A 60948-nucleotide genomic window follows, 5' to 3' on the forward strand; every position below is an offset into this window, starting at 1 on the left:
CGCGCGGAGTCCGGCGGGCGGCGGTCGAGGCGGGGGCGCGGGAGGCTGGGAAGACGGCGCCGTTGATCGAGGAGCGCACGGACGATACGGCGGCGGCGTTCTTGTATGGCGGCGGCGGCAGGCGGCACGATGGCGACGGGCGGGGGGCAGTGACGTCGATGATGAAGAAGGGAATGGCGATCGATCTAAGTCCCAGAACTTATATAGGACGGCCACTTACAGAATAGAAGTCCCAGGGGAAACATATAATATTTTGAACATGCAAAATTACTGTATTATATCTTGCATCATGAACAATTTACAGAATATATGTTTATATGTGAAAAATTGTTTTATATACCTTATAAATATTTTTGATGTGTAACAAATTAAATAAATTCATGAAAATGCTATTATATATATTATATAGATCAAAATAAATTTTACTGTTTTTTATGTGTAACAAATTATCAAATCTAATATAGGTCAAATCAAATACAGATTTTTACATGATTTTGATCAAATATTCAGTACAGATTTGTATTATTTATGGCCACAAAAAATATATATTACATAAATCACTTGATCAAATGAACAATAAAGTAAAACATAATGGATACACAATGCTAATGCTATGACTCAACATTATTTAATAGAACATTTATAATTTTCCTTTTGACGAATGTCCCTTGATCGTGATCGCGGCGTAAATAAGGAGCGTCCTCTTTAGATAATAAGATGCTTGGGTCAACATCAACCGAGAATGGAGGACGGTTATCAAACTGATCAAAGTCTTCTGACTTGTCCGAAATATCCTCAATCCAATGATTTTTCGTTTTCCTGGAAGAACTATATGGCGTTTTGGCTCGTCGGACTTAACTGGATTTTTCCTATGCTTGCTTGACATGTCGTTCACGTAGAACACCTGTGCGACATCCTTGGCTAGGACGAATGGTTCGTCTTTATATCCAATCTTTTTGAAGTCCACAATTGTCATCCCATAACGATCTATCGTTACGCCGCCTCCAGCTCGATTTACCCATTGACACCGAAACAAAGGAATCATCAAAGGCCCATATTCTAGTTCCCATATCTCCTCTATGACTCCGAAGTAGTTGTCCTTGTTTCAATCATTGCCTATTGTGTCTATACGCACACCACTATTTTGGTTCGTGCTCTTTTCGTCTTGAGTTCTTGTGTAAAATGTATATCCATTAATCTCATACTCTTGGTACTGCATGATTGTCATTGATGGGCCTCTTACCAATCATTGAAGTTGCTCGGCAATCGTGCCGTCACCCATCAATTTTGCTCTAAGCCAAACAACAAAGTTATCTATATGATGTCGTGTAATCCAGGCCTCAGACTTCCCTGGGTTTTCAGACCGTACGATATTCATGTGCTCATCCATAAATGGAGCCACGAGGGATGAATTTTGTAGAATGGTGAAGTTTGCTTTGTATATTTCACTTTCTGAGATGTGCATATTAGATTTCTTCCTTACTATGCCCTTTCTCTTCTGTCTCCCCTCGTGGCGTGACATGGGGACCCCAATTGACTTAAGATCATCAATAAAGTCAACACAAAACTCAATGACCTCCTCTGTTCCATAGCCCTTGGAGATACATCCTTCTGGTCGAGAATGATTGTGAACATACTTCTTTAGAACTGCCATGTATCTCTCGAAAGGGAACATGTTGTGTAGGAATACAGGTCACAGAAAATTTATCTCTTTGACAATATGAACCAAGAGATGTGTCATAATATTAAAGAACGAAGGTGGAAACACCATCTCAAAGCTGACAAGGCATTGGACCACGTCATTCTATAGTTGTATGAGCTTCTGCGGATCAATTGCCTTCTGTGAAATTTTGTTGAGGAAAGCACATAACTTCACGATTGCCAATCTAACATTCTCCGGTAGAATACCCCTCAACGCAACTGGAAGCAATTGTGTCATCAGGACGTGATAGTCATGAGACTTTAAATTTGTGAACTTTTTATCTTTCATGTTTATTCTTCCTTGTATATTTGACGCGTACCCGGACGGTACCTTTATACTATTCAAGCAATCAAACATGCTTTTCTTCTCCTTTTTACTAAGAGTGTAGCTAGCAAGACGTAAGTAGTGTTATCCATTCTCTCTCTTCTCAGGTCAAAGATCTTCTCGTTGTTTCATTTCTTTCAGGTCACGTCTTGCTTCCAGTGTATCTTTTTCCTTCCCATAAGTTCCCAGGAAACCAAGTACATTCACGCAAAGATTTGTTGTCAGGTGCATGACGTCAATTGCGATGCGTACCTCCATGACTTCCCAATAAGGTAGCTCCCACAATATAGACTTCTTCTTCCACATCGGTGCATGGCCGTTTTCATCATTCGGAACTTGTTGGCTGCCGTGACCCTTTCCAAACACTACATGAACATCCTTTATCATCAAGAAAACATGCTTTTTGTCACAAAATATAGGCTTAGCACGAGTTTCCGGTTCCCCTTAAAAATGTTTCCCTTTCCTTCTCAAGGGGTGTTTGAGGGGAAGAAATCAACGATGGCCCATATACACGACCTTCCGACAATTTTTCAGATACAAGATGTCGGTTTCATCTAGACAATGGGTTGTTCGACTGCCCGGACAGGTTGCCAAGTGCAGGCCAATCGTTGATGGTTACGAGAAGCAATGCTCGGAGGTCGAAATTCTCCTGTTTGTACTCGTCCCACACATACGCATTCTCTCTTCCACAACTATAAAAGTTCATCAACCAACGGTCTTAGGTACACATTAATATTATTGTCAGGTTGTTTCGGGCCTTGGATAAGCACCAGCATCAATATATACTTCCTCTTAATGCATACCCAAGAAGGAAGGTTGAACATACAAAGGGTCACAGGCCATGTACTGCGACTGCTCCCCCACTCGCCGAATGAATTCATTCCATCTGTACTTAAACTAAACCTTATGTTCCTTGGGTCACTGTCAAAATCTTAGAATTGTCTATCCACATTTCTCCACTGAGACCCATCTGCAGGGTGTCTCATCATCTGATCTTGCTTATGCTCTTCTTTGTGCCACCGCATCAACTTAGCGTTTGTTTTGTTTCTGAACAAGCGCTTCAAGCGTGGTATTATCGGGAAATACCACATCACCTTAGCGGAAACTTTTTTCTTTGCGGGCCCACCATTGACATCACCAGGATCATTTTGCCTGATCTTATACCGCTTTGTGTCACAGACAGGACATGCATCCAGTTCCTCGTATTCATTGCGATAGAGGATACAATCATTAGGATATGTTTGAATCTTCTGTACGTCCAACCCAAGAGGGCAAACAACCTTTTTTTGCTTCGTACATTGTAGGGGGTAGTTCGTTCCCCTTTGGAAACATGTTCTTTACAATTCCTAGTAGCTCCTCAAATCCTTTATCGGTAACACCATTGGCTGCCTTCCACTGCAACATTTCCAGTGTGGTACCCAATTTTTTTAACCCCTGCTTGCAATCTGGATACAATATTTTCTTGTGATCCTCCAACATCTTCTCAAAATTCTTTGGCTCCTTCAAAGTTTCAGAGTCTCTGTGCGCATCGACTAAAACCTGACCTAGTTCGTCAGGTGGTTGTTCTTTTGTAGCATTTTCTTCAGCCTCATGCATTGGTTCATCTTCAAAGGCACCCTCTTCATACACGTGAGCCCGATCTGGGATGTTAACATCTTCATTATCTTCTTCATTGTCTTCCATCGGAACTCCAGGTTCACCGTGCTTGGTCCAAAGAGTATAGTTATCCATGAAACCCTTTTCAAAAAGGTGGACATGTAGAGTGTGTCTTTTTTAGAACTCCTTTTGATTTCTGCAAATGCGGCATGGACAGAACATGAAACTTTTCGATGACTTGTGGGACTCAGCAGCATCGAGAAAAGTTTTAAGACCGTTAATCCATGCCAATGTGCACCGCTAGCCATACATCCATTGTTGATCCATCTACAAATAATATTTTCTCATTGGATAAGCAATTTGGATAATTAATGCACCATACAACATGCTTAAATAAAAGGAGTACTTAATCCATTACAGAACATGATTAATTAAAAGGAGTGCTTAATTCATTACAGAACTTGACAAAGTAAATAGTACAAATTAAGATACAGCATGGTACATCCTACTCAGGGGACCTATCAACCAATGTCTTCTTAACCGCCTCCCGAAGTCTCGACACGTTACGGTCAAATTCGGCCAACCCCGACTCTTCACGTCTAGCATTATATCGAGCCATCAACTCACGATCATCATCCGTACCGTGCAACTCAACATTAAACTCACGCTGAAATTTGCGATCTGCTTTTGAAATTGTGAAGTAATAAAACACTTTCTTAATCCAACGACGAATACGACCGCTCACAAGACCAACACACTCTTCAGGACGGAACTCAAGGGAATGTCCAGTGCGCTTGAATTGATTGCGTACCGCCGCCCGAGCGGACGCACGGCGCTAGAAGGCATCATATTGCAAAGGCATTTCTAAAAAGTAAATATTAATTACTCTTACAATTACAATGAAAACATATACATCATTAATTACTCTTACAATTACAATGCAAATATTAATTACTATTACAATTACAATGATCACATTAATTACTCTTACAAATAACCATGAAAACATATACAAAACAACAATAATTACTCTCACAATTACAATTAAAATATGTAAATCATTATATCCTCATATTCGAGTTTCAAAGGCACTTACCATCAAATCTGAAATATAAACAAATTAGAGTTGCTATTGAGGCATTAGTCATCATTGTGTGCCGTGCAATGTCGCAACTCTGTCCAAACCCTTATTCTTCGTCGCTCGTGGGCTCACCCTATCTACATAATGAAGGGTCTAGAAAGAGTTGCGACATTGCAGGCACGATGTGACTAATGCCCCAATAGCAACACTAATTCGTTTACATTTCGTACTTGCTGGTAAGTGTCTATGATCTACAATGCAAAATCACATTAACTCTCATTCAGAAAAATCTGAATTAATTAATAGATCTACTACACACATTTATAATATATAACCATACATACAAATAAATCACAACAACTCCTGAGACTAAATTATCTGAACTAAAACAAGTTTCACAGGCACTTACCATGAAGTCTGAAATGTAAACAAATTAGAGTTGCTATTGAGATATTAGTTATCATTGTGTGCCGTGCTATGTCGCAGCTCTGCCTAAGCCCTTATTCTTCATCGGTCCTATCCTCACCCTATCTACATAATGAAGGGTCTAGAAAGAGCTGCGACAGAGCAGGCACGATGTGACTAATGCCCCCATAGCAACACTAATTCGTTTACATTTCATACTTGCTGGTTAGTGTTTATGATCTACAATGCAAAATCACATTAACTCTCATTTAAAAAAACCTGAATAAATTCATAGATCTACTACTCGCAATAACACAAATTCGTTTACATTTCAGCATTACATGACTACCAAACTAACCATGTCACTTCAAATTAATTGAAATAAATCTCTATATCTCCTAATTATTTTGACACTCTTCAGTTTGAGGCGAACACTCTTCGTACCAGGCTGATGCCTTGGGATGGAATGCAATCATGGTTCACACACTTTGTTTCAGGCTCAATATCCAAAAACCATCTAGAAGAAAAAAAACTTTATTTCAAAAAATGTATATGTCGTTAACCTCGACCCTGCGGTGATGACACTGCCTTTCGGGGATACACGGTGCTATACAAGGACGTCACCAATCAGCTAGTTGTAGCACCAACATGTACGGTTGATAGGAACGCAGCACTTGGCACAGGAAGCGTGCTCGTTGATATGCTCTCAGTGCAACAACGGCCACGCTGACTGCGCCAAATGCTGCGTTCGTATCAATCGGAAGTGCTGGTGCTACGACCAACATGTGACACCTCTGGTGTCTAGTTACTAAATTAAAGTTTAGTGTGTGGATAATATGTTTGTTCTTGTTTGATTGCTAAAAATTTACAGTGCAAAGTTAGGGGTATTTATGTAATTATAGAAAATTACAAACCCCTTTTTGCAAAAGTTTTGACTTAAGAAGTATTTTCTTAACTTTTTGAAGGGCCTTTATGCAAATGTGCTAGCAATATTTATTTTGGTAGCATTATTGCATTCCAGCCCAAAAATATTATAATTTTACTATTAAAAGTATTTTTTCCTTAATGGAATAGTGTTCTTTTGAAACTATAAAAATATTTTCAAAACTTTTGATCTAGTGAAAATTTGTATAACATGAAAGGTGTAGATCTTGAAAAATTGAGAAACTTTCATGTTGGGCACTTTTTCATTTGAGTCCTAGTTCAGTGGCAAATTTTAGTTTTCACTTTAGCCCTTAACTTTTCTGTAATTGCATTTTACTCTATCCACAGTTTTCTTCTCCCCCTCTCCTCTGCCCAGAAACAGGGGCGCCGCCAGTCTTGCCATGCCACCGGCTAGCAGGTCGCCTGCTGCTGCGCCGCCCCACGCGTCGTGCATAAGCATGCCGCCGCCACTCCACCTCCTCTGCTGGCTTCTCGCCCGCACGCTACGCCGCCGAACTTCCTCTGCTTTGTGCCACGCCGCCGGTCCGCCGCAGGACAGCCGCCTCCGCCGCTGGGAGCCTGCCCATAGCTCGGAAGAGTCTATCCCCTCCCCTAAGAGCCTATCTTCCCTTCCCTCCGGCTATAAATAGCCGACAGGACCTTGCTTCGGCATCCATTCACCGCCTCCTTCCTCCATTAGCGTCGTCGCTCACCGGCCGCACGCGGAGCCGCTTCTCCTCTCCTCCACTGCCTAAATCAAACACCCCACTAGTTCACTCTTGTTCCAGTGAAGCTTGCCAGCCCGCTGTCCTCTCCAATCCATCGCCGGAGCGCCGCCGTCGCGACTCAGTTCGCCGCCGGCCCGCTGCCCGCCATGGACCCGTCGCTCAAGCACTCCCCTGGCCACCACAACCCCCTGGCCAGCTCAATCTTGAACCCCTGAAGCTCCCAAGCCGTTCATACCCACCGTGCCTCCACCGGAGTGCCACCAACGATGAGCTGCCCCTCCGCCGTGCCCTGCTCGGCTGCTCCCCGTCGACGAGCCTCCTCCGGCCATCCCGCTCCCCAACCAAACCTACCCAAAGGTTCGCCTCGACCTCTTGATCCTCCCTGACCCCTTGATTCTCACCGCCGGCAACTCCCCTCGCCGGAGTCCGGCCATCTTTCCCTCCCCTGTTCCTCTTCTCTGGTCCAGGGACCCGATGGTAAAGGACCTAAACTTTCTAGGGACCTTTCTGTAAAGGTTCAAAACCCTTTTCTTTATTTTATGTGATGAACTTTGAAAATTCATCAGAAATTGTAGAAAAATCAGAAAAATGTGAAATTAATTTTGTTTTGTTCCTTGTGACTAGCTTTACATGATGATGGTATAAGTTTGTTTTGAAACTCTGTGTAGTTGGATTTAAAAATAGGGTTAGGATTTGGTTTCTTTTACTTAAATCTTTATTTTTCAAAGCTCTATTTTGATTATGCTTTTGACTACATGTTCTTTATCATATGTCAAACTCTATTTCTTTTACATTAGTGGACCTTAATTCATGCTTTTAAAAATTTTCTTCTCTAAATATTGTTTAAAGTTTTATTTAAAAACCTTTCTGTGGTTTATTTTGTTGAAATAAAAACCCCTTTTTCAAGTTATTTTATGGAATTTATTATGTTCCTTTTTACTCCATAAATGACTGCCCTGTAGATAGAAAATGAATGGTTGTTTTCTTGACTCAAGTTTTATTGGATAAACAACTTTTAGTGAAGGAAAGCTATACTCAAGCACTTCACTAATTTATATTTACTGCATTGCATATAGAAACATCATTAGTCAACGGAACATACGAGTTCATCTAGGAACCAGACGGGGTTTTCTCAGAAGCTCAGGCCAACATTGTTAATTTAATTGAAGCCCCGAACTTTGATTCAGAAGAACCAAGGTCTACTAACTCTTTAGACTTCAATAAAGGCAAGCCCCGGAGCATAATCCTATTATTTTATACAACTTACTACTTTTTTTGTGCATTTAAGTTATTGGAGTTGAATGAAAACCTAGATGTATAATCTTAGGTACCTATTGATTGAACACTAGAAATAGAGTTCGACTAGATGCTTTGCTAATAGGACCGGTAAAAGTCGGGTGATTTCCTGTCACTCGCGAGATTTATAGGAGTTGATTGTTTACTTTATGCAATCACTATAAGGATCATGGACGGATTTGGTCAACCTCTTCATTTGAAGTCTGTCTGTGTAAATGAATTTGCTAAGGCCGCAGTGTGTGGTAGTTTGGGTTAAGCGTTTGAAAGTACTAGCCACTTGCCGTGAATTATGGATAAGCGGCAAGCCTAGTAACTTCTTCGGCCCGTCAAGTGGACATACTTCCCACTCTTTCTTAGGGATAAAATGAATAACATGATTAAGTGACGAGGAGTGGTGCCCATTTAAATCGTAGAGCTTAACTACGACTATAAGGGACGAGGAGTGGTGCCCTATAGTCGGGGAGAGTGGGTCTGTCCATAAACCGGAATGAGAAGCCAAAGGTTGCTTGGAAGTGACTCAACGGTGCTTCAAGTGTGTGTGTTAGGTTTATCCTTGCAAGGTTGAATTTTAATTCAGAATCGTCCGCCTCTCACGATGAATGAGACTGCTTAATCTCTTTGCCACATGGAGTAAGAAGTGAAACAATGATGATACTCAATCTTATTGGATGCAAATAATTTCTCTACCCTGCTTGCTTAGATAGGTGCAAACCTAGAATGGTTAATGAAACTAGAACTTGAAAGCTAAAACATGAAATTAAGAACCTTTCTTTAGTTGCTTTCCAGCAAAAGAAACTCCTGAGCCTTTACAAGCCCTGCATGTCTAGTTAAAGGGTTGTTTTATACCCTTAGACGGATCAGTCTTGCTGAGTTTTAGTATACTCAGGCTTGCTTATGGCCTTGTTTTCAGGAATAACTTGGGAAGACCCAAACACTAGTTTGACTTGGCCTAGTGTTTTACCTCCTGGCTAGTATTTGGAATGGAATCCAGCTTCGACCAGCTATAACTCGGCTGGATGATGTCATGCTTGGGCTTACCATGACATCAACCCTACATTAGTATAGTTGTGCTTTCTTTCCACTGCAAACTTCTAAAGTAAGAATAGTTTACTTTTATTTCTTTTGGAATCTTTTCGATAAGTTTGTAAAAGCTAGAACTTTAGCTTTTCTAAGTTTCAAACTTTATTGTATATTACACTCCTTATCTATGTGATGTAAAATATTGTTTGAATGTTGTATCTCTGACTCGCCTTCGTGCGGGATGTATACTTATGTTTCGATCTGGTATCAAGTGGTTTTATCGGGATTTTACCCGACAGACCAGTGATTATACCGACTAAGGTGCTTTTAGGTGTTTAGTGCACTCAGTTTGGTGTAATTCAAACTAGTACTGCCACACAACCGATTGGCGGTGTCCTTATAGCACATCGTGTATTCCCGAAAGGTAGTGCCATCACCATTAGATGGAGATTAATGACGTATACTTGTTCCGAAATAAAGATTTTTTTAGCTTCTATATGGTTTCAATGTGAGACTGAATAAATACATCACTAGAGTGTCAAAATAATCCATTCATAATACAAAAAAATTCTAATATACTCATATGGTCATATATACAAGTAAATCACATGAACTATCTAAACTCATTCTAAAAATTTCCACTGACCACATACTCATCTCATTCTAAAAATAAAAAATATACTATCGTCATTTCTAATATATAGGAAATGATTAAAAAAATGTCTATAAATTATCCACATTCAACCTAGCCAATAAACCTACTCCCACATTCAAGTCATTGGTTCTATATATCTCAAATCATTGCATAAATAAAAAAAATCATGCTCATCCTCACTATTTCTAAAAGTCTCAAATTTCTCTAACTATGGAGCATAAAACGAAGCATGAAGACCATCAATGAAGAGAGGATGAAGCAACTTGGGAGAGAGAAGACGCGCTCCGAGCCGAGTTCCCCAGTCTCTTTAGTAGTGAAGCGCCAAGATGAGATGGCAGGCAGCTCCCCGACCATTAACTCCGCAATACTAATAAAGGCCCAAAACACCCATCAAACCATGAGCACTTAATCCAAATCATTCTATTTTCAGAATTGAATACCAACCAATACTGTAAACTCAATATCTCATTCATATCAACTCCTTTTCACGTAACTCTTTTTCCTAAACTCTCCTCAAATCATATACTATCTATTCCTCCCATTTTCATCTCCATTTGAGCTTATTGCTTGCTTGTGTTTGTTTGCCGGTTGTGCCGTTTTCACCCGTAGATCACGGAGTGACCGAGGAGGAGCCTGCCAAGGAGCCAGAAGACTCGTACCGCGAGCAGGAAGCCGCCGCCGCCGATGCGTATGAAAGCGAAGGAAAGTTTCATCGACCCCTACGTGAGCGGTTGTATCCATGTGAGGACGTCTAGTTGTAACCCTGGTTTAGGATCGATTACATATACCGGAACTTGAGTGATTGAGTGTGCTCATACATGCATATGAGTAGTTATGCATATCCTGAGTTGAGACTAGGATATGAAGGGTTTTGGCTGAGGCTAGGGCAGCTGGGTATGCTGGAGCTGGCACTACTGCGGTGGTAGACTGGCAGGTGACTGCTACCGTGGTGGTAAGGCTCGAGTTGACATGTTGAGGGATGGTTGCTGCCCTGGTGAACCATAAGCACCAAGTAGTTTTGACATCTCACCTAGCTTACTTTAGTACGACCACAGGTTCCGGTATGGGTCGGATTTAGCCTAATCCCACTGGTTATCCTGACAGTCGCAGGGATGGTTTACGGGTATAGACCATTGGGGTCAGGGCCCGAGGGTTTGTGCGGCCGGGCTGGGGCATGACCATGGCTGATTGTCGGCTATGTCGGTTGTCCGTTTGGGCAGTCGAGCGTGTGGGTACAGTGTACGACCTCTGCAGAGTGTATAATCCATTCGAATGGTCCGTGTCCACGGTATGGACAGGCTACGGTGTGGTCCTGACAACTAGTGAGCTTCCTACTGTGGGTTGTGTCGGGAAGAGATGCATACCATTAGTTGCATTGCTATTAGATTGTGCTTAATGTGTATCATGCATGTCATTCCCCTCCCGTAGGGTGAGGTGGAACTGTCGCCGCCACCTAATGTAGCCCCAGAAGCACCAGAAAATGGACACCTGCCGCCGCCACCTCCCCGTGCCCCAGTACCCATTGATCTGGCAGCCATACTGCAGCAGCAGAACCAACTCCTTCAAGTTCTTGTGACCACTCTCACAGCTCAAGGTCAAGGCAATCTTGGCAACAATAGACCTGTAATGCATCATAATGGCAATGGCAGCAGAATTGCAGATTTCAACCGCTTGCAGCCACCTAAGTTTGAAGGATCTGATAACCCTATTGAGGCAGATGATTGGCTGCGAGAGATTGAAGTGAAGCTCGAAGTGGTCCATGCAGATGACAGAGACAAGGTTTTGCTCGCAGTACAGCAGTTAAGGGGACCAGCCCTTGCTTGGTGGCAGAGTTACTGGGAAATAAATTAAAACGCCAACGAGATGGTATGGGCTGACTTTGTCAAGATCTTCAGAGAACATCACATTCCCAGCAGTGTTATGAAGCTCAAGAGGGATGAGTTCAGAAAGCTTCGTCAAGGTGGTATGACTGTGACAGAGTATCTTCATAAGTTCACAGAGTTGTCTCGTTATGCACCAGAAGATATCAATGATGACGAGAAGAAGCAAGAAGCTTTTCTTGGTGGGCTTAACCCTAAAATCAGGACCTTGGTTGAAGTCACCACCTACAGGGATTTTAATGCTATGGTCAACAGGGTTATCACCACTGAGAGAAATAGGAAGGCGGAACTCAGTGAGCGCAAACGTCAGTTTGAAAGCAAGAAACCCCAGCAGTTGGAGAAGTTTCAGAGGACCCAGTATCTGGCTCACTCAAGCCCGAGGGGCCAGGGTACCTTTTCATTCAAAGCGCACCCCGGTTCTTTCCAGAAGCCAACCCAATCAGCTCCTATTATGAAGACCCAGAATACCTTATGCACCCAACCGTCGGGTGGAAGTCAAGTGACCAATGTGAAGACATGTTTCCACTGCCGCGAAGCCGGACACTACAAGGCCAACTGTCCGTATCTCAATCAGCCCGCCCCTTCTATTTTCTCCAACTCGGTTCAAGGATCAAAGCAGCCGACTGGAGCCAACCGTACAGCACCAGCTAGGAGCCAGCAGCAGTCCTTCAGCAAGGCAAAGGTGAACCATGTGTATGCTGAAGAAGCAGAGGATGCACCAGGAGTGATTTTCGGTGAGTTTCTGGTCCAATCAACTCTAGCCTCAGTGCTCTTTGATTCTGGAGCATCACATTCCTTTATATCCTCCCACTTTGTGGAAAAGCATGATATACCTACTATAGCCCTTAAGAGGCCACTAATGACCCGTTCCCCTAGAGGTCATATACCCTGCCACTTAGGTGTCTTAGATATCCCTATAAACCTAAGTGGGGTAGTATTCCTTGCCAACCTAGTAGTCCTTACTTCCAAAGGGATAGATGTCATACTCGGTATGGACTGGCTCACCAAGCACCGCGGAAACATAGCCTATGCTGAGAGAGCAGTGACAGTCACCAACCACCAAGGGATTACAATCACATGCCTAATCCAGCCTAGCCTGTCAGTCTCCATGGTGAACCACATCCAAGCAGAATCCCCAGAAGATGTGCCAGTAGTTCAGGAGTTCACAGATGTGTTTCCAGATGAATTACCCGGTATGCCTCCAAAAAGAGATGTAGAGTTCACTATTGACTTAGTCCCTGGAACCAAGCCTATAGCAAAGAATGCCTATCGGTTAGCAGCCCCAGAGCTTGCCGAGTTGAAGAAGCAGCTTGAAGAGCTTCAACAAAAGGGATTTATTAGACCTGCTGCTTCTCCGTGGGGAGCCCCAGTGCTCTTTGTGAAGAAAAAAGATGGAAGCATGAGACTTTGTGTGGACTACTGTGATCTGAATGCAGTCACCATCAAGAACAAGTACCCTCTGCCTCGGATTGATGACCTGTTTGATCAGCTGAAGGGAGCTAAGTTCTTCTCCAAGATAGATCTGAGGTCAGGTTATCATCAGCTCAGAGTGCGACAAGAGGACATCTCTAAGACAGCCTTCAGGACCTGTTATGACCAGTATGAGTTCACAGTGATGCCTTTTGGTTTGACCAATGTCCCTGCCTTTTTCATGACCCTCATGAATAAGGTGTTTATGGAGGAATTAGATCGATTTGTTGTGGTATTCATAGACGACATACTGGTCTACTATAAGAGTGCTGAGGAGCATGGACAACATCTCAGAGTTGTGCTGGGAAAGCTCAGAAAACACCAGTTGTATGCCAAGTTTAGCAAGTGTGAATTCTGGTTGGAGAGAGTCAGTTTTCTGGGTCATGTCTTAATAGCTGAAGGTGTTGAAGTGGACCCAGAAAAGGTCAAGACAGTATCAGAATGGAAGCAACCAACCTCAGCCTCGGAGATCAGGAGTTTCTTGGGACTAGCCGGCTATTACCGGAGATTCATAGAAGGTTTCTCTAAGATAGCCCAGCCTATGACCGAGTTGCTCCGGAAGGACATGAAGTTTGTCTGGTCTGAAGCTTGCGAGAGAAGTTTTCTAGAGTTGAAGAGGCGACTAACTTCTGCCCCGGTGCTAGTCTTGCCAGATAATCAGAAGAGCTTTGTCGTTTATTGCGACGCATCCCGACAAGGATTGGGTTGTGTGCTTATGCAAGAAGGAAGAGTTGTAGCTTATGCCTCAAGACAGTTGAGAACACATGAGCAGAACTACCCCACCCATGACTTGGAGTTAGCCGCCGTGGTGCATTCCCTCAAGATTTGGAGACATTATCTAAACGGGAACAAGTGTGAAATCTACACGGATCATAAGAGCCTGAAGTACATTTTCACCCAGTCAGATCTCAACCTTAGACAGAGAAGATGGTTGGAGTTGATCAAAGACTATGATTTGGAAATTCATTATCACCCTGGAAAAGCTAATGTGGTGGCTTATGCGCTCAGTCGTAAAGCGTATTGCCATCACCTAGTTACGCAAGCCCCAGAGCTGAGTGAAGAAATGAGGAAGTTGAACCTAAGGGTTATACGCCGCTCCTGCAACCACAATCTTAGTGTTCATCCCATCCTGGATGACCAGATCAAGGAAGCTCAGATGGAGGATGAAAGATTGGTATGGATTAAAGATCACAACAGTGAAGGCAAAGCCCCAGAATTCAGGATATATAAGGATGGAGTCTTGTGGTTCAAGAAAAGATTATGTGTGCCTAAGCAAGGTTATTTTCGCAAGACCATCTTGGATGAAGCCCATAACTCCACTTATTCCATTCACCCCGGCACTATGAAAATGTATCTGGACCTTAAGGAGAAGTATTGGTGGAATGGTATGAAGGGGGATATCGCTCGATTTGTCGCTCATTGTGATGTGTGCAAAAGGGTTAAGGCAGAGCACTAGAAGCCCAGTGGATTACTTCAGCCGTTGCCAATTCCAGTATGGAAGTGGGATGAAGCTAGTATGGATTTTATCACCGGTCTACCAAGAACCCAGAGCGGCCATGACTCAGTTTGGGTAATTGTCGATCGACTCACTAAAGTGGCACACTTCATCCCAGTGCGTACCAATTATGGAGGTGATAAATTAGCCAGGTTATATATTGAGCGTATTGTGAAGTTGCATGGAGTACCTAAGCGGATTGTGTCAAATAGAGGCACCCAGTTCACTTCAAGATTCTGGAGCCGGTTACATGAAGCACTTGGTACAAAGTTGGACTTCAGTTCAGCCTATCATCCTCAGACTGATGGCCAGACCGAAAGAATTAATCAGATCCTTGAAGACATGCTAAGAGCCTGTGTTCTTACTTATGGCAAAAATTGGGAAGATAGTTTGCCATATGCGGAGTTCTCTTACAACAACAGATACCAGTCCAGTTTGAAGATGTCGCCGTTTGAAGCCCTCTACGGGAGGAAGTGTCGCACACCTCTCATGTGGACCGAAGTCGGTGACCGCATTATTGAGGGCCCAGATTTTATTAAAGAAGCAGAAGACAAGATAGTAGAAATCAGAGAGAATCTAAATGCAGCTCAATCCCGCCAGAAAAGTTATGCTGATAAAAGAAGACGTACTCTCAGCTTCGAAGTTGGAGACTATGTGTACCTTAAAGTTTCCCCAATTCACGGCACACGCAGATTCCAGGTACGAGGAAAGTTGGCTCCACGTTACATTGGACCTTTCCCAATTATCAAAAAAGTGGGAGCGGTAGCCTATAAGCTTCAGTTGCCAGCAGAGATGTTAGATGTGCACGATGTATTCCCTGTGTCCCAACTCAGAAAGTGTCTGCGAGTACCAGAAGAACAAGTGGCCCCAGAGACAATCGACCTGCAGGATGATCTCAGATATCAAGATGTACCAATAAAAATTCTGGACACTGTGACGCGAAGAACCCGCAACTCAGAAGTCAGGATTTGCCGAGTTCAGTGGAGCAGGCATTCGGAAGCCGAAGCAACTTGGGAGAGAGAAGACGCGCTCCGAGCCGAGTTCCCCAGTCTCTATAGTAGTGAAGCTGAATCTCGAGGACGAGATTCAACCTAAGTGGGGTAGGTTTGTAACATCGAAGTTTTCATCACTATTAAGGTGGAGTGTTGAAATATACAATGCAAACTTCTAGAAGGTTCTATAAAAATAAGGATAAACCATGGCATAATTTTGTTCACCATGACAAGGTTCTAAAATGCTCCACAAGAATCATAAGAAGACATGAAGCTTGGATATTTTCTTGTCATGGTAAAATTTAGAATTTTCTAGAAATAGATATTTGTAGGGAACTTCCTAGAGTGTGACATGTGTCACTCATCCAAGAGAGTATGGGTGCCTATATAAGGAGGGTGCCACCCCTTCCCGTGCCATACTACTCCACTCCATCCCACACACATCCAAGGGCATGGTAGAAGTGAGCATAGGTAGAGTGTGCTAGGTTAGCCACCACAAGGTGTGTGTTCTTTTGTAACTTTATTGCTCCAATAAGGTAAGTGTATTTATAAGTGTTAGTCTCCCGGTTAAGCTTAGTACTTAGTGTATAAGTTATGATCCATTGAAGGTTGACTCTGTCACCTGGGATCACAAAAGGGTCTGGGCTTCATCGAAGGTTGGCTCTGCCACCCGGAAGTCAGCTTCATCTGTTGGTATGCTCTGCCTCCCGGAAGCAAAAGGCGGCTCTGCCGTCAAAAGGACCTGGTACACTAAGTAATTAGAAGCTAACCGACTCTGAAGTGAGTTGGTGTAGATCCTCAACTTTGTAGGGCCACCTCAATTTCCAACAATCACTAAAATAAAACTTATGTTGCAATTAAACTAGTAACGTAAAATAATACTAACGTTATTTGAGGTATTACATAATTACTAGGCAAACTATTTTATACTCTTGTCTTGTGTTAGTACATTTGTTCCCTCCAGTAACCAGCATACGCATGCTTGCACACGCGACAAATATCATCTCATCTCTTTCCATAGAAGCCTCTTGAGTCACCGTACCATGCCATAACTCATAGTCAACCGATGGCAGCACCTACTCGCTATTACTCACGCCTCGACGGCAACGTACCACGCCATAATTCCCAGACAATCATGGCAGCGCCTACCTCCTTCGCCATAACTTCATCATCCCCTAGAAGCCACAGAGTACCCACACCATTGACCTTGAAATGACCCGTCATGGCAGCACTCACTCCATTTCCTGGAAGCCGACGCCCCCCCCCCCCCCCCCACCCCCTCTGCCGTCCTCACCCGCCCGCTCTCACTCGCGCACGCGCGACATGCCGGCCCCACGACGGGACCGCGCACTGCCGCCGGCACCACGCCGTGCCGCCCACCTCCGCATCCCCACCTCGCCCACGCCGCTGCAGCGTCCTCGCCGGCTTAGCCGCCTCGACGCTCGCGCCTTCAGCGCTGCCATTGTTCGCGTTGACGAAGAGCTGCCGCAGCCCACGCCGTCGCTCGTCCCTGCGCGACGTCGTTGCTGCTCTTCTCGCCTATAAAAGGAGCGAGGCCGTAACGAGCCCCATCATCAGCCCAAGCACAACGAGCCACTTCGCTCCGCTAGCTGAACCACTCCTCACGAGCCCAGCTCACTCACGAGAGGAAGCTCCAACAGCTGACCCTCTTCCTTGAGCTGTTCCGCGCCAAGGTGAGATGGCAGGCAGCTCCCCGACCATTAACTCTGCAATACTAATAAAGGCCCAAAACACCCATCAGACCGTGAGCACTTAATCCAAATCATTCTATTTTCAGAATTGAATACCAACCAATACTGTAAACTCAATATCTCCTTCATATCAACTCCTTTTCACGTAACTCTTTTTCCTAAACTCTCCTCAAATCATATACTATCTATTCCTCCCATTTTCATCTCCATTTGAGCTTATTGCTTGCTTGTGTTTGTTTGCCGGTTGTGCCGTTTTCACCCGTAGATCACGTAGTGACCGAGGAGAAGCCTACCAAGGAGCCAGAAGACTCATACCGCGAGCAGGAAGGCGCCGCCGCCGATGCGTACGAAAGCGAAGGCAAGTTTCATCGACCCCTACGTGAACGGTTGCATCCATGTGAGGATGTCTAGTTGTAGCCCTGGTTTAGGATCGATTACATATACCGGAACTTGAGTGATTGAGTGTGCTCATACATGCATATGAGTAGTTATGCATCTCCAGAGTTGAGACTAGGATATGAAGGGTTTTGGCTGAGGCTAGGGCAGCTAGGTATGCTGGAGCCAGCACTACCGTGGTGGTAGACTGGCAGGTGAGTGCTACCGTGGTGGTAAGGCTCGAGTTGATATGTTGAGGGATGGTTGCTGCCCTGGTGAACCATAAGCACTGAGTAGTTTTGACATCTCACCTAGCTTACTTTAGTACGACCACAGGTTCCGGTATGGGCCGGACTTAGCCTAATCCCACTGGTTATCCTAACAGTCGCAGGGATGGTTTACGGGTATAGACCATTGGGGTCAGGGCCCGAGGGTTTGTGCGGCCGGGCGGGGGCGTGACCATGGCTGGGTGTCGGCTATGTCGGTTGTCCATTTGGGCAGTCGAGCGTGTGGGTACAGTGTACGACCTCTGCAGAGTGTATAATCCATTCGAATGGTCTGTGTCCACGGTATGGACAGGCTACGGTGTGGTCCTGACAACTAGTGAGCTACCTACTGTGCGTTGTGTCGGGAAGAGTTGCATACCATTAGTTGCATTGCTATTAGATTGTGCTTAATGTGTATCATGCATGTCATTCCCCTCCCGTAGGGTGAGGTGGAACTTGCTGAGTACTTTTGTACTCAACCCTTATTGATTTTTCTCTAGAGGATCCTGACTTTGTGCCAGAAGACTACGAGTAGATCGTGTCCGCACCCAAGCTGATCGAGTGGAGCCGTGATGGATGAAGAGCTAGTCCTCCGTGTCGTCATGCTAGTCGTTATCCTATGGTTGTTCTGTGTAGCTCTGTGTTGTCGCTTTATCCCTCGTGTACATGTTGAATAAAGCTCTGTATGACTCTGGACTCCACTTGAAGCAAAAGGCGGCTCTGCCGTCAAAAGGACCCGGTACACTAAGTAACTAGAAGCTGACCAACTCTGAAGTGAGTTGGTGTAGATCCTCAACTTAATAGGGCCACCTCAATTTCCAACAATCACTAAAATAAAACTTATGTTGCAATTAAACTAGTAACATAAAATAATACTAATGTTATATGAGGTATTACATAATTACTAGGCAAACTATTTTATACTCTTGCCTTGCGTTAGTACATTTGTTCCCTCCAGTAACCAGCATACGCATGCTTACACCCGCGACAAATATCATCTCGTCTCTTTCCATAAAAGCCTCTTGAGTCACCGTACCACGCCATAAGTCACAGTCAACCGATGGCAGCACCTACTCGCTATTACTCACGCCTCGACGGCAACGTACCACGCCATAATTCCCAGACAATCATGGCAGTGCCTACCTCCTTCGCCATAACTTCATCATCCCGTAGAAGCCACAAAGTACCCACACCATTGACCTTGAAATGACCCGTCATGGCAGCACTCACTCCATTTCCTGGAAGCCGACGCCCCCCCCCCCCTCTGCCGTCCTCACCCGCCCGCTCTCGCTTGAGCACGCGTGACACGCCGGCCCCACGACGGGACCGCGCACTGCCGTCGGCACCACGCCGTGCCGCCCACCTCCGCGTTCCCACCTCGCCCACGCTGCTGCAGCGTCCTCGCCGGCTTAGCCGCCTCGACGCTCGCGCCTTCAGCGCTGCCACTGTTCGCGTTGACGATGAGCTGCCGCAGCCCACGCCGTCGCCCGTCCCTGCACGACGTCGTTGCTGCTCTCCTCGCCTATAAAAGGAGCGAGGTCGTGACGAGCCCCATCATCAGCCCAAGCACACCGAGCCGCTTCTCTCCACTAGCTGAACCACTCCTCACGAGCCCAGCTCACTCACGAGACAAGGCTCCAAAAGCTGACCCTCTTCCTCGAGCTGTCCCACGCCAAGGTGAGATGGCAGGCAGCTCCCCGACCATTAACTCCGCAATACTAATAAAGGCCCAAAACACCCATCAGGCTGTAAGCACTTAATCCAAATCATTCTATTTTCAGAATTGAATACCAACCAATACTGTAAACTCAATATCTCCTTCATATCAACTCCATTTCACGTAACTCTTTTTCCTAAACTCTCCTTAAATCATATACTATATGTTCCTCCCATTTTCATCTCCATTTGAGCTTATTGCTTGCTTGTGTTTCTTTGCCGGTTGTGCCGTTTTCACCCGTAGATCACGGAGTGACCGAGGAGGAGCCTGCCAAGGAGCCAGAAGACCCGTGCCGTGAGCAGGAAGCCGCCGCCGCCGACGCGTACGAAAGCGAAGGCAAGTTTCATCGACCCCTACGTGAGCGGTTGCATCCATGTGAGGATGTTTAGTTGTAGCCCTGGTTTAGGATCGATTACATATACCGGAACTTGAGTGATTGAGTGTGCTCATACATGCATATGAGTAGTTATGCATATCCAGAGTTGAGACTAGGATATGAAGGGTTTTGGCTGAGGCTAGGGCAGCTGGGTATGCTGGAGCCGGTGCTACCGTAGTGGTAGACTGGCAGGTGAGTGCTACCGTGGTTGTAGGCTCGAGTTGACATGTTGAGGGATGGTTGCTGTCCTGGTGAACCATAAGGACCGAGTTGTTTTGACATCTCACCTAGCTTACTTTAGTACGACCACATGTTTAGGTATGGGCCGGACTTAGCCTAATCTCACTGGTTATCCTGACGGTCGCAGGGATGGTTTACGGGTATAGACCAGTGGGGTCAGGGCCCGAGGGTTTGTGCGGCCGGGCTGGGGCGTGACCACGGCTGAGTGTTGGCTATGTCAGTTGTCCGTTCGGGCAGTCGAGCGTTTGGGTACAGTGTACGACCTCTGCAGAGTGTATAATCCATTCGAATGGTCCGTGTCCACGGTATGGACAGGCTACGGTGTGGTCCTGACAACTAGTGAGCTACCTACTATGGGTTGTGTCGGGAAGAGTTGCATACCATTGGTTGCATTGCTATTAGATTGTGCTTAATGTGTATCATGCATGTCATTCCCCTCCCGTAGGGTGAGATGGAACTTACTGAGTACTTTTGGACTCAACCCTTGTTGATTTTTCTCCAGAGGATCCTGACTTTGTGCCAGAAGACTACGAGTAGATCGTATCCGCACCCAAGCTGATCGAGTGGAGCCGTGATAGATGAAGAGCTAGTCATCCATGTCGTCATGCTAGTCGTTATCCTATGGTTGTTCTGTGTAGCTCTGTGTTGTCGCTTTATCCCTCGTGTACATGTTGAATAAAGCTCTGTATGACTCTGGACTCCACTTGATGTAACATGTATTATGCCGGAGACTTTATTCAGTAATTAATACATGGTTTAGCCTTGATCTTCGGGTCGGGGCGCTTCAACAAGTAATGTATATGTTCAAATAATATCAGGTTTTTATTTTCATAGACTGAATCAAACCATGCCTTGTGCTCCATCTGAAAATGTGTTTCCTACATTGTAGTCTTTCATCCAACAACATGTACATGCATTGTATTCAATGTTTTAAATAGCAGGCTACAAGATTTAGCATTAGGGTTCTCAAAACGCTACTAGCGCTTCAATAGGCGCGCTATTTTCTACTGCAGTGGTCGTAGCAGCAGCATTCTACTTGGGAGAATGGCAGCCTTAATCAACTTATATTAATCATGCATTTGATCTCAACTGACTTAGTTGCTTAGTCTAATGCACAAAATTAGGCATATTTAGGGTCTAATTTGGCACTAATGTAATTAATAGGTCAAGCAGTGAATTAAAACATAACCTAACCGAGAGGAATTAGATCTAACCATGTACAGCTTGCACATGTAAAACAAAACTGCAGAGCTAACTGCACATAATTAGATCCAATCTGATGCACTTCTCATAATTAAGTTGATCTGTAGAGGCTTGCATCTAAAACTTAAATATAAATTTGATCTTATGGCACAAGCTAATTGCGCACTAATTAATCGCGTAGCCATCTAATCTAGCATTGATTATTCAAACACATCAGGATCTTGAACATGATGTGCCGAACTAGATTAACTAGTTCCTAATGAATGTTCGCATGAGGCCTATAATAATTTAGTCTAATCGGGTACTAATGGACCAACTAGATTGATCTAATTGCACACGAACAAACACACATTACACATAAAAGACTAAAGAATTTATTTGTTTCAACACTAATTGTAGCACAACAGATCGAATCTGGGACTCATGTCACTTGAAAACGAATCTGATCATGTACATGTGCTTAAACCGATCTAAACTTATTAACGGAGGTTTAAAACTTGATGGCTTTGAATTAGGATCATGTCAGGATTAAGTAGGCTCTGATACCAATTGTTAGAACTAATTAACCATAAACAAGATCTTAGCTTAGCCTAATCATGATCACTAATCAAATTTAATGTGGAAATCATAAAACTTAGAGCTAACAAGAGTCTTGTAATGCCATAGATGTCTCTATTCTTGTAGATGTGCTGACGTAGGTGAAGTTGACTTCAGATTTAGAGCTTGTAGCCCTAGTTGTGGAAGAACGTGCTGTAGATGTAGATGAACAGCATGATCAAAACTTTTGCTCCCCTCCAACACACTTAGCAAAAAGATTTAGAGTGGCTAATCGCGTTTAGGGTTTTGGTTGTCAAAATGAGTCAGCCAGCCCCTTAGATTTATAATGTTATGGGTGTAGGACCTTGCCTTTAGTTTGGAAACTAATTTGGGCCCACCGATTACAGCTCAATAACTTTAATTCTTTTAGCTCTTTAACTGTGAAGATCACCATCTAAATATAATTCCAACATCCTCTTATGGAGGCTCTTCTGGTGCATAGACTTCTGGTGACGCGAGGATGGTGAGCGGCTGCATAAAGAATGGCGACGACCGCGGCAGCCTGCGGCAGCATGGGAGTCAATGAGGCGACATCGGGGACGGAGCAGATTAGCGACGTCGGGGACGAAGCGGCCATGCGATGTAGGGCAGCGATGAGTCCGGGGTGGAGTAGCGGTCGTGCAGGACAACTGCGATGCTGGGGGCGGAGATAATAATTTCAGATTTTGAAACCTAAACAATAGTGCTACCCTTAATTTGAACGGAAATGGGGATGTGGGAGGGAGGTGGGCGACCAAGCGACGTATGTCGGACGAAAGACGATGGAAAATTTGGTCACCTAAGAGTATCTCCACGAGTATCCAAATAATTGAGTCCTAAAAATTAATTTTGGGACCTGCTAAAAAGTTTTGGGAGGAAAAAAGACCTCAGCATCCAACAGTTCCCCATAAAGTGTCAAAAAACTAATTGCTGCCACATCATCCAGAAATTCTACGCCTAGCGCTTGATTTACAAGTTCACAAGCCGTCAGAAATCAGCGTAGGAAATTATTATTAATTTCTTGCAGCCAAGTTCGTGACCAGGGACTAGTTTTTTATTCAAGAAATTCCTTCCATCCCGCGAACCACACACACTGACACACCAGACACCACACACCAGCGGGCCTCAGGGCCAACTTCGCAAAGCGTGCGAGAGACCAGTAGCAGGTCTGGAGAAAAAGTGACGGCCTGCAGTATGGCTGCAGGGCAAGCAATCGAATGATTGAGGGCTTGTTTAAATCATTTTGCATTTTTGTATTTTTTGAAGGGAATCTTCAACATTTAAAATGTTAAATGTAGATTAATGATAAAACTAATTACAGATCTCGTCTGTAAACTACGAGACGAAACTAATGAGTCTAATTAATCTATCATTAGAATATGTTTATTGTAGTATTACTGTAGCATTTTAGTGTCTAATCACGTCCTAATTAGGCTTATTAGATTCATCTCGCGATTTACAATTCATTTGTGTAATACGATTTATTTTTCGACTACATTTAGTACATCATACAAACGATTTACAAAATTTTTATATTTTGCGTTTTGGATCTGTATATGTACGAATGAGGGCAGTGCACGACAATATTTTCTCCCTCAACCAGTCAACCTCAGCGATCGGGAGCACAATCCCTCCGTGGAAATTTAGGTCTCAACTCTCGCGGGCGGGTGGTTTTGGGCGTGCGGGACTTTGATCTAGTGGTTTGATCTGAGTCCGGTTTTAGTGGGTTGATTTTGCTATTTAGGTTTAATTGGTTTGGTGTCTAGTGAGTCGACACGTCTAGTGGGTAGGTTTGGTTCAGTTTTTCCTTTTTACTAGTTTGATTCGGTGCGTTTCGGTCGAAACCAAATCCTGTCTCCGCGGCCGAAGGTCTCGTGCGCCGCCACGGCCGCCGCTTCCCTGCTGCAGCTACCACTTCCCCGACGCCGGAGCCGCCTTTCCCGTCGCTGCGACGGGAGGGCTCATGCTGGGGCCGCCGCTTCCCTGCCGCCGGGCCGTCCCTCCCGTCGCTGCGCTCCTCCTCGTCGCCATGGCCGCCTCCCCGACCGCCGCGCTCTACTTGGCGGGCTTCCCCGTCCTCCAGCTCAACCCCAACAACTTCAAATCCAAGGTCGGGCTCACTTCCCGCTGCCCCCTCCGCCACCAGATCGGCACGTCCATTTCGTTTTAATCTTTGACCGGTGTGGTCGGTTTTGATTTGGCTGCACGTGCTAAACTCGAACAGGGTGGTGCTGGTTGAGTTCTTCGCGCCATGGTGCGGGCACTGCAAGCCGCTGGCTCTAGCCCGGGAGAAGGCCGCCAGTAGGGTGGTGCAGCTGTGCAGGCACTGTGCTAACTAGAAAGCGAGATAGCGATGGGGGTTGTGACCGCGATTGCGCATCCTGAGGTGTAAACCGGTCTGAGGAGGTCAGCTTGGTATGGTTTGGTTTTAAATCACAGATGGTTTGGCCAGGTTTGGGGCAAGGAGCAAAACGGTGGGGCGGTGGGGTGGGGTGGGCTGAATGCACGTTACCGGAAATTGGTTTGGGGCAGTTTTGGGCTGGTTTCGAGAGTCGAGACCATTACCAGGTTGAGCGGGACTTTTGACATTGTGAATTTGTGATTGGGCTGCTGTTGGAGGAGAGTTTTGAAATTATAAATTAGATTTTTAGGAACTTGTTTTGGGAATTTTTGGAGATGCTCTTAGTCCTTTTTTTAGTAGTAGAGATTTAATTTAGAATACATTTTGGTCTTAGGAGCCGGATCGTTACAGTGCCAATAAATCTGAACACGTGGAGACAGAAAAATGTTGCTCAGACACAAAAAGAAAAACTGTTATTTGTGCGAAGCCATATTTTCATGGGAACATATCTAGTGGAAACCACAACTTTCGTAAAAATCCATACAAACCATGACAAAAAAGTCGTCTAAATTCACCAAAAAATCACACATATAGATGATATGATGATACACAATCTTGTAAAATATCTTGCCCAAACTCGACTTCGTTTGTCAGATATAAAAATAATAATTTTCAACCTAGAAAACTCAAAACTGAATGATGTAAGGCACAAATTTGTGTTATTTTTCGAATACGCTACATTACTTTGTGAACTGCATAATGTAGTTCATAAGTTATTGTATAGCCTTTTATTTGTGATAACTCAAAACAAAATTTAAAATGAATTACTTATGAATTTTTTAGTTTAAATTTGAATATTTTTAATTCTCACAAAATATAAAACCACCTTCAAAACCACCTAAAGGGTCAAATTTGCCCGGTTTCAATAGTTTGATGGTCTTTGTTATCCGGTTTTGTAGTTAAAAGTTGAAAATTGGACTTTTGTTATCGTTCAAGGGTGTAAAGCGGATTTTTCTCAATTTTTATTATGCACCAAGAGTCACACAAAAGTCAAGCAAAACAAATTTGTCACCGTCCAAAACTTGCTCTAAATTTGCGAGGTTGATCGTCTGTCCCTTGAACCTTGCTTGATGCACGACCAGTCATTAACGCCTTTCACGTGAGAATATAACTATGCTGCGATCGTGGACTTTCCCGGCTCGGAGCCAAAGGCCAAGAGACAAGCAGTGACTGTGCAGAGCAAGAGCGACATCCTGAGATCGAAAAGCCGGCCAACCAGCAAAATGGACTTGTTCACACTTCACAGCTTGCTCTGCCTACTCTGAGACTAACCCCCCGAGTCTGCCGCGGCCTTACGGCATGTCCATGGGCACGGTCGGGGTCGCGTCGATGTGCGGCGTGCCGTCAGCTTTCGTGGTGCTCTTCATGGGCGCGTTCACCGAGGCCGGCGTGGTGGTGTCCTGCGTCATGGCGTTCTGCGAGGTCATCAGGGAATGTTATAGGTGGCCAAACGGGCCGTCCGGGGACGGCCGGCCCGAGCACGGCGAGGCCCGGCATGCCACGGCGGCGCTGCCGTGCCGTGCCACGTAGTGCCACCGTGCCGGCATCCCGGCCCAGGCACGGCCCTATGAGGGCGCCGGCGTGCCGTGCCGTGGCACGCCAGCACGCCAGGCCGGCGGCGGCGGCCTGTGCGGGAGTGGTGGCGGCGGCAGCTGGCCGGGGAGGCGGGGACAGGGGGCGACGGAGGCGACAGGGTGTGGCGCGAGAGGGAGGCGCGGCGGCGGCGCGGCGCGACTGTGGGAGATGGCGAGAGAGAGGGGGGCACGGAGAGAGAGGAGAGAGGCGTCGGGAGGGAGAGGGAGGGACGGAACGAGAGGGGGTGGCAGGAGGATGAGGCTGTGGGAAGGAAAAGTGATGTTGATTTTTAAACCTAGGTTTACAAATTGAGATGCAAGATGAGCCATTAAAAGGCCATCTCCGTTGGTGTTATCGGGCCGGCATCGTGCCAGCCCTTTAGTCGTGTCGTGCCCGTGCTAGTGCCGCGAGCCGGACCTGCGGCCCAGACACTATATAGACCGTGCCTCATGCCGGCACTGGCACTATGATGTCGTGCCCGTGCCGTGCTAGTGTCGTGTTTTTTCGGATCGTGCCCGTGCAGGCCCATCGGGCCTAGACCATTAGGCCAACTATAGGGAATGTCATGGTGTTCGAAGGTTCTCATGGTCCTAAGGAAGGCCAGGTTGCTGATGCTTGAAGGTGAATGTTCGGACTTCGGAGGCTACAGCTGAATCTCAAAACAGAGCCAAGCTCAACAAACGTGAAGTCTCCTAGGATCAAATTGCATTCAGAAAAGGTGTACAGACTACAGAGTACAGAAAAGCAGGCATTGCAGTTGATTACACAAATGGATTCAAAGTTTATTTACTAACGTAATTGTTGTTATTTCTTTCTATAAGCTTATTTGTCAAAATAAAGATGGTTCCACTAGTAAGAAAACTAGAAATGCTTACATTTTGGATTATAAACGCATGTATTTGGGATGAGAGAGGAGAGTAGATGAGAGTGTTGTTCCATTTTTTTATTAAAATAAGTAGGAGAGCTACATATCTTTGTATTAATTAGAAGAAAAGGTTTTACAATTACAAAACGACCTCGAGCAGCCGAGTGTTTTCGTTCACCATTAACCGAGCCGCAGCACAGAATTATTGTTTTAATTGTATTAAGTTCTACCTACTGTATGTGAAACAATTTTAATCTTTAATAGTTGCATATGGATGGTATTGTATGGAGCTACTAGTCGCCCTGGTCACTTTAGTACACCTTGTTCTGCACAAGTAAAAGCCATCAGCAGCGGGAACAACCAGGCCTACTCCCACAGTCCCATTACCGATTTGCTTGCCAAAGATGATAGCGCAGGGAACCCAATCCAACGAAGAGGCCTCGCCTGTTCACTCCAACGCGTCTCCCGCGAAACCTGAAAGCTTCGCCGGCGACGCAACCCACCTCTCAGTCACCGCCTCGGCCGGCAGCGGCGCGGGCCAAGAAAGAGGCCGCAACAAGCTGACCCTTCTCCCTCTCACCTTCCTCATCTTCTTCCAGGTCGCCGGCGGGCCATATGGCGCCGAGCCGGCGGTGCAAGCCGCCGGCCCGCTCTTCGCCCTCATCGGCTTCCTGGTGTTCCCCTTCGTGTGGGCCGTCCCCGAGTCCCTGGTCACCGCCGAGCTGTCGACGGCGATGCCGGGCAACGGCGGCTACGTCTTGTGGGTGGACCGCGCGTCCGGCCCGTTCGCCGGCTCCCTGATGGGGACGTGGAAGTACGTGTGCGCCGCCATCGGCGCGGCCGCTTTCCCGGCGCTCTGCTCCGACTACCTCGTGCGGGTGGCCCCCGCCGTGTCAGGCGGCGGCGCCCGGGTGGCGACCATTGTCACGTTCAACGTCGCCCTGACGCTCCTGAGCTACACGGGGCTGAGCGTCGTCGGCTGGACGACCGTGGCGCTGGGCCTCGCGGCGCTGTCGCCGTTCGTGGTGATGGTCGGCGTCGCGTTGCCGAAGATCCGGCCGCGGCGGTGGGGGGCGACCGCCCGCGCCAAGGACTGGAAGCTCCTGCTGAACACGCTGTTCTGGAACCTGAACGGCTGGGACAGCGTGAGCACCATGGCCGGCGAGGTGGACCGGCCCGGGAGGACGTTCCCCGCGGCGCTGGTCTCGGCCGTGTGCATCGGTTCGCTCGGGTACGTGCTACCGCTCATGGCGGCCACCGGCGCCGTCGATGCGCCGCCGGAGGCCTGGGGAGACGGCTACTTCGCCGACGCTGCAGGTAACTTTAATTTGTCGTTTGCACGGCCAGTGGCCAGAACAGTCCACGGCACATGTTACTTGTGCATTTTGGCAAAGACCAACAGAGACAAGTAGACAACATACAAGTAGCAAAAGAGACAGGATGGAAAACTTGTCCGGCCGGGCAGCCGGCTCCCAGATTCGGCGCACGCGTTCACTCCGTCCATGGACAGTGTGGTGAATGACCGTGACATGGCATCGTCTCAGCTCCGGTTCGCCCGTGCATGCAGGTCTGATCGCCGGCGAGTGGCTCAAATACTGGATGGAGGTGGGCGCGGCGGTCTCCTCCGTGGGCCTCTACTCCGCGTCGCTGAGCAGCGCGTCGTACCTCCTCGCCGGCATGGCCGAGGTCGGGCACCTCCCGTCCCTGCTCGCCGCGCGCGCCCCGGTCTTCGGCACCCCCTGGGCCAGCATCACCGTCACGGGCGCCGTCGCGCTGGGCATGTCCTTCCTGAGCTTCGACAGCATCGTGGCGGTGACCAACTTCCTGTACGGCCTCGGGATGCTCCTGGAGCTCGCCGCGTTCCTCTGGCTCCGCGTCAGGCGGCCGCGCCTGCCGCGGCCGTACCGCGCGCCGGGCGGCGCGGCGGGGGCCGCGGCGGTGTGCGCGATGCCGGCGGCGTTCCTGGTGCTCGTCATGGCCGTCGCCGGGTGGAAGGTGTGCGCGGCCGGCGCGGGGTTCACGGCCGCCGGCGTGGCGGTGTACTACCTCATGCGGTTCTGCAGGGCCCGGGGGTGCGTCGAGTTTGCCCGCCCTGGCCCGGAGGGAGAGGGGGAGGCAGGGGAGCACGGCGGCGGTGAGAGCGGGAAGGAAGGCGAGCCTGGTGATGCCTGAGGTTGAAGATGGTGCGTGAATTCGGCAGGGGGGCGGCGCTCTTTGACGCCCAGGGGCAGGGCTGGGCTATCCAGCACATCGAAATCAGCTGCAACGAACAGGTAGTGTTTTGACCACCTCAAAAAAAAAAGGTAGTGTTTTTATATTCGTTCTCTGGGCTTCTCAACATTGGAAAAATTCAGCCCGCGGAACTGCTGCTGCTTCCTCGTCATCCTCATGGGCTCGAGTGTCGTGGATCGGGCTTTAGTTTGTGGGCCGCGCGTGAGGTAGCAGCGAGCGCAAGGAACCCGCGCAGCGCGGCGATATTCCTCCTCGTGCAATGCCTGGTGCAGTCCCACCGCAGGATAAAGGTTCGGATCGGATGGAGTATCTGGTTCTGCATACTCAAAACTAAAATCTGAATTTTAAACCTGAACTCGAATTGAACACCATTTTGGATGAAATTTCATCCCCAAAATCGAATCCGCGGATACCTAAAATCCAATTGAATACCCAAAACCTGTTTTATATGATAATATAGTAAGAGCAATAAGTACTTCCTATAAACATATACATAATATATATAACATTCACATATATAAATGAGAAAGCAATAAATAGCAAATAATTTTCTAAGTCAATTTAGAATAAATTTAGTAGTTTAAATAAACAAAGTTATTATTAAGTATACTATAAACCAAGAGTTTTTATTCGAAACGGTTATCTATGGATATCCACGGATGAAAAATCAAATTCGAACTCGAACCCGAAAATTTTTGGGTTTCCAACCCCGAAATCGTGGGTAAAAAAATATTTTTAAACCTGAAATCCGTGGATATCAGACCCGAACTCACTTGTTGCCACCTTCCCACGAGAGAAGATCACCACCTATTGACGAGGGAGGGCTGCAGCACTTGGTGCGGGATTGGTCACCGAGTGGAGGAGGCAGCACTCAAGAGACGTCCCCGCCTGCCTCCAGCCTCTGTCAGAAAACGATCGAGCAGGGCCATGGCGCGCACGTACGTAGCACGTCTCCACCCTCCGCTGTCGACATCGACCCGTCATGGGTTTACCCTGGGTAGGTGCCAACGAGGAGCGCTGCTGCACTACTTCCCAATGCACACGTGCAACGAGTGCCCATCGCTGGTGAGGGATTCCCTTTCTGGATGGGCCCCGGTGGACAGATTTGGTTATTCCTTCCTTCGGGTCTGCGTACATAGCTAGCAGATGCTGAGATTCGGATGGAGTTCCACTATTAGAAAAAGAAAAAAACGTAAATACCTAAGAGCAACTCCAACAGCTTGGTTTCCCCTTTTTTCCTTTCTCACTATATAGGGGAATCTCTTTCCCACTTCCAACTTTATAGGGGAGAAGTGTTCCAACAGTTTGATTTTTTTTCCTAATTCCCCCTGTCACGTGGGGCCAATCTGTCGTTGTCACATCTTCTTCCCTTACTTTCCCCTCCCCTCGTGTTCCTTGCTCCCGCCCGTCAGTCGGCGAGCAGTGCCCGTCCATCCGTCGGCGCAGCACCTGGTGACGACGGCCACCAGGATAGGAACGCGGCAGCGCGCCGGCGGCGGGCCGACGCTAGGAAGCGGCAGAGCGCCGAAGCTGCGCCGGCTTCCTGCGCCACCCCTGCCTTCATGGCCGGCTTTTCTTGGCCGCCGTCCTGTGGAGCGGCCATTCCCCGCCGCAAACACGCGCCGAAGCTCGTGGCGAGCGCTGCCAGCCCGCACTCGGCCGCGGGACCTCCACCCCCTTCGGCTGTGCTGTGCTTCTGTGTCCCCCGACGCCGCAAGACACCTTTGGAACTCCTCCTTCACTTGCCGGCGCCAGCTTGGTGTTCGACAAAAATTTTGCAAGGTAATTTCTATTGTTTGTTGCAGCTAGGTGTTTGTAGTTGCGTTCTGATCCAGGAGTGGCAGCCAAATGAATGCCATGCCGCTTTGTAGCTGCGTGCCAGAGGAAGTCCTTGTCCTCAATAAAACCGAGCAGCCCAATTGGGCTGTACTTCAATTCTGCTGAAGTTTGGTAGATCAGCTGTGGCTGCTCATTTTCAGCTGCTTGGAAATTGCAACTGTGCACATGAATGCAGGTCTCGCTTACAGCTTCACCATGAAAGTCGGTTACAAGGAAGTAGTGAAAAATGAATTTCTACCAAGTTGTAAAGCTGTAAATATAAAAAAGAAATTAATCATGAGCAGATTGCTAAAGCTGTAAAGCTTTGAACTTTGCATTGCTAGTCTTGAGTTAGTTTGGTTTGACATGTTGCCCTTTACCAGACAACTTATTTTTTTATTCTTGTGATGAAATAAGCCTTTTCTGTGGGTTATGTGCAGATGGACTCATTGCTCCTGAGGTTGCTTGAAGATGACTCGTCATCAGATGAGGACTATGATGTGGCGGCTATAATGCTCGCTGATCTGGCAAAGAATGAGCAGCCCAAACATGGTGGTTCTGTGCAAGGGCATGAGGTGGTTCGTTGAAACAAGCAGAAAGGAGATGCAAAGCTCTTTGATGACTACTTTGCAGAAGAACATGTGTTTGGTCCGGTCACATTCAGACGGTGGTTTAGAATGTCAAAGGAGTTGTTCTTGCGCATTGCAAGTGCTGTAGAAGCACATTGTCCATATTTTCAGCAAAGGAGGAATGCAGCCAGGGACCTTGGCCACAGTGCTTTGAAGAAGATCACTACAGCATTGCGCATGCTTGCTTATGGGGTTCCTGCTGATTCTCTTGATGAGACGCTTTACATCGCAGAGAGCACCATAATTGAGAGCCTAAGGGAGTTTGTCAAAGCTGTGGTTGAGGTTTTTGGGGAGCAATACCTGCGAGCACCAAATGAGGAGGACACCGCAAGACTTATGCAAATGGGTGCCGCTAGAGGCTTCCCTGGGATGCTTGGATGCATAGATTGCATGCACTAGCTGTGGAAGAATTGTCCTACAGCATGGCATGGGCAATTCACCAGGCATTGACATGATCCTACAATCATTTTGGAAGCAGTCGCATCACATGATCTATGGATTTGGCATGCATACTTTGGGATGCCTGGTTCTCACAATGACATCAATGTCCTCCATAGGTCTCCTCTGTTTGCAAGACTTGCTACTGGGAAGGCTCCACCTGTGAACTTTCAAGTCAATGGCCATGATTACACTATGGGCTACTATCTCGTAGATGGCATTTATCCCTCATGGTCCACCTTTGTCAAGACAATTAGAAACCCAAGCAGTAACAAGACAGCACACTTTGCAAAGGTTCAAGAAGCTGAGAGAAAGAGTGTTGAGAGAACTTTTGGGGTGTTGCAGTCTCGGTTTGCAATTGTCCGAGGACCTGCTCGATTTTGGGACCAGACGACCTTGTGGCGTATCATGATAGCATGTGTCATCATGCACAACATGATAATAGAGGATGAAAGGGGTCAACCTGAAGATTTTGTGTATGACCATGTGAGAACACCTGTGGAACCCGAACAAGATGAAGACCAAATCTACAATTTTCTAGAAATGCATCGAAACATCGAAGACCCCGTGGCACATAGCCAGCTTCGTGATGACCTTGTTGAGCATTTGTGGCAAATACATAGGCAATGAAAATTACTCTTGTAGCTGAACTACTCTTGTAGCTGAAACTACTTTTGTATCAATGTGGACTTAATGTATATTTCTCACTTTTTGTATCAATGATGATAATTGTTCACTGTTCTGCATCACTCTAAATTCTGAATTCTTTGGGTGGCAATGAGCAAAGCTGTGTATTATGATTCTTTTCAGAGTTGTAGTTTCAGATACTGAATGTTCAATTTACTGTGTTGCTGTGTGGCAACCTGATTCTTGGGCAAAGGACTGCTATTTTTTGTTTCTTGGGATTCTGTGTGCTCTCTTCTAATAATATTCACAGGAAAGGTGAATCTTGTTTAAAATACAAGTGCACAGTCAGAGACAGTTCTCATGGCTCCTCAGAAGATGGATGATGATTTGGAGGTTCAGTTTCGATGAGTGCCCACATCTTCTTCACCAGCCGTGCCATTTTATCGAAGGACAGCAAGATGTGAATGACTATGTACATAAATTCAGCAATGACTAGTGTTTTCATGGGAAGGAGAGATCTCCTGTACTTATCTGATGTACAATAGAACTTATTTCAGTGTTGGGGATTCACTCACAGTTGGAGATTTTCAGTCTGAATATTCAGAACCTGGACCTGAACTGGAATGAGCATAAATGCTGAAAATTATGCACTCCCAGAACCATGATTCAGACCATGATTCGGACCATGAACATTTTAACCTGAAAAGGAAAAAAAGAAACGAGATAGAAATGCAGCTTTGGTCTGAATCAGGTATGGACAGACCAAAGTGACTTAAATAATTCAGTCATGGGCATGGTGTAGGTGTGCTCAGAATAAACCAAAAATAAAATGGAGAGGTTCAATGAGTAGGTGTGCTCTGTGCTGGAACATATGCTTTCTGTGTAGAGTGAGGCTGATCCCTTGTGTGTGCAATGCATACTTGGATTAACAACGGTCTTCTCTAACTACAATGCAGTGTTGCAACAAGAGGTCCAGCTAGGATTAACAATAGGATAAAGTAGGAAAAAAATGTGTGCTACTTCAGAAAATACATTCATTCCACAAATAAAATATAAAAAACATGACACCAATCATACTGATACATTCAGAAAATACATTCAGAAAGATGAGACAAGACTGTGACCAAACTTGCAGAGATTGGCAAACAAAACCTGAATGAACAATACTGATAAAATCAACATCAAAGATTGGCAAAAAAAATCAAAATTAAAAGAAGAGGATCAATCAATGAGTATTTCTTCTAGTCTTTGCTATAATTCCAATGGTCTACACTCTGACTACCAAAAATGTCATCAGTAGCTTATATATGTAGTATATCAGGTTTTAATTTTTACCACATGAATAAAGTCAAATCTCTGCTAAATGGTCTTGCCTGACTAAAAATTGAAAACAGAGCACAAAGGTGGTACAGCACACAAACCAGCTATTCAGACAGACAACAAAAGTTCAGTTCCATCTCCAGCCACAATACATGAACAAAGTCAGATGGTGTATGGGAAATAATTCCAGCACATGAACCAATCTATCATAAGTCAGATCCAGTGATTATGACAACAGGCACCTTCAGTTCAAGTTATATTTTTTAATGCTTCTTGAGCACACAAGCTAACATCCACAGTAAGCCAACAACCTTAAAACATCATGCAGAAACCTCTGTTTATAGAAAAAGTATATAAATGACCACATGTTCATGCAGAAACAACTGATGTTGCTACAACTGCGATAATGCTAGCAAACACTCATCTGTTGAGGCTAGATAAACTAGGAACACATTGCAAACACTAGACACTAGACACCAAAGAAGCACTAGACACTCCCACCTCCACTACCTCCTAGTATTTCAGCTAGAATTTTAGCACGCATGGCCTCGACCTATGCCCTCTGTGTGTCATCAAGAGCACTCGTGTCCATGAACATGATTTTTTGGTCCTCGTCCTTCTTCTTTGCAGCTGCTTTGCGCTCTTCCGCAGCTGCTTGAGCCCGTGCCTTCTCACCCTTGAGCCTTAGTCTCTCTTCCTTGTTTGCTACCTTGCGCTCTTCCGCAGCTGCTTTGCGCTCTTCAATTGCAACTTTGCGCTCCTCAATGGCCTTGATTTCCATCCACCTTGAGTCCTTGTCAATCGCAAGCCTCTCCTTTGATTCGATCATCTTTTGTATCGCCTCCTTGTCACCACCGGCATCTTTCTTCAACCTCTCTTTCTCCTTCTTCCTCCCTGCAGGCCTCTTGCTCATTTCATCAGTCCCTTCATCCTCCTCACGAGCTTCAAAATCTGCTGAAGACGAACAGTTGGACCTTGGCTTCTTTGGTGGGCATTCAAACTCCCTGTCTATCCACTTCTGATTGTTTTGCAGCAATGTCCAGCAATGTTGCATGGTAAAGGGCCTATGCTTCTGCTGATCCATGGCCTTGTACCTCTCCTGGGCGAGGTTGGCCTATCAAAGCAAAAAAGAGCAAAATGTCATGATCAAGTGAACAAAATGAACAAAATGGCCTACTCACTTGTTCTTGAAGTGGGACTCCACTTGGATGCTGGCGAGCAACTTGAGCAAGACATGACTTCCATTTGTTACAACATTTTTGGATTGTAGACCAACGATGCTGGAGAGACCCGATTGTTCTAGTCATTATTGTATTGGCATTACGGTGAAAGTGCTCTGAGATGCGGCTCCAATAGGTGCTACTACTCTGATCAACTCCTGCATCAAGGGACACAAACTCCCATGCCCTGATCAAGGCAACATCTTCATCTGATGAATAATTGGCAGACCTGTGTCCTCTTTTCCTTGTTGGACTGATCAAAGTGTCGTTTTCATCATGCTCCTCATCAGCATTTGTCAATGGTTGGAAGATATTTTCTACTTCAACACTTTCATCCATCATATTGGAAAAAGAGTGGGCACTGCATATTCAAACAAATTCATCATATATAGAGATGCATGAACTAATTTTGATTTAAAAAATTTCAGCATCTCAGAAAGCAACAAATGGTACTCTGTAGCTAGAAACAAAAGGTTGAGACAACTCAAATTCAAATGCAAAGGCATATATTTTGATGCCATATACCCCAAAACTATCATCTATGTCGAGATAATCTTCCAATATTATCAAGGCCTTGAACTGTTGTAGCCACCATAAATAGTATGCAACAAAAGCATGCTACACAAATAGTCCAAACTGCTCCATCTTAAAACGTACCGGGACACTTGTTTTAGCATTCACAGTAGCAACCAAATACAGGTTTTGGGCAGCAAATTACTCCAAACCTAATTTGGATAACACTAGAAATGTTCTGAGTGCTAACAAGTAACAGCAAAAGCCAAATAACTAATAATGCACCCCAAGTGGTGTCTCCACTACAGCAGTATAAAAAAAACCTAAAAGGCACAGGAAAATTATCTTAAGCTGCATGAATTACGCGTCCTATGAGGCATCTTTTCTATCTTTTCCTTTTGGAATTAAAGATCCTCGCAGAAGCAGCTTGAAGATGCATATAGCTAAGCTTAATTTGCAGACTCGATCGATTAGCAGCAGATACATACAGGCAAGGTCAGTAACTCTGATATATCATATATGCAAGAAATGAGAACGCATCTGATATATCATACCTTGCAGACATCCCATCAAACACATTGTTGGCAACATGGGTGTCTTCCTCGGTGCCACAATTGGGAGCTGCGATGCTTGCCGACGTTGAAGAATTTGTTGTCGGTGTTGAAGCAGAGGCCACCAAAGTTGAAGAAGGCATCTTCTTCTTCGGGCCCGGCTTCTTCCTCGCTGCCTTTGCCAAGCCGGTGGTAGGTTTCTTGGGCTGTCGTGCAGCGTTCGGCCTTGGGGCATCAAATTTGTCGCAGCAGTAGGTGGAGCCACCACCCATGGTGCCCCTGGCCCAAGAAGGGGTGCTGCGCCCATGGGGGGCATGCCCGTGGATGGCATGGCCGGCGACCCCTCCATGGAGGGAATGCCCATGGGCGGCGCGGCCAGCCAACCCTCCATGGGGACCATGCCCATGGCCGCGACCTGGGAGAGGTCGGGCCAGCGCACCGCCCCGGCGGCCATGGCAGTGGATGCCATGGGCGGCGGTCTCCAGTGAAGCATGGGTGCTCGTCGGCAGCCATCAGGAGGCGGCGGCGGCGGCGGCGCTGGGCGCGGTGGTGCCGAGGTAGCGGCCCTGGCAGTCGGCGGCAGCGGGAAGGCGCGGTGGTGCCGAGAGGGAGCGGCCCTGGCGGCCGGCGACCACGGGAACGCGATGCGGGAGAGCGCGGTGGTGCCGAGAGGGAGCAGCCCTGGCAGCCGGCGACCGCGGGAACGCGATGCGGGAGAGCGCGGTGGTGCCGAGAGGGAGCGGCCCTGGCGGTCGGCGGCCGCGGGAACGCGACGCGGGAGAGCGTCGGGACAGGGAATGGGAGTTCCCTTTCTATTGGGGATTGGAATGATATTATTGGAGATTGAGAAAAATTAAAGGGAAAAGGGAGATGGAAAATCAATCTGTTGGAGGGGTTTTTTCACCATCAATTCCCTATATTGAGAAAAGGTGGAAAGAGGAAAAAGGAAGATCAATCTGTTGGAGTTGCTCTACAGGCAAGGTTCGACCTACGATATCTTTTTTCTGACAGTGACCTACGATATTTCGGTTAAGGAGGAACTCAATCTTGTTTGTACCTGCCGACAAACAAACCTCCTCCAACCCTATCTCCACCCTACAGAGCCGTGTGGTAACTTGTGCTGACAAACCGAACATGAGGGCTAGAGAGTGCCAACCTTACACCAGTCTTAATAAGTTTCATGACATTAAATATCATCAATTTTACTGACATAATAAGGAGAGAGAAGGATGGAGTTCTATGGGATGTAGGGAGAGTTTCATCACCATGAAACTCATCCGGAACAGTTGCTTAGTTTCTATTCTAGGTAACTATGTCATGAAACTATACACTGAGACTTATGAAACTACACCACATATGAGGGTGGGAAGGATGCCACCACCAGGACACGGTCACGTTGGTGACTTTGATAGATAACTCGTTCTATTTCAACCGTATTGAACTGCCGGCCTAACCGGTTGAGCCAATCAAACCATGAACCGAGAGTCTGATCGGTTCATTGTTCGGTCTGGTTCTAATAACTATGTCGTACACTTGGCCCATTGACAAATTAGGAACTTCTTAGCAGCCTAGCAACCCCCTTGAACGTTCATAGCCATGCCCTACCTTGAGCTTCTGAGCTCTTATGATATTTGCATATGACCTCTTGTAATCCTAAAATCATTATTGCTTGTTTATTTTATTAACTTTCAATTTGATTAGGTATATACGATGAGTTTAATATGCATATGTGGTAAGAGAGATAATGAATAAATTGGGTGAATAATTTGGATAATTAGCTAGCGTCGAAGGCAAAGATCCGAAGTTTGACATCAATGTGTCTTTGTTTCCAATAGTAAGCTGTATGCTCATCGATAGCGAAGAGCATGATGATAACACGGTCAATCTTAAGACTTATTAACCCAGTTCCCATAGGAGTTCATAGGATGCGTGTATGAAGGTATATATGTGAGCTAAGTTTTGAGCTCTTGCCTCAATCACATCAATTGTGCAAATATATATAATAATCCCATATGGTATTTCATTCTAATAATTCTTGTATTACTGATTTATCGTATAGCATATTAGAGCAATTTAGTGTTAGGGTCTGTTTCGAAGGGCTTTTACCGGCTTTAGCTTCAGTTTCAATTCACCTGTCAAGGCACTATAACATGAAGTGAGTTTGTAAGTCGGATAAAAATGAACTAAAAGATAGATGAAGCTTTTTTTTTTTTTGCTTTACCAGCTTTGGCTTCACCAGTGAAGCTGTTTTGGAGGAGTTCTCCCAACCGGCCCTTTAATGGTGCACCCCCCACCCCACCCCACCCCACCCTACCCCTCTCTCTATGTTTGCTCTAGTTTCGCCCTTGATTAGTCCAGCTTCCATACGGAATGGACCAAGGCCCTCTGCGAATGATATAAGATGGATCAAATAGAAAATTTTAGGTGGAAACATTACGTGCTTTAGAAATAGATATAAATATAGATTGCCAATGAAGAGAGTTTTCTAACTAATTCTAGATTTCGATCGAACCCAGGTGTTTGAGGTGTTACTTGAGCATAACATTGCAATTTGCAACCACTACGCTGTAATATAGGTCTGCTCACACATTCGTGATTTGCATTATTGTCAAAGCAATGTTTGCGCGCATATAAATGCTTCAATTACATTGTTGCGATGATCTAAAACACGTCGTGGTGAAAAACATACGCCATCATTATGATGTCATGCATATGCTACGATGGCAATCCTAGCCTCTCGCTCAATGAGGGGGTACCATCCACATTTACTTTTACATAGCCCTGCCTTGCAGCAATCATGTGATTCTGGTCTTTTATCAGTTAGTACTAAATGATTCTTAGATCGACCAGGGTCCCATCCATCCAAGTCCTTTGCCTTTCTCATCAACAATATTCGCTCACGCTGTCGGAGAGATGCGCTGTCCAGATAAAACGCAACTCCCTCCCTCCATTCCAAATTACAAGTCATTCCGAGAATTTTGGAGAGTCAAATCATTTCAAAATTTGACCAAAATTATAGAGAAAAACACAAAGATTTATGACATCAAATAGGTAGACTATAAAAATATAACTAGCAAAAAATCTAATGATACTTAATTTGTATCGTAAATATTATTATTTTATTATATAAATTTGTTCAAATTTGAAAATTTTTGACTCTCTAAGATTCTTAGAATAACTTATAATTTGGAACGGAGGGAGTATTTCACAAGGCTCATATATAGTAGATTTTTTTTTTGCGGGTATTAGAAGATTATATATTGGACCATCCAAGACAAAAAAAAAAATAATCAAAAACCGCATGAGACAATTGATTCTATATAAAGCGTGAATAAAAAAATATGTATGATTAGTAAATAAGCTAGTATAGGTCAATTGTAACTGCCACTCCTCCAAGTAGGCACGGGTCCCACCTGATTGGTGTTTTTGCTCTTGTCTTTTATATAAAATCAATATCCGGCATTATTCCGGCACTGCCCTTTTCGGAATGGTCGTGACGTGAACTTGGCTCCCCTCAGCCCAACTTGTCGGAATTCCATTATTTATATTTTGTACTATTTCTCTACTAATTAGTTCCCACCTAACTCACTAGCCAATAATGCTAGTAGTTTAACTAACGGCTACTACAAATTAAGCTATGACCGACTTTTGGATAATTGGATGTGCTTTAATAATACTATATATCGTGATCTGTTCTACTGCTCGATCATAACAAACAAGGTACTCTTCACTATATAAGCGTGCGTGCATCATAATGCAGTTTGCTAACTTTTGACGGTACTCTTCCGTTCTCGAATATATGACGTTTTGAATAAGAATAGTTCAAAAATTAAAGATAAAGTAATTGGCTTGTCCTTCTAAACGTCATATATCTAAAAACGGAGGTAATATGAATTTCATCCACTACTATATATTGTGGAGGATTATAGGACCTGCTTGGTTGGATGCCAAAATGTGAGCATGTCAATCTTTTTGTACCAAAGTGTTGGCAAGTTTAGAACATTACTTGGTTAGGTGGGCTACTTTTTTTTTTGCCTTCAACCAAACGAGTGCCAAAACATATGGATTTGCCCACATTTTGGTACGCGCATTTTGGAAGTGAACTAATCAGGTTCACAATGCATACATGCCTCGACCAAAGTATGAATCCATGCAAAAAAATAGTTTTCCAGAAGGTAGGAGGTATTTTGTATTTTTGTTCCTCATAATTTGGTCAGGAAATGCATGTGCGACGTCAGGAGGCGAGGAGCACAAGTGCCAATTTTTTTTTTTTTGATGAAACAGGAGGGGTAATCCCCTACTGGTTATATATTAAATAGAAGAGCAAGAATAGGTACAAAAGTTCTATGAGACAAAGAAAAAATTAAAGAAAATGAAAAAGATTACACAAAGACTTCTAGCCATGAAGACATCAATGGTTTTTTCCTGGGATTTGCTCTTAGGATAACTAAGGCAAATTCTTTCTTGAAGTGTTGCCAGCAGGCATCTTGCGTTAGCTGAATTCCTCTAAAGATGAAGTCATTTCGTTGCATCCAGATGCACCAGCTCATTACTATAATTATCTCCATGAAAAATGGAACATGTAATTGGATCTTGAACTGTTCCAGAGTGGCAAAGGGATAATCTTGATCAACCAAAAGGCCAAACAGGCCCCAGAAAGATTGGGCGAAGGGACAATGGATGAAGAGATGGGTGGATGATTCATCCATTTGCTGTGTACAGCAAACACAAGTATAATCAGGCATCTCCATGTTCCTCCTTCTTAGCAGTTCTCTTGTACTTAGTCTATCCTTCATGAGGAGTCAAAAGAACACGTTATGTTCATTTTGGCAAGAGGATTTCCAAAGCCAATTGAAAGCATCATGAATCACCCTATGACCATAGAATTTCTTCGGTTGGTTGTTCTATGGAGTCTGGACCATAAGAATTGAAAAGTGTGTATATCTGCCAACTCGCTTTCTTTTACCCTATACGTTACGTAGGCTGCCCCGGTGATCCACACAAATATTGGATCGGAGAGGAGGAGGAGGTGCAGTGCAGGCGTCACGGAGCGTCGGTGAATCGACCGATCAGCCAACAAGCGAGCTCCGACGACGACGGCAAGCGTACGTACATATATACCAACAGGCAGCAAGGGCCGGCTGACGATGGGTGCTCCTTCGAGTTGATCGATCTGACTAGCAGCACTTGAAAACTCTGGAGGCGACGCAAGCAAGAAAGTAGCTGCGATGACACAGTTGGTAGTGTGCTCATCGTTCGGGACGATCAACAGCGGGTGCATCCCATTTCTTTCCTCTCTCGTCTCACTCTTTAACACATGCATGTTTGGTTGGCCACAAACAAGTCAAGTAAAATTGAGTTGCTAATTTTTTGGCCGTGTTTAGATTGTTCCCCAAAATTTTTTGGAAATGAAATCTTGCTAATTTGAAGTACTAAATGAAGACTATCTACAAAACTTCTTGCATAGATGAGTTGTAAATTGCGAGACGAATCTAATGATGGTAATTAATCCATGATTAATCCATAATTTGCGGATGGTTGCTGTAGCATCACTATTGCAAATAATGGATAAAGTAGGCTCACTAGATTCGTCTCGCGATTTACACCCCATCCATGCAAAAAGTTTTATAAATAGACTTCATTTAGTACTCCATGTATGTATCCAAATATTCGATGTGATGTTTTTAGATGTAAAAATTTTGGATCTAAGAGCAACTCCAACAGATTGATTTTTTCTTTTCCTCTTTCCAATTTTTCTCGATATAGGGAATTGATGATGAAAAAAACCATTCAAACAGATTGATTTTCTATCTCCCTTTCCTCTTTATTTTTTCACAATCCCCAATAGAAAGAGAACAGAACCATACTAGGTTTCCCTGTCCCCCGCGCCGCGGGCATACTCGTCGAGGCCGTGGTCCAGTGCCTCCTCTTCCTCCTTGCCGCGGGCATGCTCGTCGCGCTCCACTCCCTCCCCTGCCGCGCCGCCCTCCGTCTGTGCCGCTCCGGCGGCGGTGGCGGCTCCTCTGCGGCCCAGTCACGCCGGCACTTCGCGCAGGGTGCGCAGCTCCTCGCCCGCGCGTGTGCCGCGGCCCTGAAGCCCCCCGGCTCGCTCGCCCGTGCGGTGGTCGCCAAGGCCGACCTCGCCATCGCCCTCGACCCCCGCGACGCCGCGCCACTCATCCTCAAGGCCCTCGCCCTCGACCTCCAGGGGCACCGCCTCCCCACGCTGCGCGCCCTCGACGCCGCCCTCGCCCCGCCGCTCGCATGCTCGCTCGAGCCGCGCGAGCGAGGGGACACGCTCGCCAGGCACGCCGAGATCGTGCTCGCACTGCACCGCCGCCGGCGGCTCGACCAGGCCGCCGCGGATCTCGCTGAGGCCGTCCGCCTCAGTCCTGAGAACGCCCGCGCCCACGCGATGCTCGGCGAGTGCTACGAGAGGAAGGGCCTGACCGCCCAGGCCCGGGACGCCTTCAAGACCGCCGCATCTATCGACCCAAAGCTCGCCGCTGCTCTCGACGGTCTCCGTCGGATAGACGGAGGCGACGAAGGCAATGAAAGGGGCGCTGCGCCCATGGGGGGCATGCCCGTCGGCGCGTGTTTGCGGCGGAAGGGAATGGCCGCTCCACAAGACGGCGGCCAAGAAAAGCCGGCCAGGAAGGCAGGGGTGGCGCAGGAAGCCGGCGCAGCTTCGGCGCTCTGCCGCTTCCTGGCGTCGGCCCGCCACCGGCGCGCTGCCGCGTTCCTATCCTGGTGGCCGTCGTCACCAGGTGCTGCGTGTCAGAGATCGCCGAAGGGACGTCGCTGCCCGCGACGCCGGCGAACTCAAGAAACGCACACGCACACAACTCACGCGAACTGGAACTGGATGAACACGAGGACACGGTCTCGTTGTGCTGCAATGTGGCAGCGTTTTCTTGACTCTATGTATTGCATATAAAGGAAAGAATACAACTGAATCGGGGCCGTGGCCTCCGACATGCGCGGCACGTCCATCACGGAGCGAATGCCATCCCAGACGCCCTAGTACGTGCCGCACGACGCGCTCCCTCGAGGACACAGCGCAAGTCAGAGCACACGATGCGCACAGCTCAACTAACAGCCATGCGCAGCTAACTGACTAACTGGAAAACAAACAGATAAGCACAAGAATTATTCAACAAATCTCCTCCTAAGTCTTGTGCACTGTCACTACTTACAAACCTGAAGGACGATCTTGGTACAGAGCTCAAGAAACTTGCTCTTGCAAAGGGGCTTTGTCAAAACATCACCCAACTGCTCATCAGTTCTAATGAAGCTCACCTCAATCTGCCCATTGTGTGCATATTCCCGGATCAGGTGAAATCTTGTATCGATGTGTTTGCTCTGGTCATGATGCACAGGATTCTTGACGAGAGAAATTGTGGACTTGTTGTCCACCCTGAGCACCGGCTTGATCACCACTGAATCCTAGCGTCGGCCTGCCGCCGGCGCGCTGCCGCGTTCCTATCCTGGTGGCCGGCGTCACTAGGTGCTGCGCCGACGGACGGACGGGCGCTGCTCACCCTGCACACCGACGGACGGGCGGGAGCAACAAGGAAGACGAGGGGAGGGGAAAGGAAGGGAAGAAGACGTGACAATGACATGTTGACCCAGGGGGAATTGGGAAAGGGAAAATCAAACTTCTGGAGCACTCCTCTCCTATAAAATTGAAAGTGGGAAATGGATTCCCCTATACGATGAGAAAAGGGAAAGGGAAAAATCAAACCGTTGGAGTTTGCTCAATGCACGTTCTCCGCTGGCTAGCGTCCCTCGTCGATCTGCTACGGTACAGTGGCGTCGTCCTTGCTGCTGCAGTGATACCGTACGTACAGTACCCTCTGTCCGTGCCAGGTCATCGATCGGACACTGGATCGGATCGGAGTCGTCTGTGCCACTCGCTTGGCGACGGCGCGCGGCGGCCGGGCCGCTAACCACCCCCCCGGCCCCGGCGGCCCGCTCGGCGATGCGCGGCTACACGACAGGGTTGCAGTTGGCCTGCTAGCTCACGGGTAGCATATACTAGCATCGCCCGGCTCGGTGCCGCTGACGTGTGCGCGCGACGGTCGACCCTGATCCAGCCGGAGGACACGCCGTACCTCAATGGAGGGGCTTGTGAAGGTGTTTGGTTGGCTAGGATAATTTTTTTTTTGATTTTTTTAATTATTTAATTTTCTATAATATGCCTTAACCTATCCTCGAAAATGGTATTTCTAGAAGCGGATGATGGCCCGTCTCTAGAAATGGCTTTATAGGACCACCATATTATTCGCTCCTGCAAACAACTATTTGTAGATGTCAAAAGCAGGAGCGAGTTCCGCACGTAACAGAAAATGCATTGTCAACCATAGTAGTGTAAATACGTCTATATTTAGTTGACGTTTTGAATAGGTATATAGAGTGCTTATTTTACATGCTTGCGAGTTTGCCGGTGTGAGTACAGCAAAAGGTTAGTTCTTCAGAAAAAAATTAATGGACGCCTCTCTGTCTCTGTGTGTGTTGTAGTTTTTATTTAAAGTTCTATTATGAAAAAACTGTGGTCGCAGTTGTATGGTAGAGAAAAACACAACACTCACAATCACTAGCTCACATCTTATTATATTCATCAAAAGTACAACGGAGACGTAGTTCTTGTCATTATCTGCAACAGATGTACAGTAATATTTCAAGGTAATCGGTAACACCTTCAGGCCTTTACGTTGAGGTCTTTTTTTTTTTTGAACAAGCTAGCAGGCAGGAGTTTTACCTTGAGCTATATATATGCAGTAGCCAGGGCGTATGGCTACATGAACGGACCGCATTCTTGCTCCGATACACTCGCAAGAGCCTAGGCTCTCCCCAAGTCACCAACTCACCATGAACCAAGAGATCCAACTAACGAAGCAGCCGTCGCAACGCCAACAGCAACAAGAACTGCCACCAGAAGATGGCACCGCCGTGCAAGATCACACATCGCAAGACCAGCAGCAACAACGGGAGCAAGACGGTGGTGATGCCGGCCGCCACCACCGGCGCAAGCTCACGGTCCTCCCGCTCGTCTTCCTCATCTACTTCGAGGTGGCCGGCGGTCCATACGGCTCCGAACGGGCGGTCCGCGCGGCGGGGCCGCTCTTCACGCTCCTGGGCTTCCTCGTCTTCCCCTTCTTGTGGGGCGTCCCGGAGTCGCTCGTCACCGCCGAGCTCTCCGCCGCGCTCCCGGGGAACGGCGGCTTCGTCCGGTGGGCCGACCGCGCCTTCGGCCCGCTGGCCGGCTCCCTGCTCGGCACGTGGAAGTACCTCAGCTGCGTCATCAACATCGCCGCGTACCCGGCTCTCGTCGCCGACTACCTCGGCCATGTCATCCCCGCCGTGGCCGGTCCGGGCAGGGCGCGCACGGGCATGGTGGTCGGCATGACGGTGCTCTTGTCCTTCGTGAACTACACCGGCCTGAGCATCGTCGGGTGGGGCGCGGTGGCGCTGGGGCTCGTGTCCCTGGCGCCGTTCGTGCTCATGACGGGGATCGCGGTGCCAAAGATGCGGCCGCGGCGGTGGGCGGTGCAGGTGACCGGGAGGAGGAAGGACTGGCGGCTCTTCTTCAACACGCTGTTCTGGAACCTCAACTACTGGGACAGCGCGAGCACGATGGCCGGCGAGGTGGAGCGGCCGGAGCGGACGTTCCCGCGGGCGCTGGCCGTGGCCGTGGTGCTGATCGCCGCCAGCTACCTGCTGCCGCTCATGGCGGCGACCGGCGCCACGGACGCGCCGCCGGAGAAGTGGGAAAATGGCTACCTAGCCGATGCTGCCGGTACGTTCAAATTGCCTTTACGTGCAATCAAGAATCTCCAAACTGCTTGTATGGTCGTTAAAGACAAAAATCGATTCCTTGTGTCTATCTATCAGTTTGTTGTTGTTGATGGTCTTATGATTATGGACCGACAGAGTCCCTTGGTTCTAGCGATCTCGTCTTCTTCCAATACAAAGTGACGGTTCAAACAATGCAGTTGTGGAGATGTAAGAAATAGCGGGCTATGAAGTTTAGCAGCAGCTTTCTCTAAAAACTACAAAAAGCCATAGCGAGCTATGGCAGAAGCTAAATCATTTAGCAGATTGATAAAATAGTCAATAATTACATACAAAATTAGAAGCATCATTGGTTGAACACTAACTCTCTAAAATATAATAGACTCAACATATCTCTTGACTACCCAACCGTACACATGTTGTTTTGTCTATGATCCATCCTAATTACATTGATTCTTTTCACTACGTCTTTGAGAGAATTACACTATGAAAATATACTAATAACTTGACCTTTACCGTTGCTAAATATCGCAAAAAAAATTTAGAGGACATTTATTACCGCTAAATCATGTAAAAAAACTTCTTTAGCGGATATAGCGGACAAATATTATATAGCTTAGCGGTATATCTTCAAAAAAGCTAATAGCAGACTATTATGTACATTGCAAAATCCTAATGACAAATACGTACACAATAAGCACAAGGGCCGAAAATGGGTCCCTGGTCGACAAACTCAGGCACAGTTAGCATAATGTAGCTGGAAGGTCATGTTTGTTTTATATTGCGCGCCTCAGAGATGCCACTAGTACATGTCGAGTGAGTGATCTGTGTTGTGAAGTCATCCTCAAGACGTGGACGGTTTGGAGAATGTTCAACTTAAAAGGCGGACCCACATGCAAGAGATATGTCCCATGATCTGGGCTTTACCTTGGGAGCAGATCTTCATAACCAAAGAAGTGCTGCAGTTCCGTTCAAAAAAAAAAAGACGTGCTGCAGTTCAACACCAGACCACGAATATAGGTCAAACATGCATCCAAGAGAGATGAGAAAGGAAATCTTGCAAAGGAGTAAGAGGGTTCCGTTCTTGAGGTTGTAAATATTTCACGCCCGCAACCTTACTGCCATTAATTTGCTTTTCGGCCATCCTTGATGGAATCTTGGTGTATCTGTGTTATAATCGCACAAACATACATATAATGGATGGAGTTTTGCTAAAACTAGGATTTTTCAAGGTTTTGCCCCCTGATTTGAGGAGTTGTCAAGTTAAAAATCTAGTGCTGTTTCAGGCACCATCGGAGGGTCATGGCTCAAGTACTGGATCGAGGCCGGCGCGGTGCTGTCGTCGATCGGCATGTTCGAGGCCCAGCTGAGCAGCGGCGCGTACCAGCTGCTGGGCATGGCGGACCTGGGCCTGCTCCCGGCCATCTTGGCGCGGCGCGCCACCCGCTTCCGCACCCCGTGGGTGGCCATCGCCGCCTCCGCCGCGGTCACCCTCGGCGTCTCTTTCCTCGGCTTCGACGACGTCGTGGCGTCCGCCAACTTCCTCTACAGCCTGGGCACGCTGCTGGAGTTCGCGGCGTTCCTGTGGCTCCGCGCCAGGCGGCCCGAGCTGAAGCGGCCCTACCGCGTGCCGCTCCCGCTGCCCGCGCTGGCGGCCATGTGCGCGGTGCCCTAGGCGTTCCTGGCGTACGTGTGCGTGGTGGCCGGGTGGAGGGTGTTCGCGCTCGCCGGCGCGCTCACGGCGCTGGGCGTCGGCCTGCACGGCGCGATGAAGCTGTGCAGGTCCAGGGAGTGGCTCAGGTTCAACACCGCCGCCGCCGCCGCCGCTGAAGATCACCATGGAAATCATGCTGCTGGAGCTGGACACAGGGTTTGAAATTTTTGAATTGCCACGCCGACACTCAGAATAAATCGGAAATGACCAGAACATGTAAAAATTCACCGTATCCTTGTGTCGTATAGAAAGAAATTACTGTGCCAGGGACTCGAACATCATGACTGCCACAACTCTCATCGCATACTGACATATACACGACGCCTAAATACACAGGTCCGGCCTGACCTGAATGATGAAGAACGTAGGACGCGACTAAATCGCTGCATAATCACTACCGGTGATACGACCTCTCTAGTGTCAAGAGCTAATCCAGATATCTGCATCGATAATTCACGTCGCGTCCATGGACACGAGAAGAACGGCGACGGCGACGGCGAGCAGAGCAGTCAAGCCGGCGCCGCCGGACATGGCGCCACGGCACCCGCCATAAGGGTTGAGCGTGCCGCTCGGGCCAAACGACCCGCTGCCGTTGAAGGAGCCCGGCGGGCCGAACCCCGACGGCGGGGTGCCGAAACCGCCGGCCGGGGGCTCGAAGCCGCCGCCAGCAGGCGGGGCGAAGCCGAAGGGAGGGGTCGTGCCGACCGCCGGGGGGCTGAAGTCGGACGACGGGGGGCTGGAGCCGACCGGCGGTGTGAAGCCCGTCGGAGGGGAGAGGCTGGTCGGCGGGCTCGCGCCCACCGGCGCGCTCGAGTTGGAGCCTCCCGCCGTGGAGCTGCAGCGCGTGCCAAGAAAACAGAGCCATGTCAGATTGTGTTCCATTCCAACCGTACGTTGGCAGAACAGAGTTGCAGAGGATCAGAGATTCAAAGAGTGCTCAGCCTCACCTTCCCGCGAAAACGCAAGATCCTGAGCCTGAAATGAACCGTCACAAGAAATCATTAGTCGTGCTCATGAACGATGTTTGATCCCTATCTGTGTAAAACAAATTGCTAATGAGTTGCTAATTACTGGGATCGTTGGTGGTGGTGGTGGCGGTGCCGTTGAACGAGCAGGTGGCGCCGGTGCTGGACATCTTCAGGTAGTAGTCGTTGTAGGCGTAGGAGGCGAGCGCCGGCAGGTTGTTCTGCTGGTAGCAGGGCCCGCCGGGCTGGATGGCGGAGCAGTCGGCGTGGCCAGGCCCGCACGCCCAGTTGAGCCCGGCCTGCAGCGCCGCCGGGTCCGCGCTCTGCAGCGCCACGCAGAACGTCCCCGTCGCCAGCGCGCGCATCGCGGCGTACGCGGCGTCGGCCTCGGCGTCGCTGGCCTCCGACGGGCGGGACTTGAGGAACAGCGGCGAGCCGGCCGAGTTCAGGAACCGCAGGACGTGGCCGGCGACGCCTGACCACGCCGGGGCGGCCAGCGCCTGCGCGGACACCGCGCTAGACACCTTGACCCGGCCGTCGAGCCCCGCGGCGGCGAGCGCCGAGCGGAGGTTGAGCATGGCCGGGACCAGGAAGTAGGCGTTCCCGGGGGAGTTCGTCAGCACGTCGTCGCCCGCCAGGACGTGCGTGATCCTGGCCGCCGGGAGGAAGCGCGCGACGTAGGTGGTGACCCAGAGGTCGGCTTCCTCCTGGAACTCGGCGATGTGCTCCAGCTGCTCGTTGGGGATGGTGAGCATGAGCTCTGCATCGCTGCCCGCTAGGGATCGCAGCAGCTCGGGGTCCGCTCTGCACACGCGAGCATGGTTGGTCTGTTTAGACTGAACGATCTTGGCGAACTCTGACGGAGAATTTTCTGAGGGGATCAATATGCCTGTAGATTGTGAAAGAAAATGAGAAAAGGTTACAGTAAATCACTAAATCTGGCTTTAGTGTTGGTTCCTACAGACTCAGGTGGGTAACAAATATTGTTGACGAATATTTACAGTAGCAGACAATAAAGATTTAAGTGGCTGCATAAAAAAAAGGCCATATGAACTTCATAGAGTATGCACAATAGAGGAGTATAACTTAGCCTTCATAGTGTTCAGTATCTCTTCTTTTTAGGAAAAACCAGAGTTCAGTATTTCAGTTGAGAGTTTAAGAATAAAAACAGATTACTGGTTGCACGTGTGTCAACAATGTTTAAAATACTTGCTCTGCAACTGCTACTAAGAGCAGTTATAGCTACAGCGAAGCCATTTAGGGGTTTGAAAAAATTGGAAAAAAAAATCAGATACTTGGTATAACCTCTTCGCTGACTCATCACCAAACATGTCATCGTAGGAGTATTGTACATGACACTTATCATCATCATAGGAGTACATGATGTACATCACAGCACCATTACTTAACAGATAACAGATCCATCAAACCATCACCATAGTTCATCGCAGGAGTACAACCTACAGGCTCTACAGGACACTAGGACACCATAGCTGAAATATGGCTCTAGTTCAGTGTGGGCCGGCCGAAGCTTTTAGCGGCAGCTAAATGAAGGACTTTTTAGCGGCTATGTCCAGGTAAGAGCAGCTAAGAGACGTCTCAGAAATTGTAGCGGCTATCTTAGCGCCGCTATATATAGCTGGATATCTAAACGAGCTATCCATCATCATTGAGTTCCAATAGAACCAAACAGACTAATCGACTGTAGTGGGGAAGTAGAGTGTGTTTCAGTATTGAGTCAGTGGAGAGTTTCAGAATAGGTTATAGGTGACGTGTCAAGCAGCATCATTGTTTTTTTTTGGCAAAATAGTCATTTTGGTCCCTCAACTTTTTTTTGTAGGGTCAAATTGTCCATCAACTTTCAAAATGGCCAATACAGTGCTTCAACTTTTAGTTTAGGGTCATACATATCCCTATGCTGATATTATTCCATAATAACATGAAATGAAATGCAAAAAGTCATTTTTACCCTTATCTTCTTCTTCTCTTCCCCTCCTTAATTTCCACTCTTCAAGCGCTCGCAATATAATGTGATGCATGGTAAATAAAATTATATGTTCCAAAATTAACACTTGTGATGTTCAGCTCATAAATACATTGATACTCATGCCGCTACACTGATTTGCTTGTATTGCTAAATACATTTTTTAGTAATAATAAACTGTTGAGAAATTTAGAAGATGAAGGAGACAAGGGTAAAGAGGATTTTTTTTTGCATAAATCTCATGTTATTATGGAGTACAACATAACATAAGGATGAGTTTGACCCAAAATGAAAGTTGAGAGACTATATTAACCTATCTGAAAGTTGAGGGATGAACTTGACTCTCAGATTAAAGTTGAGGGACCAAAACACCTATTTTTGTCTTTTTTTCTTTTTAAAAAAGGAGAGTATTCGCATCATTCAATTTCTTAAGCTTGAGGAGAAAGTCTGATAAACTTGGATACGGCACATGTGTCGGGCACTCTCTTTTTTTTTACTCAAGATAAGGCATGAAAAAAGGGTGCAAAAGCACAAGCATATCCTAGCCTTTGTAGCAGTAGTAGCTTATGAAAAAAAAAGGGCCCTTGCAATCCTCTACATTTGTAGCGTGCAATCCTCTCTCTCTCTCTCTCTCTCTCTCTCTCTCTCTCTCTCTCTCTCTCTCTCTCTCTCTCTCTCCTCTCTCTCTCTCTCTCTCTCTCTCTCTCTCTCTCTCTCTTTGGTGAAGTAAAGAATCTTAGCGACAGAAAGGAAGCCCTTTTTAGGGGACGACGGAAAGAAAAAGAAAAGCGACCAAGCGAGGAAGGAACCCGGTGTCACCAAAAAGGCCGTGAAAATCTGCACGGGATGACAGCAACACGTACCTGACGCGTTGCAGAGAAGGAAGGCGAGCATGAAGACGCATCCCTGCCATCGTTTCTTCAGCATCCTCGGACGACAAGGCCTGCAAGTGTGGTGCACGGTAGCGCCCCCTCGTCGAACTGAAATTTTCACATGAAGATTTCAGAATTTCATGCAGATCGAGACAGTGCTGATGTTTAGGTGCACGTCAATCTCAGGAAATAAAACCAGAGACTATTACGGAGGTTTCATCGAGGCGCACACCAAAACTAAGCATGTCATGTCGAGATCACAAGGCTGGTTGATTAATTCGGGGTGCTACAAATTCATCACAGGTCTTACAATATTCTGAATGTCTCTCTCGGCATTCATTGAGTTTGGATGTGTGTGAAGTGTGATTTGAAAATTTGAATGCACGCCCCGGCCAAAATGACATTTTTGTCCATCTTTTGATGTATCCTACTCCCTCCGTCTCCGAAAGAATGCAACTCCCGTTTTATAAGAAGTCGAACAATTTCAATTTTAAATATTTGATTAATCTTTTAAGAAAGTATTAACTTGTCGGAGAGACAATCGGTACCGGTAAAGATCAGCTAGTGACAAGTACTACCAATGAAACTGGGACGTCAAGATCATAGCCAGGTTGGTGTGCCGAGCAGCTTCTTGGGGTGCGAGTGCGACGTCACAGGCGAGAATGATCGAGATGCGCGACGGACGCGCGTCAGAGGCGAAGCCGGACAGACTATAGAGTCAGCTTCCGGCCACGAACCTCACCCCAGGTGTCAGCAGGTTGTGGGAGCAAGCTGACACCGCTTGGCTGTGGCCTCCGCTTGTCCAGATGGTTGGTGAACTAACTAGCAACTTAATCTGAAGTTGCACTACATACCTACGGAAGAGAAGGGTTGCATGATACATCACAAGGTATGCATGAAGTTGCACTACATACCTACGGAAGAGAAGGGTCCGCATGCAGAAATGATTCGCGGTTTGCCGTTTCGGCCATCAGTACAACGGTATGGGCTCAAGTATACACTCCTGATGACTACCTACCTTGTGGTGGAGTGGAGAGACGAAACGAAACCAATGCAGAAATGATTCACCACATGCATGATACATCATACATGCTGCCCACCGAGAAGGAAAAAGGTATGTTATAGTTAGTCGGTACGACTTGAACAAAAGGCAACACAAATGAGAGTCGACTGTTAGTATTGATCTCCGCTAGTTGGCCCAACGGCAAACTGGGCCCTTGACTCGCGTCCTGATCGGGGACGCCCAGCCCAAGATGAGGCTGGTGGGCCCCGTTGTACAGCCCTATAAAGAGCAGATGGGGACTAACAGCTCGTGACATGAGGTTTCCCGCTGTTAGTTCCCCACCGCCCATAACCCTAATCCGATTTAGAGAAGGGCTGTCAGCAACGGGAAGTGCCACCAGCACCGCCCTCCACATCTCCGGCGAACCGCTGCGTCAACGGCCCTCGCCGACCTCGCCATCGCCACCGCGACGCCTCTGCACGGGCGGCGGCCATGCCTAGAGCAATCTTTCCCTAACGAATCAGTGATGGCCAGGTCAAGTCCCTCAAGAATCAGTGAGTACTCCCACTCGATCTACTGCTAGTTGATCCAAAGTAATCTAACATCGACGGCACGGTATTGGCAGACAAACGACGAAGTGGCAGCAGAAGCTGCAAGTGAACTTAAAACAGAGGAGGGAGATATCCTGGTTCCTGACGACAGGAAAGCCAAGAAGAGGTGATATGAGGAAGGAACGAAGCCGCACCTCGAGTTGAACGAAGCTGCTCGATGGCCTCTCCGATCCGATCGAGCTCTAGTCTCCTTGGAGGCTCCCTGACGAAACGAAAACGAGACCCCCGGCTCGATCGGAATGCGTGGCGAAGGAAGCGTCCCTCCCCTGGTGATCTTCGCTTCACCCTGTGTTTGTTGGAGCTAGCCGACGCGAGCGGGTCAGGATCCCAGCACCAGCGGCAGAGGAGGTCTCGTGTGTCTCTAGGGGAGGGGAGGGAGGTCAGAGGCGTAACCAAGCCGGCCGCCCGGCCGGCCGGCTTTACACGCACACCGCTCGACCCGCAAGCGCATACGTTCCACAGGGTGCGATTAGGACGCTAATGACGTGCGCTAAGCGACGCTGCAGCGCCGATAAGCGAAGTGGAGAGAGACGGAGACTCCTGCGATGCACGCGTTGCGCTGTGCTCTGCGTACACACGGACACGCACGGCCGAGGGCGACGACGACGGTTGGGAGAGCGAGAGAAACGAACCGTGGCCTTGCTTTCTCCTGCGATGTGTCCCGCCTGCGGTGCCGGTGTTCGTGCCAGACTGCCAGGTGTGTAACGAGTGACGACGGCCGCGGCACGGCGGCGGGCGGATGAATTGCGACACGAGACTTGGCAAGTTGGCATCAGGCACGAATTAGGCAAGATAGTTGGTGCACCTCCGATCTGAAAGTACACCAGGGAATGAGAAAGAAGCGCGGTGCTCCCATCCCCACGCGGTCAAACCAAGAACAGCCCTGCCCGCCGGCCGGCCGGCCACCGCACCGGCCGTGCGACTACTAGACTGTCCGTCGCCGGCCGTTCCAACCGAGCTGGTCACCCGACCCATCCGCGCATGGCATCAGCTCCCATTCTTCCTACCAAACGTGATCCGCCGTCCCCGCATCCTCACCACCCCGGCCCATCTCCCTTTCCATGCTTCTTTACTTCTTTCCCGCTCGGCCTCATCAGTTATCGCCCTCCTGCTCTGCTTTATTTTGTGCTCCGACCCGACCCAAATTAAAGCACAACCATGGGCAAGGCCAATCCGGGCTCGCTCTTCTCGCAATCACCTGACGCGGCGAGGCTAACAGCGGCGGATGCTAATCGCCCCGGCCCCTAGCTTTTTCTGCTCGCAAGTGCGTTGCTTTCCGCGTCAACTTCTGCAGCCTAGTTGCGCCAGAAATACTGCAACTTCTTCCTATCGGCATTGGGGACAGATAAGCCTCAAGCTCTCATCAGCCTCAGGTTTGGCGACGGGGGTGCTTTGCTGCGTCCTGCTTTTGGATTGCTGACGGGAGTCTCACATGCCCAGATACACTCAATATGTCGGCCGTTAGTTATGCTCTCCCATTTTTGCATTGCCACACCGTTGAGTATTAGTATCAGGGGCGGAGGGAGGGGGGGGGGGGGCCAGGGGCCTGGCCCCCCTATGATCCAAAAATTTACACTAAAAATTTAAATTTTGGTTAAATTTTTATATAAATTTGTATGGTTGGCCCCCCCTAACAATGGAAAAAATGACTTTCTGGCTCCGCCCCTGATTAGTATGGTAACGACGTTACGACTTAATAAAAGTTATATTAGCAGTATATGTGATACTCTCAAGATATAATTGTTTTAAGGTTTGTCTTAAGTAATCCTTTTTAATTTTAACTACAAGTAACAAAAATTCCTGAAGGTTAACAACATAAAAATTTCCATCTTCAAAACCAATGATCATACGATTCTACAATTTAAAATTAATTATTTTAAAGATACCGTTAGTAAAAAATGGAAGTGTTGATTCAGATCAAATGTATGGATATATGATGGGACAAAGTCAAGTAGTATTTTCTTTTTTGAAAGTTAGCAGGAGCACTGCTTGTCATTGAAGAAGGAAGCAGAAGGTGCCGCAAAGTTAAGTAGCAGAGTTGCAGTAGGACTATGCATGCTTTGCCCTTCAAACTAACATGATGTATGACGATCCATGTACTTATCTTAAGCAGATGCTCCTAGTACTGCTACGTGGAACCCATCCAGTCGCAGTCAGGCGCATGATGAACACGTAAGAAGATTATCGTGCCAAACCAAAAGGCAGCGAGAGAGGCCGTCGCCGCCGCTGCATCAGCATCACGCATGTTCGGAGAGCCTTTGGGGGATCGAGATGCTTGGGATCAAAGGAAACTTTGCGCCGCCGAGATCAGGACGAGGGAAATAAACTTTTGGCTGCTCCCATGCTCGCGCACATGTGCTTGGTACTAGCTCCTGGTACTCCATCCGTGCCCAACACACTTGGGCACCGCGCCACCGCCGATTGCTGCTTGGCCACCATGGCCGGTGGCAGATGGCGGCCTATCCGGCAGCAGCGTTCTCTCTTCTCTAGAGCCTGCGGCGCCGTGTTGCCGGCTTCTCTTTCGCCAAGCTTTGTGGACAAGTGTGTCGATATGGTGTTAGCAACCTTCACGGACCCGGGAGAAGGAGGGATCGGAGGGAGAGCGGAAGAGGATTTCGGAGGACAGGTTCATCCATTCATCCCAGTGTTCATCTTCTTGTTTGACCAGTTGAACCCCTCGTCGCCGTCTACTTGTACTCAAGCGACAGACAACGCACGCACACACGCCGCTTACACGGGCCAGCTCCACTCCGGGCCCGACACACGCACGCTTGGCTCTCTGGGCCGAGAAGACCGACGAGGCCCAACTGATGGGGTACCTGGGGTAGTAACATCCCCCCCCCTGATGAGGAGCCGCTTGTCCCCAAGCGGGTGCTGCTGGGAAGCGCTGGCGCAGAGCTTCCAAGTCCTCCCATGTAGCCAGCGATGGAGGCCACCCAGACCATTTGATCAAGGCTTGCTGAACTTGGTGAACGCCCTTGGTGAGGAGACGCTTGGAGAGTATCTGTTCAGGGAACTGTAAAGCAACATCTGGGTCAGGTAGAGAAGTAGAAACCTGGGTGTCGGCAGAGAGCGCCTTCTTGAGCTGGGAAACGTGGAACACGTCGTGGATAGCAGCTGACTGGGGCAGCAGTAAACGATAGGCCACAGGACCAACTTTACCGATGATGGAGAAAGGGCCGAAGTACTTGAAGGCCAGCTTCTGGTGAGCACGAGGGGCCAATGAGGACTGCACATACGGCTGTAGCTTGAGGTACACAGAATCACCCACAGCAAAAGAACGTTCAGACCTTTTCTTATCCGCCTGCATCTTCATGCGGTTCTGCGCGCGGAACAAGTGTTGCTGGATGAGGCGGTTCATGAGCTGCTGATGCTGAACCCAATCTGCAACATCTGGTGATGTGGGCTGACCAGGAATGGACAAGCTCAAGCTCCAGGGAGTGTATCCATATAGGGCCTCGAATGGAGAACAACCAATGGCGGAGTGAGCAGAGGTATTGTACCAAAATTCTGCAGAGCTGAGCCAATCGCACCACTTGGATGGGCAAGAGTGAACAAAACAACGAAGGAAGGTCTCAAGACATTGGTTGACCCGTTCGGTCTGCCCATCGGTCTGGGGGTGGTAACTTGTGCTCATGCGCAGAGAGACCCGGGTCAACCTGAAAAGCTCTTGCCAAAAAGCGCTGGTGAAGACCCGATCGCGATCAGAGACAATAGACTCAGGCAGGCCGTGCAGCTTGTATATGTGATCAAAAAAGATCCTAGCAATGCTGGCAGCTGTAAAGGGATGAGAAAGAGCAATGAAGTGGCTATACTTTGTGAACTTGTCGATGACTACAAGGACACAAGAGTGGCCCTGAGACTTGGGGAGCCCTTCGATGAAATCGAGTGATATGATTTGCCATGCCTGAGAAGGAACTGGTAAGGGTTGGAGAAGGCCCGGGTACTTAGCACGATCGGGTTTTGCCTGTTGGCAGATGGGACACTGAGCCACAAATGACTTGACCGCAGACTTCATTGCAGGCCATGCAAATAGCTATTTGATTCTTCGATAAGTCACGGGGAACCCGGAATGGCCGCCAGCTGGTGAGGCGTGCAAGGCAGACAGGATCTGAAGCTGTAACTCCTTGTTATTGCCCAGCCAAATTCTCTTTTTATAACGGAGGAGACCATCTTGTAGAGAAAAATGGGGAACGGATATCGGATCCACTGTCAGCTTGGACAATAAGGTTTGTGAAGCTGAATCCAGATCATAACCTTGAACAATTGCAGAAGTCCACGAAGGAATAGCAGAGGAAGCGGCTAGGTAGACCTGGGCAGAGACATGTGGCCGCCGGGACAGGGCGTCAGCTGCATGATTATCAGAGCCTCGCTTGTACACAATCTTGTATTGGAGGCCCAGTAATTTAGTGAAAACCCGCTGCTGCCACGGAGTGTTCAGTCGCTGATCAGATAGATGAGTCAAGCTGCGCTGGTCGGTATAGATGGTGAACTCTGCATGTTGCAGGAAGGATCGCCACTGCTCCACCACGAGTAAAATTGCCAGGTATTCCTTTTCGTAGGTGGAAAGGCCAGCAGACTTGGGGCCGAGGGGTTTGCTAATGTAAGCAATTGGGTGGCCAGCTTGTAACAGAACTGCACCCACTCCATTGCCACAAGCATCAGTCTCCAGAGCAAACGGTTTATTGAAATCTGGCGCGGCCAAGACCGGAGCTGAACTCAAGGCGGCTTTCAGAGCATCAAAAGCTGCTTGGTGAGCAGGGGTCCAAACATACAATACATGTTTCTTGAGTAAGTCCGTGAGGGGACGGGCAATAACAGCAAAATGGCGAACGAACTTCCGGTAGTAACCAGCCAGGCCCAGAAAGCTGCGAAGGTCCTTGACATTGGATGGAGGGGGCCAGGAAACCATGTCCTTCACCTTCCTAGAATCTGTGGAGATACCCTCTGCACTGATAATATGGCCCAGGTAGGATATCTGACGCTGGGCAAAAGAGCACTTAGACAACTTGACACACCAATGATCCTGAGAGAGCAGCTGAAGGACCTCCCTTAGATGGACCAGATGTTGGTCAAATGAGTGACTGAAAACTAGAATATCATCGAAGAAAACCAAGACACATTTACGAAGCAATGGCTTGAGGGTACAGTTCATAGCCCCTTGGAAGGATGCGGGAGCTCCACATAAACCGAATGACATGACCCTGAACTCGAAATGGCCAAAGTGTGTCTGAAAGGCCGTCTTGAACTCTTCACCGGCCTTCATGCGAATCTGATGGAAACCGGAGTTAAGGTCGAGTGTGGAAAACCAGGAAGCGCCAGCAAGTTCGTCCACCAGTTCATCAAAAATGGGTATAGGAAACTTGCCACGGATGGTCAGGGCATTAAGGTGCCGGTAGTCAACACAAGGGCGCCAGGAACCGTCCTTCTTCTTAACCAACAAGAGTGGAGAGGAAAACGGACTGCTGCTCGGTTGGATGAGTCCTTTGTCCAGCATATCTTGCACCTGACGCTCGATTTCATCCTTGAGAGCCGGAGGATAACGATAGGGGCGTATATAAACCGGCTTGGCGCCCGCAACCAAGGGAATAGCATGATCACAAGCTCACTGGGGAGGAAGGCCATCCACTGGAGCAAACACAGAAGCAAATTCAGACAGAACTTCAAATACCTCAGGCTGAATGGAAGAGGACATGTGTGCCAACTGATCAGCCACTGATACGGTGAAGATCTGCACCAATGTGTGAGGGGGAGCCTGATGGAGAATGCCCTGCAGCAGGATGGTAGAATTCTGATATGGAATAGATAACCATTTCAATTTCCAATGTACCTTCATCGGGCTAAAAGATTCTAGCCAATCCATCCCCAAAATCAAATCAAAGTGCTGGAGCGGGAGGATCCGCAGGTCCGAAGAGAAGTGGTAGTTCTGAATCTTCCAAACAGCAGCAGGTAAATGAGTGGAGCAGAGCATAACATTGCCATTGGCCACTTGTACTGAAATTGCATCAGATAACTGTTGAACCCCCGGCAGCTGAGCAGCGACAGCAGAACTGAGAAAGGAATGTGAACTGCCCGAATCCACTAAAATCAGCAAAGGAATATCCAGAATAGTGCCCTCAAAACGCATTGTGCGGGGACCATCAGATCCGGCCAAAGCTTCTGCAGATAAGGCAACGAACAACTGCCCCTCGGCCAGAGAACCCCCATGATCTGAAAAAGCCTTTGTATGTGGCGGGGGGAGGTCAGCGTCAAGATTTGATACCTGGAGCAAGTCGATGAGTTCCTGCACCACGTGGAGCTGAACGGACGGGGCACACTTGTGGCCTGGACGCCAATGCTCAGCACACCGATCGCAGAGACCGCGGGCGCGGCGGTATGCCTTAAGCGCCGCGAATTTGTCAGCCGCTGGCTTGTCCGAGTCGATTGGACTGTCGGCCACCGGCGCAGCGAGAGCTGACGACGGCTGCTTGTCGACGCGGGGCGGAACCGGGAGAGGTAGAGGCGTCCGAGGAGGCGGCGGTTTCCACTGAAATCCGGCCTCGGGACGACGAGGATCGCGCGGCCGTGCAGGGGAAGCCACCTCTTCCTGTAACAGGGCAAAGGAACAAGCAGTATCGAGTGTAGAAGGACGCTGAACAAGTACAGTAGCGCGGATATCAGGGCGTAAACCATCTGTGAAGCGAATTGTGTAGTACATGGGATCAGTAGTGTGTTCATATGCTATGAGTTGATCGACCAATTCAGAGAAACTATCCACGTAATCGGCAACGGTAGTAGTTTGTTTGATGTGGTAAAGTTGGCGGATCAAGGACTCTTGCTGATCACGGCCAAAACGCTCTAAGAGCAGGGAACAGAACTCAGACCAACCCGATTGTTTCAGACGCTTGGACACTGATTGGGACCAACGTGCCGCAGGACCATCCAATTGGTTTAGCGCCAATCAGACCTAGAAATTGGAGTCTACCGAATACATCTCGAAGTAGTCCTCACATCTAGAGATCCAAAGTTTGGGATTATCGCCATCAAAGCGGTGGAAATGCAACTTGGGAAGTTTACCGAGTGAGGGATTATCGCGGGAAAAACCAGATGAGGTGGGAGGAGGGGTAGATCGAGAGCACGCACCCTTGGCCGGGATGTGGGTATGGATCAGCACCGACCCGAACCCATCATCCCGTGTAGTCGGAACAACGCGGTGCCCAACGGGGCCGTCGGCGCCATGAGGAGCAGATGGGCGCTCCGTCGCCGACTGCGGAGAAGGGAAGATGGGAGGCTCCTGGACCACGCGCTCGCGGAGGGAGCGGTCCCAGAAGCGGGCGACCTTGCCGAGCTCGAGCTTCACGTCGTCGACGGTGGCCTCGATGCGGGGACGCCATTCATCGAACACCTGAGCCGCGTCCTCCAAACGGTCAAGCCGGGTGCCCTGAGAGTGCTCGAGGTCGAGGAACCGGCGATCCCACTTCTCGTCGTGCTCGGAGAAGCCCTTGCGGAGCTCGTCGGAGAACCGCTGCTACATCTCGTCGAGGATGATCTTGACAGCAGGATCCATGGCGCCCTGGCGACGCTGAAGGCGAGTGAAGTGCTCGTGGGCCGGTAGGGAATCCAGTGCTCGAACCCGATCTACTATCCTAAGCAGCGCGAAGTCGGGTGGTCGCCGGCGCAGGAAGAGCTAACCGGCGATATGCAGGGTCGCCACCGACTAGGAGTCGGTAGGCGAGGCTTGAACGCCGAGATCGGAACGATGCACGGCGGCGCGGACAATGTCGAATCGGGCGAGCGGAAGAA

At 48.0% G+C, this 60948-nt stretch overlaps 6 protein-coding genes across 7 annotated transcripts; 4 read left to right on the forward strand and 2 right to left on the reverse strand.

Moving 5' to 3' along the window:
* The first annotated feature begins 27232 nt into the window (after positions 1-27232).
* Positions 27233-32733, forward strand: LOC120693159 (probable polyamine transporter At3g13620). Of its 2 annotated transcripts, XR_005682871.1 has the most exons (3): positions 27233-28191; positions 28442-29147; positions 31365-32733. XR_005682871.1 is itself a non-coding variant. In XM_039976566.1 (2 exons), the coding sequence occupies exons 1-2, from the start codon at positions 27279-27281 to the stop codon at positions 29044-29046; spliced, it is 1518 nt and encodes a 505-aa protein (XP_039832500.1). In that variant the 5' UTR covers positions 27233-27278; the 3' UTR covers positions 29047-32733. The 2 variants fall into 2 exon arrangements, 1 of the variants encoding a protein (XP_039832500.1); XM_039976566.1 differs by having other exon boundaries at positions 28442-32733.
* On the forward strand, positions 29055-31952 carry LOC120689223. Its single transcript, XM_039971537.1, has 3 exons — positions 29055-29147; positions 31365-31502; positions 31665-31952. The coding sequence occupies exons 1-3, from the start codon at positions 29055-29057 to the stop codon at positions 31950-31952; spliced, it is 519 nt and encodes a 172-aa protein (XP_039827471.1).
* A 1687-nt stretch (positions 32734-34420) lies between the features above and the next one.
* On the reverse strand, positions 34421-35265 carry LOC120691188 (caldesmon-like). Its single transcript, XM_039974196.1, has 2 exons — positions 35120-35265; positions 34421-35052 (listed from the first exon to the last, which is right to left on the reverse strand). The coding sequence occupies exons 1-2, from the start codon at positions 35243-35245 to the stop codon at positions 34492-34494; spliced, it is 687 nt and encodes a 228-aa protein (XP_039830130.1). The 5' UTR covers positions 35246-35265; the 3' UTR covers positions 34421-34491.
* A 1448-nt stretch (positions 35266-36713) lies between these two features.
* LOC120689224 lies at positions 36714-43665 on the forward strand. The gene is made up of 3 exons (XM_039971538.1): positions 36714-36884; positions 42071-42989; positions 43445-43665. Exons 1-3 carry the CDS (start codon positions 36714-36716, stop codon positions 43663-43665), a joined length of 1311 nt encoding a protein of 436 aa, XP_039827472.1.
* Positions 43666-45011: 1346 nt separating this feature from the next.
* On the forward strand, positions 45012-47786 carry LOC120691908 (probable polyamine transporter At3g13620). Its single transcript, XM_039975112.1, has 2 exons — positions 45012-46021; positions 47304-47786. Exons 1-2 carry the CDS (start codon positions 45094-45096, stop codon positions 47690-47692), a joined length of 1317 nt encoding a protein of 438 aa, XP_039831046.1. The 5' UTR covers positions 45012-45093; the 3' UTR covers positions 47693-47786.
* A 160-nt stretch (positions 47787-47946) lies between these two features.
* LOC120691909 (nuclear envelope pore membrane protein POM 121-like) lies at positions 47947-53567 on the reverse strand. Its single transcript, XM_039975113.1, has 5 exons — positions 53301-53567; positions 51544-51660; positions 48803-49585; positions 48679-48706; positions 47947-48566 (listed from the first exon to the last, which is right to left on the reverse strand). The coding sequence occupies exons 2-5, from the start codon at positions 51605-51607 to the stop codon at positions 48185-48187; spliced, it is 1257 nt and encodes a 418-aa protein (XP_039831047.1). The 5' UTR covers positions 51608-51660; positions 53301-53567; the 3' UTR covers positions 47947-48184.
* Between the last annotated feature and the right edge of the window lie 7381 nt (positions 53568-60948).

Source organism: Panicum virgatum, chromosome 9N, assembly GCF_016808335.1.
Source record: "Panicum virgatum strain AP13 chromosome 9N, P.virgatum_v5, whole genome shotgun sequence".
NCBI classification, from domain to species: Eukaryota; Viridiplantae; Streptophyta; class Magnoliopsida; order Poales; family Poaceae; genus Panicum; species Panicum virgatum.

Bases quoted from the DNA above. Each gene is read 5' to 3' on its own strand.
- LOC120693159 (XM_039976566.1), top strand. From the start codon at position 27,279: ATGATAGCGCAGGGAACCCAATCCAACGAAGAGGCCTCGCCTGTTCAC. The intron at 28,192-28,441 runs GTAACTTTAATT...CCGTGCATGCAG, and splicing joins CTACTTCGCCGACGCTGCAG to GTCTGATCGCCGGCGAGTGG.
- LOC120689223 (XM_039971537.1), top strand. From the start codon at position 29,055: ATGGTGCGTGAATTCGGCAGGGGGGCGGCGCTCTTTGACGCCCAGGGG. The intron at 29,148-31,364 runs GTAGTGTTTTGA...GGTTATGTGCAG, and splicing joins AAATCAGCTGCAACGAACAG to ATGGACTCATTGCTCCTGAG. The intron at 31,503-31,664 runs GTTCGTTGAAAC...CCATATTTTCAG, and splicing joins CTGTGCAAGGGCATGAGGTG to CAAAGGAGGAATGCAGCCAG.
- LOC120691188 (XM_039974196.1), bottom strand. From the start codon at position 35,245: ATGACTAGAACAATCGGGTCTCTCCAGCATCGTTGGTCTACAATCCAA. The intron at 35,053-35,119 runs GTGAGTAGGCCA...TTGCTTTGATAG, and splicing joins GAGTCCCACTTCAAGAACAA to GCCAACCTCGCCCAGGAGAG.
- LOC120689224 (XM_039971538.1), top strand. From the start codon at position 36,714: ATGGGTGCTCGTCGGCAGCCATCAGGAGGCGGCGGCGGCGGCGGCGCT. The intron at 36,885-42,070 runs GTGCCGAGAGGG...AATCCCCAATAG, and splicing joins CGATGCGGGAGAGCGCGGTG to AAAGAGAACAGAACCATACT. The intron at 42,990-43,444 runs GTGCTGCGTGTC...ATCTTGGTACAG, and splicing joins CTGGTGGCCGTCGTCACCAG to AGCTCAAGAAACTTGCTCTT.
- LOC120691908 (XM_039975112.1), top strand. From the start codon at position 45,094: ATGAACCAAGAGATCCAACTAACGAAGCAGCCGTCGCAACGCCAACAG. The intron at 46,022-47,303 runs GTACGTTCAAAT...GTGCTGTTTCAG, and splicing joins CTACCTAGCCGATGCTGCCG to GCACCATCGGAGGGTCATGG.
- LOC120691909 (XM_039975113.1), bottom strand. From the start codon at position 51,607: ATGCTGAAGAAACGATGGCAGGGATGCGTCTTCATGCTCGCCTTCCTT. The intron at 49,586-51,543 runs GTACGTGTTGCT...CACAATCTACAG, and splicing joins CCTTCTCTGCAACGCGTCAG to GCATATTGATCCCCTCAGAA. The intron at 48,567-48,678 runs GTGAGGCTGAGC...CACGCGCTGCAG, and splicing joins TCTTGCGTTTTCGCGGGAAG to CTCCACGGCGGGAGGCTCCA.